Here is a 63,179-nt window from a genome sequence, read left to right as displayed (position 1 = left end):
ATATTTAAGAAATTTGTCGTTGTAAGCTTTAGTTTATTCCTAACGCAAGGAATGAAAGTTAATGTTCACAAACCAGTTGAGATAACTAATCATGCCAACAGACCCTAAAACAGGAGCCATAGAGTCACCAAAGAGACAGAAAAGAGCTCTCGTTTTTTATACACTCACTTAGAAAATTAAGATTAAAAAGGACTTCTTCAGTAAAATAAAAGACACCTGGATAAAAATCTACAGCTCATATCACACTGAGTAGAATTTGGATCATGTCTCCCTTAACATTTGGAACATAATCACTTATTTCCAACATGGGACTAAGTCATCAGTTAACAACAATAACAGCAAAAGTTCTATGATTGTGTAGATTGCATATAACACACCTTAAAAATTCCATCAAAAAACTCTAGCAACTGATAAATGCTTGAAGCAAAGTGACTGAATATAGAATTAACATAAAAACTCTGTCCCTGTATACCAATAACATGAAGAAATCATGAAAACAATCCCATTCAAAATTTCCTCTAAAATACCTAGATTAACCTACCCTAGGAAGAAAACAACCAGTAAAACACTCCAGAGAAACCAAAGCATGATATGAGCTCAAAAATAGATGTGTAGATTCATAGAACAGAATGGAAGACTCAGGCATGAACACACAGGGCTACAACCACCTTACATTTCGCAAAAGTGCTGGAAATACTCACTAGAGAAAAGACAGGCTCTTTAACAAACAATACTGGGAAAACTGAATGTCCACAAGTGTAGAAATGACACTAGATCCTTATCTCTCACCTTACACATGCATACACACACACACACACACACACACACACACACACACGCACGCACGCACGCACGCACTCAATTGTAAATTGATCAAAGATGGTAACTTAAGACCTGAAACTTAAAACTAAGGTGAGAAGGGCATGAGCTCTGAAAGGTGTTTACAGGTGACTGTGATACTGAGGGAGCCTGGTATGCTAATTGATACCCTAGGTAGCAATTTATCCCTTCCGCTTGTGATGAGGGAAATGACTCCTTTTGATTGAGGGGAACTGGCCTCACGAGTTTCTGAAGGACACTGCCTTTTATTTAACCACCAGAAATCCTCCTATAGACAGGCTGAGCCCATTTCTGGATATTTGGACTGCCTTTTGGAGTTTGGGGAATTGAAGTCTCCTTTGGACCTAATGCTGCTCAGGATGTCTTATCACAAAAACAAAAGGCTAACTAATACAAAGTCTTTAATCTTTCAGTACTTACTATGTAAAAAAACAAGCAAACAAAAAAATAGAAAGAAAAATTAAAGAATTATAGAAAACAACCAAGAAGCTAGTAACTGTAAGACCCCGAATTTATCGAAATAAAATATAAGCTTAAACAGGGAGGGCACCCCATTAGAGAACTTGGGAAGTGAACAAAGGACCCCATCCCAGGAACCGGCCATACCACAGAATGGAATGTATGGTTTAGAGACCTTAATTGCAGAAGGGCTGTAAATCGCCACAGAATGGAATGTATGGTTTAGCAACCTTAATTGCAGAAGGGCTGTAAATCCACAAAAAGCCAATTATGGGCTGCCATCTGTGAAGAACTGACCAGGGCAAACAAGACTAGTGGGAAACAAGGAGATAACACTATTTACTTAGGGAGAGATAATTAACTCATGCCAAGGTTTGATATGAAGGACATCTACTTCCCTGGGACAGGAGTCACATACCCACTTCCCCCGTCACGAGATAAGGACCCCTCCCAAAATCTTGTGGTTTTTGTCTTTAAAAGCTGATTGCAACTGAACCTCGGGGCCAATCGGTCTAAAAGCTGACCGAGAGGCCCATCTGCAGATGCCTAATTAAAGCCTCTTGCATGTTGCATCAATTGGCGCATGGACTCTTGATTCTTGGGGTGACAAATCCAGCCTGGGGACCCTCCTCAATTCGGGGTACCCCAACAATAACCACAACTAATTAATATGTTAGGAAGGTCTCAGGATTCAAGATGACTATATAAAAAATTCTAGTGTTACATTCTAGCAGCAAAAAAACATACAATGAAAACATCCATAGTTTTTATCTAAATAGAATATGTAGAAATAAATGTATGTTTGTCAATGTGTACACACATTTTTAAGTTGCTAGGGAAATATCAAATATAAATTACTTGATTAACTTATTTGATTAAAGATCAAATATATTGCTAGGGAAATGAAAATCATACTGAGTCACTATTAAAAACCTACATGGTGTTTAAAACTAGCACTATCACATGCTGGTGAGGATTTAAAGTGAGCAGAATTCTCATATGCTGTTGATGGAAACAAATTGGTACAGCTACTTTGGTAAAACCTTAGAAAGCACTGTGACATAACTTATGGCCCAGTAGCTATATCACAAAATACTAAGATGTGAAAGATATGCTAACATTTAAAAGGCTGGGGGTAGGCCGGGCTTTGGTGGCCCACACCTTTAATCCCAGCAATCAGGAGGCAGAGGCAGGCAGATCTCTGTAAATTTGAGACCAGCCTGGACTACCAAAGGAATTCCAGGACAACCTCCAAAGCCACAGAGAAACCCTGTCTCGAAAAAAACCAAAAATAAATAAATAAATAAATAAAAATAAAGGGCTGGGGGTACCTCCATGTCCAAGAGTGCCAGAGGGGTCCCAGACACTCAATGGTCACTTCCTCAGACTCAGAGAAATATTTACATAGGCCAAAGGGGAAACTTACCTAATTGCTCTTGGTGGATAGTGTTCTGAGCCATAAGGGAGTCTGTTGGAGGTGAACTGGAGATGAGGGATAGGGTCCCAATGCATCTTAGTCCCCTGAGGGCAAATGCAGACACTAGGAGAGTCAAATATAAGTGTTATTTATAGCTCAGATGGAATAGTATCCTAAGAGTCGGAAGCCAAGAAATACCACGAAGTCACTCCATACACATAAGAGATTTATTGGGAGGAAAAAAAAACCTAGGAGGGTGGCTGCCTCTGCCCAGGCAAGAAATAGCAGGGAACTGAGCAGAAGAAAGGGTTTGTGCACCCCCCCACCCCAAACACACCTCCACTGGTGGAGTAGGGAGGGGTTGAACTTTAAAGGATGAAGTTTTCCAGGGTGGAGATTTGTGGGATTCCAAGTCCAGAAACTGTTTTTTACTCTGTAGGGTGATATAGGCAGAGTGTCCCTGTGTCCCAGCAGCTACTCTCAAATAGCCACACTGAGACTTATTGTTAATTGTAAATGCTCTGCCAGTAACTTGGGCTTGTTCTTAGCTAACTCTTATATTTAAAATTAGGCCATATTTTAAAATTTTATTTAAATAACATTTTTGTCATTTATTTTACTGACTGCAGTTTCCCCTCTTTCCTCTTCTTCTAGTCCCTGTTCCCCCTCTTCCCTGTCCCACTCCTTCCCATCTACCCTCCTCCCCTCCACTCCTCCCCTATCCCCATTCAGAAAGGGACCGGTCTCCCATGTAACCCACATTTCTCATCTACACTCTGCCACGTGGCTTGGTGCCTTTTCTGAGTATGGCAAGTTCATCTCCTCTTCATATTTTTTTGCAATTCTCAGACTCCTCCTCTTCTTATTTGTGTTTTTTTTTCTCTGTAAGTCCCACCTAACTTCCACCTGTCCAGCTATTGGCCGGTCAGCTTCTTTATTAACTCAATTACTCCCACTTAGAGGGAAATAAATTCACATAGTGTAAAGGAATACTTCACATTTCCCCTTTGATGTCTAATTTAAAAGGAGGGTTTTAACTTTAACATAGTAAAATTATATATAACAAAAACAGTGTCAAGTAAGAATTAGACTTACAATATCCAGTCCATTTGTATTTGGAAAAATAGAGAAAATGCTCCATCAGCTGTCCTCTCCTGAAGAGTCCAGAGTTTCCTACCTAATTGCAACTGTAAGTATCTAGTATTCAACTCCATCAAAGACCTTAGAAGGATATGTTACCTGATGAAACAAAAAGTGAAGAGCAGGTGACTTCTAAAATTAAAAAATGACAAAAATAGTTGGCTGCCTTGACAGTCACCCAATTTCTTTTGTAATGCTGGGGTATCTATCTTTGGCCTACAGGCCTAGAATATCTAACATTTTGAGAAGCCGAGAATTTTGAAAGACTGTCCTATTTTGTCATGGCAAAGTTTGCCATTCTTTTTGGTCTGCTGGTCTAGTTTGGATAGTATACTGTCAGCTATTAAAAAAAGTGCAGCTTCTTGCCCAAATGGCTAGCTTTTACATAAAGAAATCAAACTCTATACAGAGGCTCTTTGATGCCCATCATCTTTATTTTTTTAAGTAAATTGGTGCTGTAAATAGCAGATATGTCTTACCATCATGAAAGCCTTAGGTTATTAAACATATTAAATGTCACATTCTGTAGGTCTTTAAGTGTTTGAAGATCATCTAGCTATCTAAATATATCTGTTTAACCTTGAAAACATAACTAATATGACTATAAGTTTGATTATTATAGATGAACAATTACTAACCTGTATTTATTAATTATACATTATATTTAAGTGACTTGTGTAAGCACAATACCCCAGACAAGAGTAAAAGCATACATATAGTATAGCAAACATTTGCTTGTATCAATAAACAAAAGCACATAGTGATGTAAAATATTTTGAGATTAATAGTTGTTTTTTGGATTAAAAATAGATACACTAATCTACCCCTTTTTCCTATCACTCCTCTATCATATCCCCCGTTTCTCCTTTAGCAAGAGATCTTTGAATTTAACTCTTTTGTTTAGCTGTTTTTCTGACTATGACCGTTAACAACTTGTAACCAACCATCCTTAAGTGATAACAAACATCCATAACCCATCTTTTGGGAATGTGGACACTGCTTTCTATAGACTACTTCCTGTTGTCCGGGGGCACTGGCATCTTTGGGGAAAACTTGAGAAAATTCAGGATAATGGTTAAGTCTTGGCTGGATCGTCTCAGCCAGCAGCCTTGAAGCTGTTCTGAATGTAAAATTCACAAACTGTAACAGAAGTATTCTGAAGTGTTTGATCACCTGGGTCATCTGTTTTCATTGGTGCTTGGTCCCCTTGCTCTGAAAAGTACCTAACTTTTAAAAGTAACATATATTACAGCATGGAATATATAGTATGTACAAGTCATTTAAAGATGATTTTTTGTCTTATGCTTGAGCAGGTAAGATATATATTACATGTTTGTAGTTTTTGTAGGTTTATTTCTTTATGTCTGTAGGCAGATTTCAGTGGTATTCTCTGATAAAACCTGATCCATACCAACCTGGAATGAATCCACAGAGCATCCAATTTCCTCTGTAAATAAAAGCATAACCTCTCTCACAAACCAACATACCCTTTGACTCTCATCTTGAGGTCAAGACATTTTTAAAATATATAGTTTAGTTTAATCCAGCAGTTTTCATAATCCAATTTGTCTTAGCAGCTGTTGTTCCTTCATTAGCAATCAGAAAATTTAAAGACAACACAATAATACATATATAATCCAGACTCTCTGTGTATTTTCCATGTTCAAGTGGCTTTATATTTATTTTCATTTTTTTACTTTATTCCTTTTTTGAGGACTTTATTTTGTTATTTTAAACTATTTTTTAAATTCAAGACTGTATATACTCCTTTGCTTCTCTCCCCAAGCCTATGTATATTTTTAAACACACTTTACCCAGTTTAGAGATTTCTTTCATCAGGATATGACTTTATTGAGCATCTGTATTATATTGTGATCCCATACACATCTTAAACTGCCAGCATGACTCAGCTTAACATATGCAGTGGCAGCAGATTCCCCCTTGGTTACTTTAGAGCTTAGCCTCATGGTACAGGTACCTGGAGGAGCCATGTTTACCTCCCCAGCTCTGGGAAGTTGTTGGGTCCTTGCTGTCACCTAGTAGCATGCAGCCAGCTGCTCATAAACTTCACTTAAATGTTTGGTAGCAGGGCCTCTTAAAAGAGCCATGCCTGTGTTTACCAATAGCATCAATCCAGGAAGCTGCTTCTTAAAGGTGCCACACCTCTTTTTGTCACTAGTATCTAGCTTACCCAAGAAATCATAAGGAAGGCGTGTTTGGCTCCGTTTGTGTGAGCTTAGAATCTTTTTAAAGCTTTGTTAGGCTTAAGTGGAAATTCCAGTCCCACGTTGGACCACCAGGGTCTAGCCATTAGGACAGTGAGAGTGTTCTGTGGGTGGAACTTGGCAGTTGGAGGCCCTCAGGGGAGGAGCCTGTCCACTAGAGTGTGGTTCTAGGGGCTTACACTTGTACTAATTAAGCATAAGGGAAACTAAAACTTCACTTTCAGAAGTGTAGGGTGAAAAGGGCCAAGGTAAAACACACTGTCCCTGACTAAATCTGAGATCTGGGCCAAGGAAAAACCACCCTGAGCTTGACTTGACCCCAGAACCAAAGCTTGAAATTACACTAATCTGTGAATTTGCCCCAGAGACAGACTGCAGAACCCCACCTATTCCTTACCACAGAATCCCACCCAATCCCTGAAGTCCTAGGTCTTGAAATGCTACCAATCCCTGAGAACAAAAATCCCACCAATCCCTGAGCTTGCCCCATCAGGCCACAAAAATTCACCAATCCAAAGTCACCTGGAAAGCACCCCCCCCCCACCAAAAAAACCCTATATAAGCTCTGTATCCTGTTTAGTTTGCAGATGCTATTTCTCACCCCAGTCAGTCACCCTCCTGGACCCTTCCTTCCTAATAAATCTCTTGAATTAGGTTTGTTGTTTGGTATGACACCAGTCTCTGGAGCTGGGCCAGCTGTAACAACTTTCATGTAGCCAGAGCAGAATAAAATTGTAACACTTTCACTGGAGGAACTTTCCCCTAGAGGAGCAGAGCTGTTACACTTCTGGGACCAAAGCAGAGCTCTTAACACTATCCCAGACCTGACCAGAGTTGTAACACTTCTCCAGAGCAGAACATAACAGAGCTATTACAACATCACTGGGAAATCCTCCCCCTGCCTGAGCAGAGTTGTTACATATGGGTTGGGGAAGCCTTTCCCTGGAGCAGAACTGTAAGCTGCTATGCTTATAGTGACTTTGTTGTATTCCTTGGCTCAGGACTGTCAGGATACCTTTGAATCTTAGCTGCAATGATTACAAGAAGAAATGATATTTAATAGAAAAACAACACAGGAAGAATTCTCTCTGGGTATGTACTTTATATTCTGAGATTAATTATTCTACAGAGTAAACTGTAAGGGTCTAGCAAGTTTGTACTATTCTAGAGAAAAACCACAGTCAAGGCTATTATTCATCAGTTAGAATGTAATATGTGATTAGGAAGAAAAATCAGGGAAGGGAAATAAAAGCAATCTAGTAAAATGGTATTACAAAAGTATATATGAAGGGGCAATTTATTAGCATGGCTTACAGGCTGTGGTCTAGCTAGTCAAATAAAAATGGCTGCCTGCCCATACCAGGTCCAAGAATCCAACAGTTACTGTAGGGAAAAGGGACCAGTCAAAGAAACACACCCTGAGCAGAGCCAAAGAAACACACTTTGGCCCTGCAACCACAACCAAAGAAATGTACCCTGACACTAAAACCAGTGCCAAAGGAACACACTTTGTCCCTAGAATCAGAGTCAGTGAAAGAAATGTTCCCTGGCCCTAAAATTGGAGCCAAAAGGCTAAAAAGGACCAGAGAAAGAAACACACTTTGGCCCTGAAACCAGAGCCAAATCTGACCCTAATCCTATGTAAAAAAGTAACCAATCCCGGAGCAGAGCTCTAGCCAATCTGAGCTCAGCACTGAAATCGGACCAGTCCCTACTCTGGAAAAACTTCCCCAACCCCAGGAATCCCTATATAAACTCTGTGTATGTTCAGCTTGGCTGGTCCAGCTGCCTTCCAATAAACCCCTTTGGATGAGCTTCGGGTGAAGATCTTCTTTCGCGGGGCGACAGAACAGAGGCGACCCTGGGCAGAGCAGAGCAGAGCAAGCAGAGGCGACCCTGGGCGAGCAGAGCAGAGCAAGCAGAGCTGTAACACTTGCCCGGGAAACCTTCCTTGGCAAAGCAGAGTTGTTACACTCTGCTCCTGGCTCCCTGCTCTCAGCTCTCCAGGAGCAGAGCTGAACTGTAGCAACTTCGCCCGAGAAACCTCCTGCCTAGCAAAACTGCTATACTAGGCGAACATCCCCAGCTGGAAGACCCTGTCCTGCGGGAGCGGAGCTGATACACCGGAGAAGCCTTTCTCTGAGACAAGGCTATAAGCTGCCAAGCTTACTGCAACCTGTGGTGGTCCTTGGCTCCCGAGCTCCAGGATACCTTTCCACCTGAGCTGTGTAACACTGAGTATTCTGTGACTCCCGAGTGCCAGAATACCTGACCCACTCCTGTTCCATCCTGTCCTGACCAATCCCGACAAAACGCTTACAGTTACTCAGTCCATGAGGTTAGATGTTTCAATTAATCTTCAGTATATTCCAGAATCCCAAAGAAGTAGGCTCTAACGCTAGTGAAGGAATGGACTTGCCAGCTAGAGAGTGAGAGAGGAATTAGGCAAGGAGAGCAAGGTTTCTTCCTTTGTCCTTTATATAGGCTGTTAGCAGAAGGTGTGGCCCAGAACTTCCCACCTCAAAAGATCTGGACTGAAGGTGTGTCTTCCTACCTCAAAAGCTCTAGCTTAAAAGAGGGTCTTCCCACTTCAAATGATTTAATTAATAAAAATCCTTCATAGGTGTCCCCAGCCCCTTAGGCTTCAGTTAATTCCAGATGTAGTCAAGTTGACAACTAAGAAGAGTCATCAAAGGCTACAAGTAGAATTGTGGATTCAAGTCTTTAGACTCAGAACTGTTACTCAACACTGATTACACTGGGGGAAGTCACAGAGATCAGACCAGACAAGGTGACACCGTGCATCATGACACTGGATGTATTTTTAACTTTAGTAGTTAAGAGTTAATGACTTTATTGAATCAGGGGTTTTCATAAACCCATTTGTGTTTTCCCAACAGTGACCACTGCATACTGGTGGCACAGAGGCCTGGGGAGGAGGCTGGAGCTGCTGTATTTATGCCTTTGGGCCAAGATAGTGGCACAGGTGTGGGGGGAGAAAAATGAATTGTAACCAGAAGAAAACAGAGAAAAGCTAAAGATGGAGTAAGGAGAAGAAATGACTGGCAACCACTACATTAGCTCCCTGTGGCTATCATAACCAACCGCACTAAATGTAATGACTTGAAACCACGTAAAAGCATCATCTCACAGCTCTGGAAGTCTGCATTAGTTACTTTTCTCTTGCTATGATAAAGCACAAGGTCCAGAAGTGACTTATGGAAGGAGGCACTTATTTGACTTATGGTTTCAAAGCAATAAGTACCCACCATGGAGGAGAGGCATTGCAGTAAGAGGCAGGCATGATGGCAGGAGGCTGAGATCTCATATTCCCCTGACTTCAAGCACAAAGCAAGGAAAGCAAACTATAAGCGAAGTGAACTTACCAAGTCTCAACACTGGCCTCCAGGGCTGCACTTCCTCTATCAAGGCCCCATCTCCTGAATTTCCCTACACAGCACCACCAACTAGGGACCAAGAGTACAAATGATGGAGCCTGTGGGAGACACTTTTAATTCAACTACCTCAAGGTCAAAACTCCAAAATAAGTCCATTAAGTGGATTCCTTCATAGTACTCCCATAATTGTTTGCTTTTCCTTGCTCCAAGATGATTTTTTTCTCCACTTTCAAAGCCAAAAAATGCAGCCTCTTTCCTCTCTGCTTCCTCCTGCCACCCTGTCATAAGAACACTGGCAACTGGATTTGTTTATCTAGATAGCCTAAAATTATCTTTCTGTAGCAAATTTCTTGCCTTAACTCTCTGAGTCATGAAAATAGGCTGGGTTCTCTGATCATTCTGCCTGCTGAATATCTAAGGACATACATATTTCAGTGACTAGGAAGCTGGGGAGGGAAAGGAACACCATGGAAAGTTCGACAAAAGTGCAGTAGCATTAGCTGCATCTGATAGCATCAAGTGCTTTCCTGAGTTTTCCCTTTTGGGTTTTAGGCAGGTTGTGTGATTTCCATCTGGGGGAACAGCTCAGTTGGTAATGTGCTTGATTTTCAAGCATGAGGAACTAAGTTCAATCTCCAGAACCCATGTAAAATGAATCAAGGCTTGAGGGCACAAACTTGTAGTCCCAGAATTGGGGAAGCAGAAGTAGGTAGATACCTTGAACTTACTGTGCAGTAAGCAGAACTAACAGGTGCAAGGCTAGTGAGAGATGCTGTCCCCTAAAATAAGGTAACCACGTTCCTAAAAATAATACCAGAGGTTGAGCTCTATCCTAAACACACACACACACACACACACCATATATACACGCATTTACTCTTATGTAACGACAGACTGACACACACCCCACATCACCTTTACATAAGCACACGCATTCACACACACATAAAAATAAAACCAAAACCTGGCTTAATATAAGTAGAACTCCTTACACACTCATGTCCCTTCAACCTCTACTCTCCTCCCTTTACCCTCCTTGCTAGAATTATGGAAGGCAGAAGGAGTCTTCTTACTGTGCTGGGAGTTAATAGCATTGTGACCCACTTGAGGAAGATATTTTAGGCAATATTTATATAAGCCAGGAAGTAATATGATTGTGACCTGATATTGTAGTCTGCAATTCAAGAGTGCTAGCAGTTGTCTCCCCAGCCCCTTCTGTCCTTCGGCCTTTTCTCTGTAAATGACACACAGTAATTTTTTGAAAAAAAAAGTTCTGTTTCAAGCATGTGTGCTCTTCTGTGAAACAACAAAAAGTACCAGCTTGAAGAAAAAGTCATTCCCTAGTTTTGTTCTCATAAAAGTTTAATAGAAGCCAACTAAAGTTTAAGATCTCCCAGAGGACAAATAAAGATATTTCTCAGCAAATGTAGAATCGCAGTTTCCATTGGTGCTGGGGGAATCTTACACACAAATGCAATTTTATTTTACATTTAAAAGAGGTAAGTAAATAGACGAATCAATTTGAGCTGCTGTGAAATTTCATACCGGGTCATTAATTTTAAAAGATGGGACTTCAGTAATAGTTAAGAGAACAGAGGCCCAAGGGTAAAGACAAAATAATCACCTTCAAAATTCTGAGTTTTCAGTAGCTTCAGATCAGAGTAAGGAGGAATCTAAAGTCAGTGTCTTATAGTGTGGGTCTCCACCACACTGCTCAGCTCTAATTGTAGGTTCACATGGAACAATCTAGCACCAAAGCAGAAACCACCTCCCTCCTTGCAGCACCCGAACCTGCTTTGTGTGCTGGCTCCCAGCGAAGATTTAGAAACTCTTAAGCTAGAGTAAAACAGACACCCATCCTCTGACCTGCCCAGGGTTTCAGATTTGAGATTTGAGATGGCAGCCATCGCTGCAATGGACACAGAAGTACAAACATTCATATCAGTTCAGTATCAGCACAAAATAGAAATGTACAGGCGGTGGTCAGTGACAAAGAGGGAGGCAAAAGGAGGCTTTGTGGACCAGATGACATCCAGAGTCAATTGTGAATTCATCAAGGGGTTCTCAGGAAGAATTACTTACCAGCCATTAGCAACAAAACATTCCATCCGAGTTATACGCTTATCATCTTCTTTTAAAACAGCTACAGTGTTTGTAGAGTGAAGGTAATGTGAATTTGGGAAACATCACGAAGGTAAATTCTCTAAGTCTCAGTTTACTCGCCTGTAAAACGGGTTTATGGGGCTACAGTAATATGTGCACAGAAAAAGTGATACACAGAGCTTCTTCACTGACACAAAATGTTACTTGTCATTAGTAGAGTGTTTAACTGTACAGCGTTTGTTAGTTCTTCTTTTCTCTGTATGTTTGTATTCTGTATATGCTGTGTGTGCATAGGCCAGAGAAGAGTGTTGGGTATTCTCCTGTATCTTTTGAGACCTTGAATTTTTTCAGCTAGGCTGGCAGCCAGGAAGCCCCAGCCATTCTCTTGTCTCCAACCTCTGCAGCCCTGGGGTTACAGGCACGTGGAGTACCTCACTCTGACAGTTATGTAGGCGAAAGTGTGGGAACACAGGCCATCATAGTACTCGGCTTGTTATGTAGGTACAGGTGTGAACATAGACCATAGAGTTGTACCGGAAATAAGAGCTCCTAACCTGTGAGCCACCCCTCTAGCTCATTTGCTAGCTTTCATCCACTTAGGCTGATTTCCTGTCTGACTTGCAGCAAAGACGCAGTTTCTGGATAAAGAACTGGGAAAGCTGCAGCTTCTGGGAGTCTCTGCTAGACAAAAACAAGCTTTGGATTTCAGGGAAACAAGATGAGTCTGCACACACCTAGCCTCCACTATATAGTTTCCTCAATAGCTTCCTGGGATTCTGATCAAATTTTGGTAGAGAAACTTTTCTAGTATTTTTTATGACAGTTGTACTAGCACATAATTCATGTCACAGAATTCATGTAACGGATATAACTCAATGATTTAAAAAAATGGTTGAGTTGCTATCACCACACACAGCATAAAATGTTTTTATTATCCCAAAAAACTCACACTAAAAACGTTTACTGCTAATGTTTTACAGACTCTCTCCCTTGTGTTCACTCTATGGCTGAACTTACAACCACTAGCTGAGTTTCTTCCTCTGAAGATTATCTTGTTCTGGCCCCCACATTAAGAGTAGAATCATGTGTTGGTCCTTTCTGACCAACTTGACTTAGCTTCCTGTTTTTAAGGCTCATCTATGCTATAGTATGGATCAGTTCTTCGTTTATTCACTACCCGCATGCCACTGGTGCTAATGTTGTACATTCTTCCTCTATGTGTGTGTGGTAGGGAGTCAGGGTAGGGATACATATACCATGGTGTGCTTGTGGAAGACAGAGGTGATCTCAGGTGCAGTTATCACTTCCTACCTTGTTTGAGACAGGGTCTCTTTGGTTGTTTTTCCACTGGGGGTTTGCATAGGACAGCAGGCCTATGAGATTCCAGGTACTCTCCTGTATCTGATGTCCATCTTGCCACAGTACTGATGGAATTGCAGGCACTCATTGTGTGTTCAGTTTTTTTTAATGAGGGGGTCCGTAAATTTGAATTCAGGTCCTCACGCTGGTGTGGCAATCACTTTTAGCTCTGACTCATCTTCAAAGTCCTGTACTGTGTATTCTTTATCTGTTCATCAGTTGATGGATATTGGGTTGTTTCCATTTCTTGGCTAGTACAAACAATGCTATGATTATTCACATAAATTTTAATATATTTGTATAAGCTCTTTGAGAATTTCATGCATGGAGTCAGTGTATTTTGATTATACTCACTCTCATTCGCTTTTTTAAGTCCTCTCAGATTCACCATCATGCCCCTACCCAACTTCATATCTCTCTATTTTTTAACCTTTGAAATCAATGTGTATTGTCAGTATACTCATGGGTATATGGATATCCACTGGAACATAGTTGCCTTATAAGAGGACACAACCTGCAATCCCCATCAAGAATCTCTAGCTCTTCAGTAAAGGGTTGGAGTTCATGACCCTTCCTTACTCCATACTGGACTGTTGATTGATCTGATCTTGCAGGTCTTCTGCAGACAACCATCACCACTGTGCGTTCATCAGTGCAATGGTCCTCTCATGCTCAAAAGACACTATTTACCCTAGTCTTCCCTAGCTCTTAATCTTTCCTCTCTTCCATGATGGTCCCTGAGACCTGGGGAGGGGTATGAACTCCATGAACAATTGTTCTTTGAACTCTGACTAGTTGTGAGTTTCAGCTGCAATCCACAAAGAAACTTCTCTTATGAAATCTAAGAGCTTCATTGATATACTACATAAAAATTTTTGTGTGAACACACACATTCAGTCTTATTGGTAGGTATCTGCTTGGGAATGCTGGATTGCATTGCTTACATCCCTAGGAAAGATACTGGAAATTCTTCATCCACACCCATTACCATCTGTATCTTAGCCATCATAGTGGGTGAAAGAGATTGCCACTCTGTGGTTTGATTTGAATATCCCCCATGACTAATGATCTGAACATTTTTTTCATATGCACATTGACTACTGGTACATTTTTATAAGTATATATCTGCTCAAATTCTTTGATGAGTTTAAACTTGGATTACTTTTCTTTTATTGCTATGTTATATTATATCTTTAAAAAGGTAAGAGGGATTTTTCTAAGAACAAAATCTTTTAAATTTGGTGAAATTTCAGATGACCTATTCCTCTTTTGTTACTTGCAGTTTTGTGACTCCTTTACTAAAAACCTGTATAGTTCAAGTTCATGGTCTTAGTCACTGTTCTATTGATGTGAAGAAACACTTAGTTCACTATCATCATAGCAGGGAGCATGCTGGCATGCAGATATGCACTGGAGCAGAAGCTGACAGCTACATCCTGATCCAGAGGGGGGGAGGGAGAGGGAGAGGAGAGAGAGAGAGAGAGAGAGAGAGAGAGAGAGAGAGAGAGAGGGAGAGACAGAGACAGACAGAGAGAGAGAGAGAGAGAGAGAGAGAGAGAGAGAGAGAGAGAGAGAGAGAAGGGATTTATTAGAATTGGCTTACAGACTGAGGTCCAGCTGGTCCAACACCAACAATAGCTACCTACAAACGGAAGTCCAAGAATCCAGCTGTTCAGTCATGAATGAACTTGTAAACAAGATAAAGGACAAGCAGGCAAAGAGCAAATGCTTCCTTCTCCCATGTGCTTTAAATACGCAATTGCCAGAAGGTGTAGCCCATATTAAAGGTGGATCTTTCCACCTCAAAAGATCTGGATTAAAGGTGGGTCTTCCCATTTCTAATGATTTAATTAAGACAATAAGCCCGTTCCCCATGGAAGGATACTCTCAGCCTAGATACATGGGGGAGGGCCTAGGTCCTTCTCCAAATGATGTGACAGACTTTGATGATTCTCCCATGGAAGACCTCACCCTCCCTGGGGAGTGGATGGGGGGTGGGATGGGGGATGTTGGTAGGAAGAGAGAACTGGGATTGATATGTTCCATAAACAGCATCAAATATCTGGTGATAATGTTAACCAAAGAAGCGAAAGACCTGTATATCAAGAACTTTGAGTCTTTAAAGAAAGAAATCAAAGAGGATACCAAAAAATGGAAAGATCTCCCATGATCTTGGATGGGTAGAATCAATGTAATAAAAATGGCAATCTTGCCAAAAGCAGTCTATAGATTCAATGCAATCCCTATCAAAATTCCGGCACAATTCTTCACAGACCTTGAAATAACAATAATCAACTTTATATGGAAAAACAAAAGGCCCACGATAGCAAAAACAACCCTATACAATAAAGGAACTTCAGGAGGCATCACCATACCTGACTTCAAGCTCTATTATTGAGCTATAGTCCTGAAAACAGCTTGATATTGGCACAAAAATAGACAGGTAGACCAATGGAACTGAATTGAAAACCCTGATTTTAACCCACACACCTATGAACACTTGATTTTTGACAAAGAAGTTAAAACTATACAAAGAAAGCATCTTCAACAAATGGTGCTGTCATAACTGGGTACTGGTATGCAGAAGACTGCAGATAGATCCATGTCTATCGCCTTGTACAAAACTTAAGTCCAAATGGATCAAAGACCTCAATATAAATCCAACCACATTGAAACTCTTAGAAAAGAAAGTGGGAGATACTCTTCAACAAGTTGGTACAGGAGACAGCTTCCTGAACATAACACCAGTAGCACAGACACTGATATCAACAATTAACAAACGGGACCTCCTGAAACTAAGAAGCTTCTGTAAGGCAAAGGACACAGTCAACAAGACAAAAAGGCAGTCCACAGAATGGGAAAAGATATTCACTAACCCCACATCTGACAGAGGGCTGATCTCCAAAATTTACAAAGAACTCAAGAAGCAGGTCTCCAAAACACCAAAGGATCCAATTAAAAAATGGGGTACAGAACTAAATAGAGGATTCTCAATAGAGGAGGCTAAAATGGCCAAGAGACACTTAAGAAAGTGCTCAACATCCTTAGCCATCAGGGAAATGCAAACCAAAACAACTTTGAGATACCATCTTACTCCTGTCAGAATGGCTAAAATAAAAAACACCGAAGACAATTTATGCTGGAGAGGATGTGGAGAGAAGGGAACACTCCTCCACTGCTGGTTGGAGTACAAAATCGTACACCCCCTTTGGAAATCAGTATGGAGATTCCTCAGGAAAATGGGAATCAATCTACCACAAGACCCAGCAATTCCACTCTTAGGCATATATCCAAAAGACGCAAATTCATACAACAAGGACATCTGCTCCACTCTGTTCATAGCAGCATTTTTTTAATAGCCAGAACCTGGAAGCAACCTAGATGCCCCTCAACTGAAGAGTGGATAGAGAAAACGTGGAACATTTACACAATAGAGTATTACTCAGCAGAAAAAGCAATGGAATCTTGAAATTTTCAGGCAAATGGATGACACTAGAAGAAACCATCCTGAGTGAGGTAACCCAGTCACAAAAAGGCAAACATAGTATGTACTCACTCATATATGGATTTTCGACATGGATCAGGATAGTGCCAGTCTGCACTTTCACTGACAGAGAGTCTGGGAAACAGGAAAGAACCTAAGAGAGATATGCATGGTACCCCAGAGAAGAGGAATGAGGCAAGATCTTCTGAACAGATTGGGAACACAGCAAGGGGTGAGGGGGGAGTGGGAGCTGGGAAGAAGAGAGGTGGAGAAGAGGAAGAGAGAGTAGGTCATGGGGGAACAGGAAGGTTGAGTGGGGGGGTAGAATAGGGGGAGAACAGGATGAGAAATACCATAATAGAGGAAGTCATAGGCTAGAAGAGAGATCTGGCACCAGTGAGACCTCTAGTGATCAAAAAGGATGACACCAACTGGCGAGCTAAGCAATAGTGATGAGACCACCTTAAATGCCCATTCTTGATAATGAACTTGATGTTTACCCTATATGTCATCCTAGAACCTTCATCCAGTGACTGATGGAAGTAGAGCCAAATACCCACAGTTAAACACTAAACTGAACCCATGGAACCCAGTGACAGAGACAGGGAAGTGATGAGCAAATTGGCAAAGAATGGGCTGGCATAACCAGCAGAGACAGCTGATCTGAACAAGGGGAATTCTTGGACCCCAGACCGACATCTGGGAGGCCAGTATGGGACTGATGCAGACCCCCTGAGTGTGAGAGTCAGTGAGGAGTCCTGGGCAACCTATGGGGCCCTGGGCAGTAGATCAACGTTTATCCCTGGCATATAAACAGACTTCGTGTGTCCATAACACAAAGGGGGATGCTCTCTCAGCCTGGACTCTTAGGGGAGTGCCTGGACCCTGACCTGAGTGAAAGAACAGACTCTAGATATCCCCTATGTGGAAGGAAGTGGCAATAGGTTGGGAGGCTGGGGGGGGGGGAAATGGTGGGGGAATGCGGGAGGAGGGGAGGGAGAGGGAACTGGGATTAACATGTGAAGCAAGCTATTTAAAATTAAAATAATAAAATAAATAAAAAGATTGTTTCTAATTTAAATAAAAATTTACAAGAAAGTAAACAGTCCCTACAGGTGTACTCAGCTGCTTGAGTTTTTGTTAATTTCAGATGTAGTCAAGTTGCTAACCAATAACAGTCATCACACCTCTTAATGCTCATGTGTTTTATCTCTATCAAGTTGAATTTTGTTTAAGTTGTAAAATAAGTCCAATATCAGTTCTCTCTCTCTCTCTCTCTCTCTCTCTCTCTCTCTCTCTCTCTCTCTCTCTGTGTGTGCGTGTGTGTGTGTGTGTGTGTGTGTGTGTGTGTGTGTGTGCATTATTTCTAGAAAAGACTGATCTTTCCTCCATTGGATTGTATTGGTACCCTTCTTACACATCACCTCATTGGACTGGGGAGACAGCTATGTAGATAAAACACTTGTTGCACAAACATGAGGAGCAGAATTTAGAGGATTGGAGTTTGTGTCCCCAGAATCTATACAAATGCTGTGCACTTGTGATATCTGCCTGTAGTTCCAGCATGCGGAGAAAGAGAACCCCAGGGCAGGGTGGCTGGTCAGACTATCCTGGCTGTCCAGTTGAAAACTCATTTGAGACTCTATCTCAATAAATAAAGTGGGGACATATATGCCAATTCTGAAGTCACACACACACACACACACACACACATACACACACACACTGACACAATACAACTATATACACATAATATACACATCATTTGCAAAAATATCAATTGATTGTCTATCTATCTCACCCATCCCTATATTACTTTTCCTATTGTAAGGAAGTCTACAATGTATATCTGTCCCTTCTGTATAAACCTTGGTTTACTTCTGGATTTTCAGTTTTGTTCTATTTGTCTCTAATATTTTTAACTAGATCAGTGTGTCTCCAATATGTTTAAGTAATTTTTGTTCATGAATTTGTAAAAAAATTGTAGTATATGAGAAACACGTTAATGAAGTAAAAGAAATATTAATCCTGCTGCATTAGAAAGAATTATTTTACTCTCAGTTCTTCACTGACCGTATGTCTGTGGCCTGACAAATGTGGATGTCAGAGTACACTTCCAGCCTGAGACTTTTGATTTTCGGCTTGATCCTGCTATATGATCTGGGCCTTAGAATATCACTGAGCAGATAAGCAACATGAACTTTAATGGTTGGTTTTGCCAACTGGCACTTTTGCTATCATTGTAAAAAGAAGATGCCTGAAGTAGTCCTAGTTCCAAATGTTTGCAGATGCCTGGACAGAACCTGAACTCACTGTATGATCTGGAACCTAATGTAAAATAAGCCAGACTCCAGTGAAAACTCAGACATGCTGGTTAGAAACAGATGCCTTTCAGTGATGACATGACACAGTATCTGTTCTGAGTGAATAGTTAAGACACCTATAACTTAGACATAATCCCTCCTCCCATTCTTTATCTGACTAAAAATGACATTATAAAAGAGTGTGTGTGTGTATACACTCTCCTATTTCTTTTTCTATAATAGCTACTTATCAAAAACTCTTGATAATGCTAGGCATAGTGGTATACACCTGTAACCTCACAACTTAGAAGAGGCAAAAGATTCAGGAGTTCAAGTTCATGCCTGCCTACACAGTGAGTCTGTTGTTACATAAGACTAGGTTGCATAAAACTCTGAATAATAATAATAATGATAATAATAATAATACACATAAAGACACTTACCATTATCACCCATTTTATATCGTACGAGTGAAGCTTGAGGAACTACATATATCTCACCTATTCCTATATTACTTTTCCTATTGTAAGGAAGGCTACAATGCATTTCTGTCCCTTCTGTATAAACCTTGGTCTATATAGGACATTTTAATAAGTGCATTTAGGCAGAGCTCAAGGAGAAGTCATTGCATCTTGCTTCCCATGTAACTGCAATTCAGATTTTACCTATGCCATTTGACTAAATCATCACTGCTTCATTCCTTATGGAATGAGGCAGATTTAAAAAAAACTAATTTTGTGAATTCTTCTAGAATGTTTCACTATGTCTTGGATACATATTTTATATGAAAAAATGAAACTGATAACGTAAAATGTAAACTATGCAAATCCTTGCCTTTCTCCATTTCCTTTGAGTTGACAGGAAAACTTAGGAGAAATATGAGCTTATTATTTGTGCTTTGTATTGGCATAGTAAGTTAAAACATCAAACCATAAACTTAGAAAAAATGGCATACAGGGACATAGCCAGAATAATTTTCTGAAAGTCATCAGAGGGTCTGGCATTGTGAATATATGAATTTTGTAAATGCATTTTGAGTAAGCACATGAAAGAAATATATCATATGTTAAAAGCAGCCTTTTGAGATACCAAATACCATACTCAGGGTGATTAATATCTTCAACATCTTTAGTGATGGACATACTACATCAAAACTAAGATACACAGGACTCTGAAGAGCAGGCCACATGACTGGAACTCCACCTAAACTTTCCTGGACAGCTCTCAGCAAAGAGCTAGAGCTCTTTCTGCTTCTTGTTTCACTTCTTCTTTCCCCAAGGAAAATGACATGTTTCAGCTCATCAAATAATAATTGATCTGGTTTCACTTTGGCAACTGTTTAAAGTGGTTACCTTAGGAACCCCCAAGAACACACACAGCATTGTACTTATACTGTGCAGACACTGAGCCGTGTAGAAGTTTCCTTCAGGGGGCCTCATCATTTATCATCTCACAAACAGAGACATTGATGTAGCCTCCACAGTGACCTCTCTGTGGGGATGGCTGCCCCTCTTCTTCGAAAGGCTCCTGTGATGGCTTCTCTAGGGACTAGGATTCCTGCACCAGGTACTCCAACACCTGAGCCTGCAGCTGGTCTTCCAGAGGTAGCTACCAGTATCAGGCTCAACTAACGGGGTGAACACACTTCTTACGGACACACACACTTTAAGCCAGTGGTTCTCAACCTGTGGGTCCTGACCCTCCAGTGTTGCAAATCAGCTATATACCTTATGGTTCATAGCAGTAGTAAAATTACAGTTATAAAGTAGCAACAAAATAATTTTATGACTGGGGGTTACCACAACATGAGGAACTGTATTTAAAGGGCCACTACATTGGGAAGGTTCAGATCCACTCTAAGCCATAATTAAAGGTTGGGGTTTGTGCTAGACATTCTGCTTGAAACTCCCCAGACTAACATACCCAGAAAAGAACAAGGGCCAGGAAAATCTAAATGCATCTGCATCAACTGAAACAGCAACAAGAGCTGGGAGCCATACTGCACACGGGGAGATGACAGTGTGTTAAGTGTGCCTTGGAACTCACTGCCAGGGCTCGTGAAAGATGAACTGGGTCAAGCTAGATAGATGCTAGCAATTTATTACACTCAGACCCCTAGGCAGTCCTCTCCCCACATGTTCACTTAAGGGCACAGAATTTAATAATAAAGCAGAAGTCAGGGGGCCTCAGAAATCCAGGTCAGGTTTGGGTAGAGGGAACTGCCCATGTATGTGTCAGGACCTACAACCTATCAACACATGAGCCTACTGTTGGGGTAGTGACTACACACAGTACCTTCTGGTCCTGGTGAAGCTTAAATATTCTAACTCCCAAAGGCAGCACACTATCACCCCCACAGGCCAAGGCTTGCAGAGTTAGCAGGATGTGATTGTCTGGAGGAGACAAGCCTTTTGTCACATAACAGTCACTTTTGGAGAGTCCAGTGTGACTCCACTTTGATGGGTTTGCTTTCTTGGGAACCATCCTCCAGAGAGCAGTCATGTGGCCCTTCCATTGTAAGGGAAGCTGCATGCGACTCTTTCACCATGACAGCTCTGGTGATGAAAGAGAGTAAAGAAGAGCCACAAAGCCAAACAGTGCACACACAGATAAGGTTCACAGCTGCTTGCTTACATTGTGTAGCCGCCTTCACTTCTCAGCAAGGGGGAATCAAACGCTTGACTCACTGCAGGGCTGGTAGGGCACACATATCGTTTTCTATGACTAGGCTGGAGACACACCCAGGACCCCCAACAAAAGGAGGGGCAAGAAAAGAGAAATAATAATTGGTAAGCATATAGCCAATGCTTCAGTAGAGAAAAGAGGAAACTGCACACTTCACAGCCCTGTTATCAGCAGGGACAGAGCAAATACTGGGGGTACCAAACTTAAAGAAGCTCACTGGCAGGTCCCGGCTATGCACTTCTATTTTTGGTGGTCGTTCTGTGTCTGATGCGCTCATTCATACCAAGGTGAGTCTTGTTAAAGTAACATCTGATGTTTTGTCAATGCCCCTGGAAATAGAAGACATTTGTTTTCTGCTTTTGTAGACACCTTAGAAGATTAAGAGGAGTATGTATCTAGTGATAAGCTCTCTTCAAAAACAGGAGTTTCAAAAACAGGTTATAGAATCTAGTTAGAGACTGTCATGAAGAAGTTTCAGAGTTAATTTCAAAAATTACAAATTCAGAGACAAACAACAATAAGGAAATGATGTCATAGTATAACTCAAAGCATTTTTGCTTTTGGTTTCTACTGAAATTTCTTTGGTACCCATGACTTTTTCATTTTACCTAAAATGTACAAAAAGTTTATGAAATATCTCCCTTGTCTTTATACTCACTAACCTAATTAGTTACCTAAAACCAGGAAGATATATATTCCACATACATATAAAGAATGGATAGAAAGGAACCAAGTTTTTAAAAACGAGAGTAACAGAAAGAGAGTGAAATATAGGAAAAACAAAACTTAATGAATTATAATTAACATATCGTTACCTGTTATTTCTGCTTATTGTTAATATGTTCTCCTCTGTAGTTATCTAGAGATAAATCTATGTAGTTGTTATTAAAAGTTTAGATTTTGAAATATAAAGTTTTAGAAATCAAACCATCTCATTTGTTTAACATTACTTAAAATGCAATGTGGGGAAATTTTTAAGTAAGGCACACACATAGCCAGGCTTGCTAGGTGTTCCCCGCACAGTCCCACAGCTGACCTAAGCTGTCCATTTGTTCATGTTGAACAGATCCGCCTTCGCTCATCAGGACTGGGTACTGACTTGGCCCTATTCTTTACAGGACCAAATCTAACAGGCATGCCCGCTGCACTTGATAGCGTGCTAAGTGCTGGGGCTCTGATGGGAAATCATACACGACAGACAGCTGTGATCCTTGGCTTCTAATGCTGAGACCTGCGGAACAGAAGGGATCGTCCACAGACATGTCCACCAATGAGGAAGCATCTGTGTGAATAATGCTTATGACAAATGAGATGGGCAGGATGTATGTAAGTACTGAGATACTTGTACCAAACACCTTCTCTATACAGAATATCAGAATGGCAGCTATTTATCCGGGCTTATGGAATGTTTTCTGTTTGTGGCCACAACTTGACCCTGAGGGTGATATTTTAGAACTGTTTTAGAAAATAATTCAGAAGTATAGTAGCGGGGAAAATAAAGTGTTGCATGTGTCATCCTGTTGTTCATTTATATTTTTATGAGCATGTCCAGCTAGTCACTATGGTGTTAAAACAGTGTACCTAGCTAAGCATAACCTTTGTTTTATGTAGTCATCCCTCCAATTCAGATTGGGTTTTATGACAGACTGTGCTGCACAGGATTTAAAAAGGGAAAGAAATTATTTCCTTGCAATAATCTAAAAGAGCACACATCCACCCAGTGGCTCTTCAATTTCTGCCACTCAGGTTGTACTTGGAATTAGATGTTAGCGCAAGTCACTCACAAAGGCTCTAAAAATAGGGATACCAACATAATTTTGGTTGTAAAATGAATCCTCCGGGCAGAAAAATTAATTGGAAACAGAAAATTTTATTTCTGAACTTCAGCAGAATTTGACTGATTCTCAGGAACACTGGGGAAGTCCATCATCAATGGCTAAAGTCAGACTCAACTTAATTTCTTGAAACATCTGTCATGAGAGAGACTGTGTGCCTGTTTTCTTTTAAATTTCAAGGAGGGCACTCCATTTTACTCACAGAAATGTCACACGAACAAATTCCTTCTGATCCCCCTCAAGGATAGAGTGTCTTTCTAATTGTAGTCAGGCAATCTTGATTTATTTTACCCTTCTTAATTCAACAATGTAATGGCTTTGGGTTGCATTTTAGTTGATATCCAAGAGAAAAATGAGTTAGGTATATTGTCATCTTGAGATTATACAAATAACTAAAGTGACTGTATTAACTATATTTTAATATGAGGACTTACAGCTCAGTTGATAATAGTGTAACTTTGAATGTATAAACCAAAGAGCTTGAATCTTTTTAATCCCTAATCAAAGATGACAGCTCCAACCAAGTGTTCATGTGCTTTAAGCAGTCACATGGAGTCCAAGCCTATAGGTATTTGGGAAACTGAGTCACTAATCACAGGAAACACAGTCATATGTTGAAGCTCCAGTTATATACAGCCTTCGCTGGAATTTATCTTCTCAGCTCTGAGATATGTGTGACCTATCTGAGCACCTTGTATTGTCCATAGGACAACTGATTTTTTTCTCATAGACATTGTTTATGGCATAGAAAACCCAGCAGATAAGAAAAAATATTGCCATTAATGGCCAAAACTTAGTAAAAAATGTTTGAATGATCAAACTTGAAAGAGAATTCTATTTTCAGCAACTACAAAATCAGAATACAAGGTACATTCTAGAGGAGAGTGCTTACTGTTATAAAATATTCAATTACCTCCCCACTGAGACATGCAGCAGAGTCATTATTTACTTCAACAATTTAATTGCAAAGTATAAACAGATGTTTGTTATTTTTATAAGCACTGTTAAGACACTTCCTGTTCTACCAGTCAGTAAAAGTCACTACAGGGTATTAATTTTGAGGGTTTTTTTTCCTGACCTAGAACTCCTGTTAATGAAAATCAGTGAAGGTAGGGCATATTAAACACCATGTCAGGGAATGCTGATATCTGAAGATGTTGCTTTCATAACTCGAGAGAGCAGCCACTGTCTTTGCTGTTACTAAGGATATTGTAGCTGAATTTCTTAGGCTTAGTGCATTAGAAATGCTTCCCTTTTGCTCATGAAAAGCCTGACTTACTGAAAATTTAGAAGACTATTACAGTGTCTTCTTTCAATGTCATGATCATGGTCAGTATAAAAATTCATTTACATGGGGTGGAAGTGTCACATAAATAGAAACAGGATTGTTTTCATGAAAACTGGCATAACTCTCATATTTATTTGAAAAAAGGGTGAAAGGAAGAAAGGAAGGAAGGAAGGAAGAAAGAATGAGATGACTTCCATATGCTGTCCCTTTATGGCTGTTGTGTAATTACTCCAACTTGAGCAGTAATAGCAATATGTTAAGTAAGGCGTTGTTGTAAGATGTGATTAAATAATGAAGCAAAAGTGTCTGCTATTAATTTTTAGAATTTATCTATTTAATGAAGTTTTCTCCCTTGCCTAAACTGGAATTAGACTTTGAAAAGGTGTAGCCATTTAAAAATTTTTAAGTAAAAACTTCTCTTATTGATTCATTTTTTAAAAAATTATTTATTGGGCAAGTGCTATCTAACAAAGTCTTCCATATTCTAAGCAAGGTTATCCCACTGACCTACATCCTAGCCCTGTGAGTCATGTGAATTACTGAAGCTTCAAGAGCATATGTTTTGTTGTCTGAAGATTGAGGTATGGTCCAAGTTCACACACACACACACACACACACACACACACACACACACACACACTGAATAAATAAATTATGTCTTAATTTTTTAAGTGAGGGGGCACACCCCAAATGGAAGCCACACACACGTTTCATCCTTAAAGTTGAGCTCCAGAAGATCTCTGGAAAAACTCCACATCTCTAATCTACAGGTCCCAGCAGGAATTATTGATTCCACCTTTGAACTCAAGGGCTGAGACTATCTGCTTCTCCTCATTCACTTAGCCTAACATTCTACTCACCATCTATCTCATTGTCAAGTTGTTTTCTGGAGGGAGAAATACTTACACTTTTCCCAAATGTGTGAACATGTTCTTTGTCCTCCCCTGTCCTGTTATCATTTGGGTCCGTAAGAAAATAAATCATCTTCCCCCAAACTCAAAGCACCACAGATTTATCTTGGATTTTCAAAGGAAGTTGATGTTTCTCACATTACAAATTATTATCAATGTAAGTTTCTTGTCATTTTGACTTGAAGATAAAGGGTGGTGGGGATTGAACCTAGGGCTTCCTAGGTAACACTTCTACCAAGCCCCTAATTTAAAAACACATGAGAAGCTGGTAGTGTTCATGTTTATTATTAATTGCTTAGAACTTTTCCCACCCTGAGACCTGCTCTAATGTCCTGAATACCAATCCTCTCCAGTTTTCTTCCTTTTCTTCTAGTTCCACACATTTTCTCAGTGCAATTCTAGTGGAATCTCTCCTTGTGTGTTATGAACTTTAATTCACCTTTTGTGAGTCAAATCAGATGTCTATTGTGCTCCAGACACATCATATTGTGGACAATGTCTCAATTATTTATTCTCCATTAATTTTTGATTGACATGTCATTCTGTCACAGCAGATCATGATTCTACAACCCAAGAGCAAAGCCCCCATATGTTTGTCCTCCCAGCACACCAGAGGGATCATAAGCAGTGACTAAGTGACTTGATCTTGTGTTAGAAAGTAGCTGCCAGCTTTCCTTAGAAATGATAATGTGATGATCTGGAATTTGTCTTTCATGTTTCCCATAGGATTTGACCATCATGCTGCCTACATTACTAATTCTCGTGGGGGCTTGGGGAGCATTGCAAGCTGACTTACTTTCTGACAGAAAGGGTAAGGATCTTCTATCTAACATTGTTTGTTTTTGTTAAAGTATAGTATAAAAAAAGTAATGGGATTTTCTCTGAAGCAAACATTCAGTTGGGACATTTAATAAAATAGAATAAACTCTTGAGAGTTAAGAAAATGGTGTGGGCAGAAATGTAAATTCTATGCTTTGGTGGGAAATTCAATTCTAAGAATATATATGGGAATCATGGAAGAAAGCAGCCTCCCCTGAGAATTTCATGAAAGGCCTCACAAGAAGCAAGAAAAATTTTCTACCATTTTTCTTTCCCTTTCCCCCCCGAAACTTGTTGACCTAAGAGTTTAGTATGATGATGGAGGTTAAGAGAGGAAAACTGTGGAATGCCACCAGCCCAGCTCTGTCCAGAACTCTCTCTAAAGACCGTGTTCTATCTTGGTTCCTCCCAGCGCAACGCCACCATCCACATGACCACCAAGCAGCTGAAGTATACATGATGCAACTAGAGCAATGGGGTTTAGCTACCTAATTTACATTTGAAAAGCCACAGCCTCCAGTGCCTACTGGAATAAAGGTGAACTACATAGACAGTCCTAGAAGCCTTCGCATGTCAAACGCAGGTGCAGACTCATGAAGGGCTTTTAAAGGTCAATGGAAAACACTGACAATTTAGCAAATGAATAAACTTAAGATTATGTGTTTCACAATGTATAGCACTGCCCTTATCTGGGTGAAAATTTTTAAGAAGTTGTTTAAACATATGCCCAGAAAAAACATAACAAAATAATACATGAATTGAAATTTTACTTTCTTATCGCTCATTGTGTTTTACATCATTTCTACAATGAGCACTGAGTCCTTAATTAAGAGAAATGGTTTATTTTGAAAGCAAATCCCTTTTTTCTACTCAAATACTTTAGGCTATGGCTCACAATGAGAAATAAATACATTTTACATTGTGAATCATTGATCTTACAAATAAGTAGGTACTTGTATGCAATGGAAACTAGATGTCCATAAGACAATTGTTTCAGATCTGATATATGCCCCCCCATCTCCTGGTGTGCTCTATTTATCTTCTGTACTACTGTGAAAATGAAAGAAATGGGATTTGAACTCCAGAAATTGTTAATCACATTCCATTTACTGGTTATGTTGTTATTGTAAAAACTACAGTTTTAATGAGTAACTGTATGGTAGATTATTCATATTCAATATAACCACATGAAAGTTACAGGTAATAACTGGATGATGAACAAGCAATAATTTTAAAGAAACTTTTGCCAAATTACTTCTGTATAATATATTCTAAGAAGCCACAACAAGCCAGTATGTTATTTAATAAAATAATTAAAATATATTAAGGACTGGGAATATAGCTCAGTGGTAAAATACCTGTCCTACATTCACTGGCTCTGAGTTTCACTCCCAGCACCATATATAAAAAATGCTCTTTATGGACAATTAAACATTGTATCGTTTTTTTGTTGTTTTTTTGAACCCTTAGTTTTACTTCTACCACCCGCTAATTTTACCATTAAAGCCACTGGATTAGCTCAAGTTCTTTTACACTGGGAGCCCAATCCTGACCAAGAGCACAGGAATGTTGATCTACAATATCATGTGAAAATAAATGTTCCACAAGAAGATGAAGTAAGTGCTGGTTCTGATGACAATCATTACCAAGAGTGAATATTCATTTTCAAACTGCATTTTAGCTTCAAGAAGTGAAATTCTTGATAAAGAACAGCCAATTACTAAAGACCTTCTTGTGTTACCAGTAGGATCTGTAAAGTGAATAGGACCAATGCTTATTATTCAATATGTGCTATGAAACAGTAGCATAGAAGGCTTTATTTCAAGGAAAATTCTCTCTCTCTCTCTCTCTCTCTCTCTCTCTCTCTCTCTCTCTCTCTGTCTCTCTCTCTCGTGTGTGTGTGTGTGTGTGTGTGTGTGTGTATGTGTGACAGAGGGAGAGACAGAGAGAATGCACATGTGTGTGTTATGTACTTGTTAGTGTGTCTGTGCACATGTTCATGTGGGTGTTTATGCAGGGGTATGAAGGCCACAGACTGACACTTGGCTTGATCTCTCTCCAAGACCTTTTGTTTTTGAGAGAAGTATCTCACTGAATTGCAAACTTATCAGTTTGACTAGGCTTCAAGGATCCACCTACCTCTGTCCTAACCCCAGTGTTGGGTTACAGGTGCATGCTGTCTTGTGCCTTGAATTTTGCATGTGTTTTTAGGGACCCAAACTCAAGTCATTGTATTCACACAACAATCACTTTATTGACTGAGCCATCTTTCCAGACTATTTCCCAACTTTAAAAGTGCATTGCGCTTTGATAGTACTGTTTACATATCTCCTAAAATGTCAACAAAACTAGGAGAAAGTAGTGAGCAAAATGGTACAAGGGAATGGTACAGTACAGGGTCAGAAAACCCAAGGTGAAAGCCAAGTTCATTCACTACCTATGTTTAAACCCTAAGGTCTTGAGTTGATTTTTCAGATTTACGATGGAGATATGCTAACATACCAGCTGTGTATCACAGTTTCAGTAAGGTGAAAGAAAGGGAGATGTGCTTTGTATTAACCATTTTGGAGTAAACATGAAAATTTAAAAGAATTTCCTGTCAAGAAGTTGCTCCTGGAGAGGAGACTGGCATTAAAGTTGAGAATCAAAGGGAACTTGAATCTTAATTACAATATGTTATTTCTTGTTAAAAGAGGAATATGTTCACGTGTCATTGAGAAACTATACTAACATTATAATGCCTTTTTTCTAAGAAAAGTGGAGTAAAAGGCCTATTTGATTAGTTGTTTTCTGCTATGTATATGCCATGACTGGCGGGCTTTGTTTTAGTATAATACCAGGAAGACTGACAGCAAATATGTGGCCCCCCTTCACAACGGCTTTGCAGCTAGTGTGAGGAGCATCGTATGGAGAAGTAACTCTTTCCTGGCCAGCAGTTGGGTTTCTGCTGAACTCAAAGCTTCACCAGGTAAAGGAGACATGGGGCATCTAAGTTTCATATTTTACTCTTGTCGGAATGAGAAAGAAAGCCACTTTTCTCTAGTCCAGCTCCACACCTTCCAATCTCCTTCACAGCACCCACATTCTAACCACAACTCTCATCGGCCACCCAGGTCCATCTGCAAGCACACCCCTGTATCTACACACTGCCCTTCAGAGGAAGCTGGGGTTTCTGGTACACATAATCAGAGCTCTGACTGAACATTTTAACACAGAAATACACAAACACAAGAGGGGAAAAAGGGAGTAGATAGGCCATCAGATTCTGGGATAAGCAATTTCCTAAATCATATACATCTTAACCCCACATCTGTGTTTTTCAAGGCTTTCTCCAATGAGCATCATTGGGTAAGAAGATCCTGCCTCCAGTGTTATTAGTCAGCTTTCTCTTTACTATAACAAATAATAATAGACTTATTTTGTTTCTGGTTTCAGTGGGGGTTTCCACCCATGACCTGTCAGGCCTATTTTTAGTTCATGTAACAGCATAGCATATCACTCCAGAAGCAAGTGGTAGAGGTCTATAGCCAGGAAGCAAAAGGCAGGCATAAAAGGGGCAAGGGTCCCTATAGGCCCCAATTCAGAAACCCCCTAAACTGTGTTGTAATAACACAGATGCTTGAATTTACTTATCATTTTCCAATGAGTTACCAACAGGCTTACTCCTAAGTAAGGAGGGTGCTTCAAGGCCTTAGGAGGCTCTGTCCTCTAACCACCCCCTCTGTCCATTGAAAAACATTTGATGACAGTGATAAAAGTTAATCTATAGTTGCTTTTAAGAAAAATAAAAACCCTTGCATCATTCAGGGTTTCCTCTTTAGGGAGGTTTGTTATCCCTAACCCTAGACCCCCAAGTACATTTTTCCATCTTTGAGGAACAACAGCAGGTTTGTTTGACAGAGTGCTCAGGGTAGCACAAACATAATTTGGGGAAGGTCGGTGCAAGCAAACATTTGAAACCTCGGATTTTAAGTCATGGTACGTTAAGGAGACTGCTAAGCTAAGGTACACAGGTCTCTAATATAATGGTAGGATCTTGGGGTATTTTCAAAATGCATTTCCCGAGCAGTAATCCATGCAATTCCTAAGATATAGATACCAAGGAATGGCTCATATGATTCAAGAGGGAAGAAGATTCTGGAGAGATTCCTTGACTGAGCCTCATTTACAGTTAGAAAAACTGGAATTCAGACACTGTATGGAGAGATGCCTCACAGCCAGGTACTGGCAAATATAGCAGTAGAGTGCTGAAGTTGTTGGACACCTGACACTAGACTTGAACTTTCAGACATCTGTCTCAAAGATACACCCCCGTATCTTCATCTAAAGGAGCTGAAAAGTTCTTTTATGTCAAAACCTGAGGCTTTATAGTTCTAGTTTCATTTCTCCAGTAAATTCACCCTTTGCAAATAAGTTTCTATAAATAGATCTTTGTGGTGACTCACAATCAAAAGTATCTCAAGCAAAAGCACAAAATTCATAAACCACCATGGCAGTGTTTTATTCTTTTTATTTGTGGTCCCCTAGGGTCTTCTGGAACCTCAGTTATTAATTTAACTTGTACCACAAACACTGTCCTGAGTAGTCACACCCACTTAAGGCCGTACCAAGTGTCTCTTCGCTGCACCTGGCTTGTTGGCAAGGATGCCCCTGAGGACACACAGTATTTCTTATACTACAGGTCAGTATCTATTTTTACTTATGCAAATTATTCATTTCCTCTTCCCTTATAAAAACTCATGGGTATTCCAATTTAGGTTTGGTGTTTGGACTGAAGAATGCCAAGAATACAGCAGAGATACACTGAACAGAAATGTTGCATGCTGGTTTCCCAGGACATTTATCAACAGCAAAGGGTTTGATCAGCTTGCAGTACATGTTAATGGCTCAAGCAAGCATGCTGCAATCAAGTCCTTTGATCAGCTGTTCACTCCACATGCCATTGGTAAGCCAGACTTATGCCAGCATTAGGATAATGAAATAGCCCAATTTTGGCATTGGGAAGGGTCCTGTTACCTTTCAAATATTAAGCAGTCATATAACCAACATGGAAAAAATAACTGAGACAGGCATCCTAATTCTAACTCTACATAAATGTTTGGCTGGTTGACTTGGCAATGTAGGGGTCTGTCCTGGGCATGGGAAGATGTTTAGTGGCATTTTGGGCCTCTATCTAAGAGTTTTCTAACTTGTATCTTCCCTGCTAGTTCCTGTCTCCCGAGCTGTGACCAAATCACATCTCAAACATATCCTTTCGAGTGTAGAGCTCTCCCCAGTTGAGAATGACCGCACCAGAAAAAGTCAAAGCAATGCTAATCTGTTCTGGTCTGGCCTGTTTTAATAAAATGTGTGTCCACAGGCAATAGATTGCACCCAAAAAAATCCTTAGCCATTTTCTCCAAGGTGTGGTCCTTCTACAGTTCAAAGGTATTCATTTAGGCTTTCCAATATTTGTCTCTTCTTTCAAAGCTAACCCTCCAAACCTCATTGTTCCTTCATAGTGGTTTGGACTCATCTATAGGCTTTTGAACAATATGTCCACAGTTCTCTTCTCTCCTACACCCTCCGCTTCCCTTCCCCATTCCTTTCTCCCTGGTTCACTTTTTTTTAGATGTGTATTGCACTGTATTCATATGTGTGCAGGTGTGCTTGTCCATACAAATGCCTGGGATTAACCTCAGAATCTCTTCCTCGGTTGCTTCTCTGATTAATTTTGTAGGGAGCAGAAACTTTCACTGGATTGGAACTTGCCATTTTTGCTAGACTGGCTGGCTACCTAGCTAGCTAGCGAGGCTCTAGAATTCACCTACCCCTACTTCCCAACCATCACCCCCAGCTCTGGGGTTACAGCTGTTTTCACCTGGAGGCTGGGAATCCAAACTCAGGCCCCAATGCTAGTATGGAAGTACTTTACTCCTGTAAAAACCTATTTAGCTCAATCTATTCTTTTCATTCAGAAGCCTCTTGTTTTATCTGACAAGCAAAAAATAAACACTGAAGCCATAAAGGAGAAGTGATTTACCCAGAGCTCTACCCCTGCTGAGAAATGGAAGTGGGGCACATGGTCCATGTTCTGTCCATGAGTACACTCTAGCTTGCAAAGTTAAAGGGATGCTGCAGCGAGCTGACAGCAGAAAGGTGTCAACCACTTCCATTTGGAGTAGTGATTTCTGTTCTTTATATGTGTAAATCTATTCAGAAAGCCATACCGAGAACCTCATGGGAAGTCACTCACTTCCTGTGGCTTTGAGATTGGTTGATTGAGACCTAATGGTAAACCTTGTGAAAAGCATATCTTAGAAATGGTGGGTTGGGGCTATCATCCCTGATCATTGCTTTCTCTGACCTAGATCAAGTGAATCCTCCAATGAATGTCACAGTTGAAATTGAAGAAACTTCCCTTTATATCCAATGGGAGAAACCAGTTTCTGCCTTTCCAGTCCATTGCTTTAATTATGAATTAAAAATCTACAATACGAAGAATGGTTACTTTCAGGTAATTTTTAATATCATTGCAATATTCCATATTAGACACCATTATTTGTGGAGCATTTAAAACAGTGGCTCTCAACCTTCCTAATGCTGTGACCCTTTAATACAATTCCTCATGTTGTGGTGTCCCCCAACCACAAAGTTATTTTCATTGCTGCTAAATAACTGTAATTTTGCTACTGTTATGAATCTTAATGTAAATATTTTTGGATATAGAGGTTTGCCAAAGGGGTTGCAACCCACAGGTTGAGAACCACTGATTTAAAAGTTTCAGTAGTGACTGCTCTGCTGTTTTTAATTATCAACAAAGTGAATGTTGACTTACACCTGCCCTGGGTATTACAAAAATAAATCCTACAGTGCTTATATTTTGAAAGGATATACTTTGAGTTGAAAATAATACAAAGGATAAAATGAAACCCATTTATAAGAGCTTTGCTAAAAAAAATACAAATGATACAACTACTGGGGAAAGTGGGAAGGCAAGTTTTCCACAAGTTAGAATTATCCTAAGAGCATGTAATTCTACTTCTAGTTATGCATGCAAATGATTTCAAAACAGGGCCTCAAAAAGATATTTGAACACACGTACTCACACCAACATAACTCACAATAGCCAACTGTGAAAAGCTCCCATGTCCATTAACAGATGAATAGAGTCAGGTTTGGTGGCATACATCTGTGATTTCAGTGCCCAGGAGGGAAGCTGAGAAATCAGGAATGTCAGAAAGCTAGTGTGGACTACATAGCAAGATTCCTCCTGAAAGCAAACAAGCCAAGACCAAAGCCCTACAGAATATGCATAAAAATGAAATGTGATATATATTAATATATCCAAAGGGACATTATTCAGTCTTTGAAAGGAAATTCTCATACATGCTATGATATGAATGAACCTAAGGACAGCAGGCAAGGTGAAATGAGCAAATCACAAAGGACCAATAGCATACAATTCTGCCTTTATGAGATACCAAGTGTAGTAAAACACATATAAACAGAAGGTAATGCAATGGTTGCTAGGAAATGGAGAATGGAAAATGTGGAACCATTTTCTAATGGAAACAGAGTGTCCGGATTGTGAACTTTTGATCATTGGGTGATAGGGATTGAATGGACAGGCTCATGCACACGCAGCATGAGACACACCCTGAACCAGCAACTCCAGACTTGCAAGATGAAAAGTATGTCGCAGTCAGGTTGCACAACAGTGTGGCTCTTCAGCATTTCTGGCCTGCACGCTTGACAATAGTGCAGGGGCATATATTACACCTATGGAGTTTTATTATATTATTTTATACCTTGTCTATAATAGTTTTTATATAATTATGTTTCCCATTTTATTGGCAATTAAGCCCCACCCCTGAAAAACAAAGATGAACAATTTCTCAGAGTCACAAAGCTAAGGAAGAAATATAGAAGTCAGGATTCAAACTGATGTCTTACAAATAAAAGGAATGAAGAAGCTGTGAGATGAGCAGTGGTAATGGCCCTTGCCGCTAAGCATGCTTTCCTGCATTCCGTTCCTGGGACCCACAAGTGGAAGGAGAGAACGGCAGCCTCAAGTTGTCCCCTCATCTCTATATCAGTGCTGTGACGTACATACACATACCCAAACAAAGAAATGTAAAAATAACTAACAGAAACAAAGTAAACACCATTTAATTAAACTTAACCAATATCTACAAATTAGTTTCTTGTAACACATAAAGAGAAATAAGGCCTTGTTTTTGTAGTCTGGAATAAACTAATAATATGTCCTGTTAATGTTAAATTATGTGCCATATCATGGGGCACATTACTTTCATATGATCTGCCAAGCAGGTAATTCACGTATAAATAAATGGACACGGGGCTGGAGAGATGGCTCAGTGGTTAAGAGCACTGAATGCTCTTCTAGGTGACCCAGGTTCAATTTGCAACTGTCTGTAATTCCAGTTCCAGATGATCTGGTGCCCTCCCATAGGCATACATACAGGCAACACACCATTACAATGAAAATAAATAGATTAAGTAAAAAATAAATGGATATATAAGATGAGTTCCGCTCTGGTAAATGGCATCCAGAGGCTCCCTACCATTGGAAAAATCAACAGAGTACTGAGGGGAGAGGGGGAAAAAGAGCCTTGTCAGCTTCCAGTCTCCACAGCATGGAGTCAGGGGTAGGGCTGGGGGGGTCAAACAGAAACTTGACTACTGAGGAAAAGAGAGGATATCATAGTGTGTGTTTCCAGAAATATCTTCTGTGATGGATTAGCTTTCTCTTGTACATTGTAATCTGCCATAGATTAGCACCTTTATAAAATGCATTAAGAAGGACCAACTAGAAAAACAAAACAAAACAGTCAAAGATGTGCAAATACAAACCAACGATCATGTGCTTGGATGTCACAGCAATGTTTAACGGCTCTCCATTTCTAAACTGCTGTCACTGTCTGCGCTGATCTTATCATAGAGCAGCAAGCAGCATTTCCTGACCTGTACAAGTCCACAACCACACTGTGCCTGCTAGGGGTGGGTGTGAGGAAAAGGAATAAATAACCCAGAGGCTCGAGAGTGCAAACTTACTTCAGTCAAGGGGTAGTAACTGAGCTGGCCCAACACAAGGCTAGCACTAGACTTGTAACTCTACTGTGAGGCTTTTATTAAAAGCCATAGAGCATCTACTTTAAAACCATGGACATGGGTAATGAGCATCATCAAAGAATTTTACAGGATGGAGAAAAGTAGCATTTACAGGGTAGAAGCGTAATCTTTGTGGCAGTGTGGCAGTTGGCTGTGAAGGGTGCCACATGGATACAGGGATATTAGCTTTTAAGACCATCCAAGAAATAGAGCAGAAAGCCTGCACAGGCTATGGTCATGGGGCAGGGCTGAACAGGCACAAACTACATGCTATTTAGGACTATGACTTTCCAATGTGGAAGGACAAGGTAACAGGGATTATGTATGCTGTTGAAGGTGATTCCAGTTTTTCCATATGAAACATTAATTGTCTGCACAGCTTCACCTATCCCTTTAGCTGACCACCTGATATATTTTAGTTACAAGATCACTTTCTCCCTCAGGGTAACTGCCAAGACCTCACACTGGAACAGTGTAGAATAAGCTCATGACTATGCCCTGTTGATTTTTAGATTACTTGCTAAGTAATGAGTTACATTACCTACACATGACTTCCCAAGCTGGTATTCACAGAAATTATATATCTAGGCATTATTATAATGTTAATTTTCCCCATTTAGGTGGAAAAACTGGCCACCAACAAATTCATGTCAAAAATTGATGATGTTTCTACATATTCCATTCAAGTGAGAGCAGTTGTGAGTTCATCTTGCAGAGTATCTGGAAGCTGGGGCGAGTGGAGTGAACCTATTTATGTGGGTGAGTCCCTGTTGTGTATTTGAAAGCAGTGGCAACAAATAATCCTGGAAAGTGCACATGCTCACTCAGGTCTTGTAATGGCTTCATCTTTACTCTGACTCATCTTTCATCCATCTACTTTGTCCTCAACTAGACATGTGTTCTAGGATGCCTAGTTGTGCTACTGTCTCCCTCGAGCAAGTCCTTCCTAGGCCTTCCATCCATATTGTGTATGTGTGCAGGACATGCATGACTGTGAGCTGTATGTGCATGGGTGTGGGTATGCAGGTATTTGCACTGTGTGTGTTCATGGGGAGCAAAGGAGGATATCGGGATTCTGCTCTGTCATTCTCTACCTTGTTCCCATGAGACAGAGTCTCTTGTTGAACATGGAGCTAGGCTGGTTCACAGTAAGCCCCAGAATTTCTCACACCTCTGCCTTCAACAGGTCCCCATGAAGACATGCCCAGCTTTTCATACGGGTTTTGGGATTGAACTCCGTCCCTTACACATGTACAGTAAGCTCTCTTACCTGCCGAGGCATCTCCCCAGCTCCTATCTAAGTATTTAGAGCACACTTCTTATTTTCAGATAATTGCAGGTTCATAAGCGGTGGAAAGAAACAGAGATCCAATCTTTCTTTGACCTAGTTTCTTCTTAACTAAAAAATTGGCATTGATGACTCACCATATTTCTCAGAGCCTATGGATTTAATGTATAATGATTTGTTTATGTTTTGTCTTTTTTTTTTTTTTTGGTTTTTCGAGATAGGGTTTCTCTGTATTGCTTTGGAGGTTGTCCTGGAACTCGCTCTGTAGATCGGGCTGGCCTCTAACTCACAGAGATCCACTTGCCTTTGCCTCCTGAGTGCTGGGATTAAAGGGGTAAGCCACCAATGTCTGCCTTATGTTTGGTCTTATGTAGTGTTAGCATTCATGTTATACTCAGTCAAGATGCCAAACTGTGTATCAAAATTGTTCCTTTTGAACTTTTGAAACAAGCCCGTCCTCTTTTTCTCCTCATCTTTAAGCCTCAAAAAGGTCTCCATCACCATAATTTTGCCATACTCAGGTGTGACTTTATTTGTTTCCTTTTTAAAAGATTTTAAAATTGAATAATATTAGGGTCTTTGAAACCTGGATCTGTCCCTGAGAGTAAGTACCTCTAGCAATTTGGGCATCACCTGGGCATGTGTGTTGTCTTACACCTATTTTTATTTGAGATCAACTTGGCTGGTTTATTTGGCAAGTTAAATGAGTACCATACATGACAAGTAACAGGGAATGGGTAGCAACTATGGATGGAGGGGTGGATTTATTGGATAAAGAAATTATTGGTACACATAGATATTTGCAAAACACCATGCTAGATGATTTTCATATATTCTCTTAGTTAAATCTATCAAGAAACCCATTCTTCATATAGGGATGTGTGTTTGGAACACTTGGGTGCTTTGCTTATCTCTGCAAGCATCTGAGATGGGGTGAATGTATTCTAGGACCCATGCTCTTAGCACTCCATCACGTAATAGGACCCTTCATGTTGCAAGGTGCTTAGCAACTTAGACTGGCATTGGGGACTTAGTGGTTATAGCTGGTTAAATTACCTCTTACAAAACCTAAGAACAATTTGGACAGCATACTTAAGGAGAAATGTATTTTAGGCACACACTAAAATTTTCTACTAACGTAATTCATTCACTTGGGCTACAGGGTGGGTCCTCTGGAAATTCTTGGGCAGAGAACTATGAGCCTGCATAGTTGTTAATCAGAGCTGATGTCATTGGGTACATTTCCAGGGGAGAGAGGAATGGTGGAAGGGCTCAAGAGGTGGAGCACTGATCTCAGTCTGTGAGGCTACTGAGAAAGCTGGTGTGTGTGTGCGTGTGTGTGTGTGTGTGTGTGTGTGTGTGTGTGTGTGTGTGTGTGTGTGTGCTCAGAGCAGCACCAGGAGCTTCCTGGGGAGAGGAACTGAAAGGGGAGTATAGGGAAGTGAAAGGTGAACAAACTCACCTACCTCATAATATTGCTGAGGTGAATCTTCCCCTCCCTCCCTTTCTCCCCTGCTGAACTAAACTGACGTGGTACACACAGGACATCTCTCAAAAACACTTTGTTTGCACAGATAACTCATTCTGTGCCCCAAAAGAAAATCAAGACTCATTAGTCTCAGGGAATTTGAAACAAGAGTATTAATTTTGTCACATCCTGTGACAGAAGCTTCATTTATTTGTATTCCATGGATTCCTTTTACAGAACATTGTTTACAGAATGTTTCTCAAGTACACAGCCCTCACTAGTCTGAAATTATAATGTTTCTCATTGCTGTCCCTACACTGCAACCTAAACAATGTTGGGGGAAATGAATATGGATCAAGAGACCTCAGATGAATATAATAGAGACCAAGGTGAGAATCCCGGCTAAGAAATCAGTAATGTTTGCTGAGTGCTTGAGTCTTGAAGCTGTAATTGGTGTTATCTGTTGACATTGTAGAACTTAAGAGGGTGAGGAAGCAGCAGTAGGCAAAGTCATGGATTTTAGCCATGGGTAGTTCAATGGTCCAACTTAGAGACCGCTAAGTAACCAGAGAACACAGTACAACACTGAGAAGGATTCCGAGAATAAACTCAGGCTGTAAGAGGGAATGATAGTCTCTGCCACTACATGGGGGACTGAGTGAAGAAGGAACATGCTACTCCAGACTTTCCTACTCTGACCTAACTCCTAGCGTTTCTGGGCCTCAGTTCCCTTCCTGTAGATGTCATGCTTCATTCCCTGGCTGCTTCTAACTCAGCCATTCTTGTGACTCCACTCTCCAACCAAAGGACTGGGAGTAAGGTTGTGATCCACCTCGAGGGTTTATTTTCAGCTTGTTTTTAACTTAGTATTCATTTTCCACTCTCCCGCTCTCTCGCCATTTCCAGAATAACTGCTTCCTGGCTTGGATCTGCCCTCATTATATTTACCCCCAGGTGCACCTCATTGCCATTTGCTACTGCAAATCCTATTTCATTTATTGCCACCCATTTCATGAAGACGAGTTGATTAATATTAGCGCTTACCTTATAAATCCATCCTTTCTGGAATTTACTCCCCTGCTCAGTGTAGGATCATTAGTGAATTTAATCAATGCAGACTCTCCGTTTTCATCAAGATGATTAATAAACATAATAGGAAGTCCAAGCCCCTCAGGAGTGTTTTGCTTGGCTCTCCCTTCCCCCTGGAGGATGCAGTTATAATTACGCTCAGCTTGCAGTCTCTCAGGCAGTTTTGCTGCTATGTTCATTTCCTTCAGACACTCTCCCATCTCTCCTACCCTGCCTTACAAACGGCCCCTGAGAGCCCTGCTGGATTTTTCACTACCAGGCCCAACTGAAATATCACCCCATGCCTTTGATATTGTATTTTAATTAAGACAAGGAAATGGAAGCCTGAAGATACTCAATGACTCAGTCATTGTCAAATAGCTAAGAAGTGACTATTAATGTATAATGTCCCCCAAATAAGTGTCATATGAACCAATTAGCAAATTAGAATAGTTTGACTAACTAACCCATTACAGCACAAGGTTACTTTATGAGACAGAGGGGAAACTAGATTGATGATGCAGAAAGCTGGGCTTGAGGGAGGTTGCTTCTGCCCTGGTTAGCAAGGTTCCTGGTCAGTACAATAAGCATAGGGGCTATAGATGCAATGAGAAATATAGCCAGCAAAGAAACTTTCTCTATCTGCTTGAGATTTGCCTTGAATCTGGCCTCTTGACCTGGAATTTTCAGAGCAAAGATTTTCTTCCTTCTTTCCTTCCTTCATTTCTTTCTTTCTTTCTTTCTTTCTTTCTTTCTTTCTTTCTTTCTCTCTCTCTTTCCTTCTCTCCTTTCTTTGTAAATAAACAATAGTAGCAGTTTTGGTTTATCAGTACTCCTTATCAACTGCCTTCCATCAGCTGGCTTCTGCTTTAAGAGCTGAACTTCCCAATTTCACGTTCTTTCTCCTTCTCAAACGTGAAGTTCCGGATTCTTCTGTTCTGTTATTATCTCTGCCATCTCCTGTTTACTGAAAGCATTTGTGTCCTGGACCCTGGGCTCTGAAGCTTTCTGTTTTTTCATGTCTTCTTCTTTCCTCCGCACCATGACTTTCAAACACTGAGTGTGGAGGAAGCGATTATGGGAGTAAATGTTCCCAGAGTGCATCCTGCCCCATGGAAATAAATGAGAGTGTTGCCTGGATTCATATGTAGCTGTGCCCTTGCCTAGGAGCCCTTGCCTGTTTCTTGGTAAGAGGTTAGGCTGACAATCACTGGACTCAGTTTTCATGTGAAAAATGGGTTTGGTCCACCCTCACTGAAGGCTGTGTCTGCCACTCTGGACCTGGTATTATTAAAAACCTGCATGGCTCAGTCAGCAGTGTGGTCACAGATCACAGGGTGACTGCTGCTGCTACTGGACAAATCCCTCAGCAACTAAGACATGCTGCTCATAGGAGGTTCCAGCCTTCACTTTCCTGCTATGGTGTGAGCCTGTGTGTGTGTGTGTGTGTGTGTGTGTGTGTGTGTGTGTGTGTGTGAACGGGTGTGTGCAGGGGAAGATGTGTGGTGGCCATACTGCCATAGCTAAGCAAAACCCAACATAGCATATAGGAATGTGTGCTGGAGGGAAGGAAGGCTGTTTTTTCCTTTGACTTGGTGCTCATGACCGATGTTTGAAGCAATTTACCTCTACCTGGAGCTTATGGACTCAAAAGCTGGGAGGAGATGGGGTTATCATAGACTCCTGAGTGCATTCCCTTCATGTTCTAGAACCTATCAAAGAACCTCAAACTCTAGCTCTTCCCCTTCTTTCTCCTGTACCTGTGGGTTTCTCCCAGGCCCTGCTTCATCTGTCTGTCTTTTTGCCTTTCTCTGTCTCTGTCCTCTCTTCCAGCCCTTCCTTCTTAAGTTCTCACACTGTGGTGAGACAAGGGACAAACCAGAAAAGGGAAACAGGAGAAGGGAAAGAGCCAGCTTCACTTGCTCTAGGCTTCAGAAAGACTTCTGCTGACTCAAAGCTTCATGAGTTAAGAGAAGGGAGGCTCTGGCTCAACACAGAGGGGGAGATGCTTGGAAAGAAAAACAGCAACAGGAAAAACCCTGCTTAGCCTACTCTCACAGCCGCGACTTTGGGTTTTTCTTTGAAAGTGGGGGATTTCAGCTGGGTAGATATTGCATTTGAGTCAAACTACTTCCTTTGACTCAGGCTTCTGTGGTTTCAAGGCTGGGTGAATTTTGCCTGGTAAGCCTCAGCCTGGACCACCTTGGCTCTGTGGGCTGTCCCAGAGCCTTGAAGGAAGGGTAGCAATAAGTTTTCAGGCTCTGTCCCCTAATGCCAAGGTTTTGTTGGTTGTTTTGGGTCTTTTTGTTATTGTTGTTGTTTTCTTTCAGATGTGACCATTTCTCTTGGTGGCCATACTCTGTTCTCTATGCTTAACAATTTATGTCAAGGAAGGTCTCTATGCCTGGGCCTGTGAGGGGCAAGCTTACAGTATCAGGCTATCTGCCCAAATATCATTTCCTTACTAAACAGAGGTGTGGAAAAGAAGACAATGGTTTTCTCAAAGCTTGAAAGTGCTGGGAATAGGCCTGGGACTTGCCAAAAAGACCTTCTTTCCATTTGAGTACACTGACTGATGCTCCCTTGTCCCATTTGTGGCGTTCCAGCCAAAGTAACTGAGGCATGGAGATAGACTTGGCTTGGGATGTAAATTGCTGCAGAGATGTGGCATTCTGCTAGTTCTTGGCCTGCTCAGGCTCCATTAGACCAAACAATGAAGTCATTTACACTCACTTCCACAGGTGGATTTTGTCAAAATGTTCCATGTGGTACAAGATAAGTGTGTGTGTGTGTGTGTGTGTGTGTGTGTGTGTGTGTGATGTGTGAGTGCACTGTGTGTATGTTTGTTTATGAGTGAGTATGGGCATGCATGTGCCATGGTATGCTGTGTAAGTCAGCGGACAACCTTTGATTTAGCATTAAGCTGTACACATCAGGCTAGCTGTTTTTCAGAGCTCTACAGATTCTCCTTTCTTTGCCAGGATTACAAATGCCTGGACTGCTAGGTTAATCTTTTATTCCATAGACCTGAACGCAGGTACTCAGGCATGTGTGATAAACTATTGTACCCATTAAGCCATCTCACCAGCCCAGTGCAATGTTAATCTTAATTCAGATTCTTGAGGAGTGGAACTAACCATGACTTCTGATCCCTTCTTTTCTTCATACCCAGAATTCTGGTGTTTGTGTTTCCTGACCCGAGGATTCTGATTGCACTGCAATTGTGCTTTTCCCTGGAGGATCTAGGGATATTAACTTGATGCCTTTGCTCTGACACAATGCATTAATCCCAATCATAATTACCACAAGCATGGATTGATCGGCTACTGTGGACTGGCACAGATGCTAAACACTTTGTGAACTCCTTCGCTCCTACCCCAGCTTCAATACAACACACAAAGTGAAATAAATACACTCCTCAAGAGGGTCACCTCAGTAACAAGAGACAGAACTAGGCCTGAACCTCTCTGTCCTGAGTTGCTTACTTCTGCCAGATACCTGCCCCCTCTGCACCCAGCCTGCAGCTGCTTTAGCAGCTTCACAGAAACAGGCTGGGTTTGTGGGAGCTCTGGAAGCCACAGGTTCTTTGTGGGAAGCCTGCAGAGGAGAAAGAAACTGGGCCTGGGCCTGGCCGGGGGTTATGAAAACCACCAAGCTTCCACTCACTCCTGAGCTTGTCAAGTCATTTGTGTCCACAGTGCAGTCTCTGTGGACTTGCCACGTTGCCCTTCACCCGGGGAGTACAGCTTGTGTGTGTCTTGGGCTTGCTACAAGGCGTTTTGCTGCCCCTACTTTTTGTTTGCTGTTCTTTTCACCTTGACTCCTTAAACCAGTTGATCTCACAGAGCCCACCTGAAAGCTTCCAGGGAAAGCTCAGTCATAGGAAGTGATTTTTGGACCTCTGCTTGAATTGGGAACCTTCTCCTCAGTGACACCACAGATTCACCCTCCAAAAAGAGGAAAGCCACAAGAACCTAGTTAAGCCCCGTATCATAGACTCACATATTGACACCATCTTAATTACTCAGCCCTGCTGATGCCATTTAAACTTCTCCCACAATCTGCTGGTTTAATAACATAGCAGGGATGCTTCATTTGAAGAGCTCCATCAATCTACTAATTAGTGCTTTTGCTTCAAACCTATTGTTGAGTCAGAGTCAGATTCAAAGTCAATACTGAAGCAGTCAAAGTACAAGCTTGTATGGTCTAAGGTGGAATAGGCCTACGAATCAAACTCACCTCCTTAGAGCTATCAGGCCCAACTAATAGATCACATAACTCCAGAGCCAGAGAGGCTGCAGTACCAAGATGTGAGTCATTTGATGGAGCTTCCAAGGCAGGCAGAGGCAGCTAGGGGGAGCTAGCCTATTGTCACCTAGAGATTCCCTTACCTCTGCTGTCACCATCCCTTCCCACCCAGTGTACACCTCTCACAAACTTCCATGAGGTTCCTGACTTTAAGATCAACCAGGCTAAGATGTCAGAAATAATGGGAACCAAAGTCAATAAAACCACATGTCCGAGTTCTCTAAATACACTGAGTTGGTAAGGTCTGCCAAGCACCTGGAAATGAAATGAATGGGCTGGTGGGCTTTTCAATAGAACAGGCTACACAAACAACTCCCCCTCTCAAAAGCTCATCTCTGTATAACCAAGTGATAGAGTACTCAACAATTTCTTAAGAAACATCTGTGGCTTCAAGATGAATATAGCATGTAAATCAGACAAATGATTCACATTATCTGGAACTTTCTCTTTTTGTTCTTTTCATCCCCTCCCCGCTAAGGCCCCAGTCTCAGGATCTCTCTAGAGCCTTGCCCATGAGATTAGGAAAGAAAGTTCTTAGGGCATCTGTAAACATCTCAGCTTTTGCAGTAGTGAAACTGGTGGGACCTGCCCTGCCTTCAGCCAGGCAAGAGAAGGCTCTTGTGTGGATTCATCTTTTTATAGTCATTAGTTCTCTCTCTCTCTCTGTCTCTCTCTCTGTCTCTCTCTTTGTCTGTCTCTCTCTCTGTGTCTGTGTCTCTGACTCTCTCTGTGTCTCTGTCTCTGTCTCTCTCTGTGTCTCTGTCTCTCTCTGTGTCTCTGTCTCTCTCTGTGTCTCTGTCTCTGTCTCTCTCTGTGTCTCTCTCTCTGTGTCTCTGTCTCTCTCTCTGTGTCTCTGTCTCTCTCTGTGTCTCTGTCTCTGTCTCTCTCTGTGTCTCTGTCTCTGTCTCTCTCTGTGTCTCTGTGTCTCTGTCTCTCTCTGTGTCTCTGTCTCTGTCTCTCTCTGTGTCTCTGTGTCTCTGTCTCTCTCTGTGTCTCTGTCTCTGTCTCTCTCTCTCTCTGATAAAACAGCAAAACAGCTGGTGAGATAGCTCAGTAGGTAAGGAGCTTGCTGCCATGCCTATGATCTGGTTCAATCCCTGAGACCTACATGGCATAAGGAGAGGGAGCACCGACTCCTACAAGTTGTCCTGTGATCTGAACCCATGTGCCTTGGTACCTACAACCTTCCATCATAAAAGAAACACAGGTTGAAAAGAAGTAGAAAAAAATTTAAATAACTGCACTGCTGGTAATTTACAGGTCATGTTTTACTCAACAGTGTGTGAACATGCTTTCTCACCCTGGATTCCCCTGTCAACATCTTTTCTTCGAGGTGAAGTTCACAATGCTGTGGCCTTGAACAGGAGTTCTACTCTTCACATGGTGATACAGAGGGGAGTCTGGAAAGCCAGGTTAACACTTTTCAAGCACTGCCCATGGCCCTGCTTCATAAATAGTCATTACCATGTAGTGAGAACTTTCTTTGTTAGTTGGATGAAATACAATCAGTTGCCTCCCTGATTTTTGCTCAATCACTGGTAATTTTCACTTATCTAAGGAAGAGGTAAGGGGATTAAACCAGTGGTCTAACTGAAAGGATTTTCGCAATCATTGTCAGAAGACAACGTTACTGTTATCAGGACTGGGCATATCAGATCAGAGGGTGTTGTACAATTTGAGTCACAAATTATTGAGTGTGTGACTGTGATAATATTTACAACACTTTTTGTTCTTTTCACAGTACTCAAAGTTTTACTGTGTGTCTTCATAACATAGTTATGAAAAAATGGAGAGCATGGTTAATGACTTTCAATGACTTTTTTATTTTGAAGGAGACAAAAAACAAACAACAACAAACAGTATCATACTATGCAGCCCTGACTTGCCTGGAACTTACTTTGTAGAACATGCTGGCTTCTGACTTGTGATTATCTTCCTGCCTCTGCCTCACAAATGTTAGGGTGACAGGTACCTCTTGCCATTCCAGGGTGTGCTAATTTCTGCTTATAGCAGACACACACACATAAAAAAGAAAAGATAGACTTGGGATTTAAATTTTTTTTATGTAGATGTATGCGGATGTGTCTGAGTGTGTGCTTATGTGTGTGGTACCTTCAGTGGCTAGAAGGTATCAGATCACATGGAGCCAGAGCCACACCACAGACATTTCTACATAGCCTAATGTGGGTGTTGGGAAGAAACTCCAGTCCTCTGCAAAAGCAGTATAAGCTTTTAATTGCCCAACCATCTCTCCAGTCCTAGCTTAGGGTTTTAATAAAGTGATTCATCTGTAGCCTGGGACTATCACGGGCACTGGAAGTTTGCAGAGCAGCCAACCACAACTTATAAATATATGTATCAAAACACAAAACAAGCTTTAACTACAGTGAAGCAGATACAGCAACAATGTTGCAGGTGTTGAGAAGGTGGCTCTTGATCTCAAAGAAATACCTAGAATACATTAACAAAATAAATGCATAGTGTACATTAAGTAAAGAGACACCCAGAATACACTAAGTAAAGCCCCAACACACATAGCACATCCTCAATTTTATAGAGGGAGAGGAATTAACTTGGAACCCTCCATTGTGTTTAGAGATGCAGTCATTAGCCATCCTAGGCTTTGTTTCCAGTTTCCCTGACAGCTGTGTGTCCTCTGGTGACCTCTCTGTCTTTCTCTACTTCAGTTTTTCCTTCTGCACAGTGGCTTTTGGAAGCAAATTAAAGGTGAACACTGTGCCTAGCCATTTAAAACAAGTACCTTTAAAATATCGGTAAAGAATAAGTTTTAGTTAATCCTTGTGAGTGATGACTTTGATATTTTTTGTACTATATAACTTTCATGCTATTAGCAGTAAAAAATACTACTTTTGTAAAATTAGTTTGTCTAAAGGGTATGTACTGAAGTGATGGTGCTCTGGGTAGAAAAATTGCTACCAGTAAAAAGTTTGTCTGTGTGGGAGAGGGATTTTAAGGACCCTGAATTTTAACTTGGTTTGAGGTGAGACTGCCCAGCCCCAAAATGTCTTGTTTCACTGAAAGCTGGGTTTGGAACCCACGTCTCCAGACTGTAGAAGGATAGATACAGGAGTCAGAAGCATGGAGCCTCACATTTATGACTGTGCCTAGAGCTCATGTATATACTAAGGGTGCAAAGAAGAAACAGGAGCTATGAAAATTGGAAACAATCTATATATCTCCAAGGTTTCGGTTTTGGGTCTTGGAAGGGCAGAGACTGAAATGCAGAAGCTGGTGAAAGAAGCAATTTTTGATTGTGTGTTTTCATTTCCTTTGTTTGTTTGGAGGCAGGCTCTCACTACTTCCCGTGGGTGGAGTGTCTCTAACTCACTATTCTTGTTGTACCTTGGTCATTAAAACTCTGAGATTACATTCATGTGGCATCACACCTGGCTGAGAATAGGTTTGATGAAATAAAGGACGCAAATTTAGTTGTCACTATTCTCAGGTTTGCAAAAGACCCAAGTGAGTTTGGTTTATGGTGATTTAATAATCTATACCTAGAGCTACATGTAAGGGCAGTGGCAAGAAAAGGAAACGACTTAGTGAGTTTTGTGGAATTAAAATATGTAGGTCTGACAAACAAATTTTCAGTGCTCATAGAACAGACTGAAATGGGAAATAGTCAAGGGATGCATTGAAAGGGGTCCAGCTGCAATTTTAAAAGAAGAAAATGCTGTAGAAGAATGAGACCATCTCAGTAAAGAGCCCTGGCTTCTCTTAACTCATCTGTGAACAGTTTGAATTCAAAATGAGATGGCAATGGGACAGATATGATAGGAATAGATATAATGGAGTGCTTGCTTAGCATGCACAAAGCAATGGATTTGATCCCTAGCACAACATAAACTGGGTGTGGTAGAGCACTAAGGAAGTGGAGGCAGGAAGACCAGAAGTTCACGCTCATCTTCCACTAAATATTGAGTTTGAGGCCAGTCTAGGGGTACATGAGACCCTGCAACAAAAATTACACTAAAGGAAAAGAAGAAATTTGGGGCAAGATCAGAAGACATCATGTCAGGCAGGAAACAAAGGGTCTTTTGGGTTTTCTAGGAAGACGTTCCCAGTGACTTTAAAAGTAGTTTCTGAGATATAGCAATACAGAAGATGGAACCTTAATTTAAGACACCAGCCTGCACAGTAAGAGAAGTAAGTATTTGATGATAACTGTGGAAGGTGGCTGAGCAGGCTCATGGTTTAGTTAAGATAAAGGACTCTATGCATATTTGAAAGCAGAAAGGAAGAGATGAAGGAAAGCTTTGGGAAGGTAGAGAAGAAACCTGACCAAGGATGCTGAGAAGGTAATAGGGAAGAGATGGGGAGAAGCAAGAACTATTAGCATTAATCCCAGACAGCTCTCTCCTATGATTCTGAACAGTTTGTGGGATTTGAATGAAGAAATTATAGCAAACTGAGGTTTGAAATGTGTTACAGCATTCCTGTCTGGGTCCCATCGCTGCTTTAGTCCCCAAAATAACACACGGAGATTCTATTTGTTACAATGCTGTTGGCCAGTGTTCAGGGCTTATCATTGGCTAGTTCAGTCTTAAGTATTAACTTATAACTACTTATATATATATATATATATATTTCTATAAGGTCTTGTCTTACCAAGAACACCAGGCTCGTGTGTCTTCTCCTTTAGGGATCACATGGTGACTCTCCACTCTTGACTACATTTCCCAGACTCCTCTTTAGCTCCTAGCTCCACCTGTCTTGCTTCCCTATTGGCCAACAGTGCTTTATTTATCAACCAGTAAGACAAACATATACATAGAAGGACTTCCCCCATCAGAAATGTTTTTTATCACAGTGTAGCATTGTTTGAACCTCACCATAGTACAGCTATCATCAGATCATGACCCGAGTCATTATTTGCTCTCTGACGATTTCCCCTGATGAACTTGAAAGTGCAAGATGGGAGGTGTCAAATAGACTCTCTTAACCATTGTGTTATAGTATACCTGACAAGAGCCTAACAGACACTTGCTAAATGTATGAATGAATGTATGAATGAACAAACGGATGTATGTATGTATGTATGGATGAGTCAGTCATCTCTTCTCCTAGGAAAGAGACTGACTATAACTCAGGATTTGCTTTTGTTTTCTGGAAGTGAGTAAGGCAGCTTAGCAAGAACACCACTCTCCCAGCACCATGTAGTCAGGGATCTTTGATTTTTCAGGAGTACATTCCTAAAATCAAACAGACAAACAACACCACACCACACCCCCACATTCTCACAGTCTTATGTAGTTTTTAAAGCCCAGAGAAGAATCCCCAGACTATAGAATAGGCACAAATCAGAGTATAGGATGATATGCAGAAAACTTCCTGTGCTGACAATGACAGCCTTTACTTCCTGATCTGTGGAATAGGGATAAGGGTAAAAGGTGCTGTCCTCACAGCCATAAAGTGTTCACTGAGGATTCTGACTTCTGCATTGCTAACTGAATATTTTCTCATACTTCCTCCAGAAGTTTCATTGCCAAGTAGGTAAAAAAATTTCACTGTACTCTAATGAGGTTATTGAGTAGCCTTATGCTGTTGTAGCTTTACCACCTAAGATCCTACTACTCATCTGAACCTCTATGTGCCAGTATCCGGATGGTTCAGGGTAGAGGTGAACTCTAAAACACTGGCTGATTGGCTAGATTAATCCTGCTTAAATTAATAATAATTAAAAAGCCTCACTGCCATGGTTTCTCTTCCTCTTCATAACAACTTTGTGAGATGGGTTTTAACCCCTTGCTTAGCACCACCCAGCAACTTCAACTCAAACCTAATCCCTCGGATGCTCCATCCTTATCATTTTGATCATTTTCCCTGGTTCTGACTTTGCTTTCGCTTTCTCTTCCTCTCACCAGGAAAGGAGAAGAAGCCCTTGGCAGAATGGCATTTCATTGTGTTTCCAGCAACCGCCTGCTTCGTCTTATTAATTTTCTCATTCATCTGCAGAGTGTAGGTATTCTTTATACCCAAGGGCTGACTTTGCAGTCCTTACACATGGCTTATTATCAGATGGAATTTGCAGCATGCTGTTTCAGGTTGAAATAAAACATAGCATACAGAAGCTAAACAGGACACAGCACAATCCTCAGCCACTACACACTCCTCAAATTGGTTGACAATATTTTAATTTTTATAGAGGTTTTTGCCACTGTGTTCTTTTCCTTCACATACTTCCTCATTTTTTGACATCTCCTATAAAAAGACAGCAGTCCACCCAAGTCTGAAGTCACCACACTGCCTTCACATATGGGTCTCAGTGGTCACCGGTGACCTCTGCCTGGCTTTCACTTACCAGTCCAGAGTGGTTGTCCTTGGGTCAAATGCAGATTCTCTAAAGCATACACAGATCTCATATCCCACCTTGCAAATGACTGCATCCCTCTCTCTCTTTCTCTCTCCCTCTCAATTACTAAGGAAATGCTTTGTTTTAGCTTAAAACCTTGGGAAATAACTTCCATATTAAAAGGCATTACTCATTAACATGTTATATTAGATGCCTGTGGGTGATGGGCAGCAGTTCAAAGGAGGAGAGATGAGAAGGAACTGTGAACTTGGCACAGTTGAAGGAGGAAAGCTAGAATGAACAGTGAATGAGAAACAGGAAAAAAAAAGGATGCTGCTGACCTATCTTCAGAAGTCAGGCCTGGCAATAAGCCCAATGTGAAACAGAACTTCCTCTTCCCTGGAGATCTCAGAAGCCACATCTCAGGCTGGAAGCATTCCAAGGTTTTCAATGATGAAGATGTTTAACAATCTTAACCAACACAGTTACACATGGAACTAACTCTGTCAATGTAGGAGTAGAAATCTAGGCAAGAGGACTGTATATGCTCACCCAATTCCTTTGATGTTTTCAGGTGTCACATATGGATCAGGTTATTTCCACCAGTTCCAGCTCCTAAGAGTAACATCAAAGATCTCCTTGTGGTGACTGACTATGAGGTAATGTTTAAAGACACGAAGAGGTGATATTCTAAGTGCCTTGATGTGAATCTCAAGCTCTCTCCATATGTCTATGTATGCATGCACCAGTTAACACACACACACACACACACACACACACACACACACACACATATATCCCTCTCCCCCTCCCCCATTCTGTGGTGTGTGTGTGTGTGTGTGTGTGTGTGTGTGTGTGTGTGTGTATGCAATTTAGATGTTATTATTGTCTCTACATTTAGGGAAAGTTTTATTCAATCATAAGGGCTCTTGTCAGTTAAACTTGAATTTTCATTTTATACCCACCATATTTTAACTGATCTCTGTTAATTCCTCCAACAACACAAATCTTAAGTTCCTTTTTTGTAAATAATAGACATAGATGAGATCCTGACAAAACAGTATCATCACAATTACTATAGCTTTGTTGTAAAACTTGACACGATGTAGGCTGAGGTCTCCAGAAGTGATCTTCCCTCAATATATTTTAGTTAAGTCTGGAATTATTACATGCAGTTTAGAGCTCACCTTTCACTTTCCATAAGGATGACAAGAGTGGTGAGAGGGTATGGAGAAGGTAGACAGCTGAATTTTTTTTTCCTTTTTAGACAAGTTATCACTACATAGCTCTGGCTTGGCTAAAACTTGCTATGTACACCGAGATGGCCCTTGACTCATATATCCACTTGACTGTATTAAAGGCAGGAAGCTTGAAGTCTGTGGTAAATTTGGGCACTGTGGTTAATTCAGAGGAAAAAACCAAAATATTAATACTATTATCAGCCTTTCCACATATTGAGGTCTTCCTTAGTTTCTTTCAACAACATTTCAAGATTTTCTGTGTATAGTTATTGCATTTTATTGCTCTTATCTTTCAGTCAAGTGGCTATTGAATTATAGGGCAGCATACTCTTCCTGTAAAGATATAATAAACATTTAATGTAGAATTGTTTGTTATGAAAAGTGTGTCCTAATATGTACTAATGAATACAAAAAGAGCTAACAAGCCAGACTGGGCTTCATTCACTGACCTCTAATATAGATCAGTGTATTTTTTTTAACAAACTTAGAAGTTTCTTCAGCAGATGTGGATGAAGTGTCTCCTGGCCAGTTGCAGGGAAAAAAAACAGGCTGATGAAAAATTCATCAAAACGGTTAATTTCAGTAGACCCCAAAATTTCTTCAGAGTCCTTTGTAGTTTGAGTTTGGGATGATTTATAGGCAGTAGGTTACTACACTACTGAAGTAAAGAATTGAGTCATGGTACCCTGTATTTGTTCCTAGTATTCTTCATTGAGGGAACAGCCCACCCATACTGGCTTATCTATAGCTCTTTGGAAAAAGAGCAGGCCCTGTATGAAACTACTTCTGTTCATCTGAGTGTGCACTGTTCATTCCTCTTTGTTGTTGTAGAGGAAAACACATGGAAGTTAAACATGACACTTCAGTCATTTGTCCTGTTCTCTTAATGGAACATTTGAAGGCTGGTATCTAATTTCCCTACAGAGCCTGGAAGGATTCTGTTATTATTCTGAGGTTGGTGGATGAAACTGGCTTAAGAGCTTACTTTCTGAGCTTCTGGTTTGTATTAATTAAAATCAAGTCATGTGTGTAGCATAATGACTTGGGGTAGACAGGCTGCTTTCAGAGCATGCAAAGGATTAATGTCAGCATTACCTGGCTTCTCAGGATAATTTACTGTGTGCACCCATTACAGAGTTTTACATGAAAGATTGTGGGAAAGAGACAGGGAGGTGAGACAGACTCAGAGAATTAGGGACTGGAACATGTAGTTTTGTAAGGTGTTACGAGTATTCTGGCCTAAGGTTTTAACCTAAGATAGCATGTGAGCAAGTAGAGAGCTGACCACAGCTGGGCCACATGCAACAGTGTGTTCCAGCCATCCTTTCCACCCACAGGGACCCTGATACAAGAAAATAAGGCCCATTAGTGCTATCGGCCCCATCACCCCTGGGAAGCACCTGACTAGTGGGAAAAGAGGCTCTCTACTTTGACAGTTGATCATTCATGGTGAGGGTAATGTGTCAAGATCCATTGTGGTTGTCAGAAGCTGTGATAGTCAAGCCCCGATATACAATGGTACAGTATTTGCTTAGAGTCTACAAATTCCGCACACAGATGCAGAGCAGTGGGTTCAGGGGCTCACTGTGACTTGCACCTCCATACTTGGTAGGAATGCTCAAAGGCCTAGGCCGTTGAAGACAGTGGTCATCCTAGAGCTATTGTTAGGAAAGTTTTTGTTTCTCCAGACTTCAGTTGAGAGATTATTATACAATATTCAATAGACAGTTAACATTTTGGCATTGCTTTTTTGTTTGTTTGTTTAGATTTCACTCTGAGTTTTCAAATTTATTAGAGATGAGTTTCAAGTTGACTTTTTCCAGTGGAAACAAGAAAGGATTCTTCCCTACAATATGCCCACTATAAATAATATAAACTATGTCATTCAGGAAACATGTCTGCCGTGTTTCTCAGATGATGCCAATATATAGCACCATATCTAGAGTGGGATGGGTGTTAAAAATGTGCTGGATGGGAAAAGAAGATGATTTTTCCTAGGTGACATTTTTAGCACAATTTCTAATTATTATTAGCTTTATGTGTTATATACAAAATTATATTAAAAGCAAATGCTCCGATTTACTAGAATCTTTTATTTCTTGAGATATGGTTCCATATAGGACAGGGTGGCCTCAAACTGGATATATTGTTAAGTATTACCTTGAATTTCTGATCTTCCTGCCTTCACCTCCTAAGTGCTGAAATTATAGACAAGAACATCCACACTGGATTTATTCAGTCCTGAGAATCCAAGCCAGGGCTTTGTACATCTAGGCAAGCACTCGACCAACTGAACTACATCTCTAGCCTCAAATTTGTATTATTGCAGTTGGTGAGTGGAATATGATGGAAATATTAAAAGGAATCATATCCAACTGGGGGTGTGTCTCCCAAGGAGAATACCAGGCTGACATGTACAAGGATTTGGGTTCAATCCCAAGAACAAAGCCATGACTCCCAAAATACAAAATATACTTAAAATGCTGTATGCTATTATAAAGAAAAATTCATACATTTATGCAAGGGATAGGGGGAACATATCTCATTGACAGAACATCAATAATGGTAGTAGTAGTAGTAGTAGAGTAGTAGTAGAAGTAGTAGTAGTAGCAGTAATAGTAGTAGTATACTTAAGTTATGTGTCCCTGTTACTACATCATTAATGTAAAGAACACTTTATTGTTTAAAAGAGCTGGGGAGAAGCAGTAGGGTATGTTTTTAAGGTAAGTCCATGGATAGTTTTTCTCCTTCCCATTTAAGTTGTCTTATTGGCTAAACATACTATTGCTTTTTAAAAGTTACTTCAAACCAAAGAGATGAGATGTTCTCTAAAAGACATGTAAGGAAGACACTTTGTTTTGCAGAAAGTTGCTTGGAATGAAACCAAAATTGAAGTTGTAAGTTGTGTGGAAGAAACTGGATTTGAAGTCATGGAAAATTCTGTGTTTTGATGGCATTGAGACATTCTGAAAAGAATTCATACAGGACTCCATGATAAAAGCAAGGACTGATATTTCTTGGCAAGGAGTAATTGCAAATGAAAACACAACACTCAATTTGGTTGCAAGGCAATACATCCAGTCACATGAGTCTCCAAAGTCCCATCCCTTAAAGAAGACAAGCGTCATCAAACCCCCCTTGCTGATAGCGGGATAATGGATTCATCTGAGTAGAGGCCTTGTTTTCCCACCCACAGTACATAAAGTATCACCCGGCCTGGTTATACAGGCCAGTCTTTGCAATTTGCATGACTTACCTTGAACACTTTGCACAGGAGACCGTTTTTTAAGCTAATGTCACATGTTTACTTTGGTTTGAGATGCCAATGGTAGCACTTTCAACTACAGTGGCAGGAAGAAAGAGTGGAACCCATCGAGAGTCAACCTAAATTCAAGATTGTCTTTCCCACAGCAAGTGGGAGCCATAATTTCATGGTGCTCCTTCCCTTCTGAGTTCTAGAATGCTTTTCTTTCAAGAACTGTGCCTGTGTGCTGGGATGTGGGATGATGTCATATGGGAGTGGAAACAAAGACTGTGTCTGGCTCTATCCACCAGACCCAGGAATCATCTAAGCCAAACTACAGACTACCTGAAAGTGTGCACTAAGACATCACTGTTGGGGCTGAGGAGATGGTGAGGAAGCATAAGGACCCGAGACTGGTCAACCAGCACCAAAGAAACAGCAACAAAACAGTGCAAGCAGCATGTGTCCACAATCCTGGTGCTGGGAAACAACAAGGGTCCATGGGAATTATTGGCCAGTCAGTTTAGCAAATTGGTGGTTTCTATGTTCGGTGAGAGATACAGTCTCAAAAATTTAAGGTAGAAAGTGACTGGGGAGAACCCCTGACACTGACCTCTAACCTACATACACATATTCATGTACACACATGAACACACATATACACATGTACACACACTAAAAACATCATCCCCTATTAAGAGAGAAGACAGAAGTTTGTTCAAGGATCACATTCTTCACAGTTTCCTTGGTACTATGAAAATAAACTCAGAAAGACATTGGCCATAATTTAGCTGTGAAGGTGATTGCTGGATCTAGAATGTACTTCCCGAAGAGACGTTTGATGCAAGAGCCTTCATGGCAACTTCCTGGTCGACTAGTTCTTTTTTATCTTTATTTTCCTCTTATATATAGAATCAACAACTTCTTGTTCAACCCTATTCTCTTAAGTTAGGGTTTCCTATAAACCATATCAATACACATTACAATTGTATAGAAATGTAGTCTCCCAGTATTTCACATATGAGGCTGTATCTATAGGCTTTTTTATTGGGCAACAGGTTGAAAGTAGAAGGAAGCACAACTATGCTCTGGAGGGAGGAATAATTAGTAGTAGAAGGGATCCTAATGGTGTTGGTTTTACATATTCCTGAGGCAAGGAGCTTAAGACAATGGAAGGAGATGACGGTGCTTAAAATCTATATCATGGCCCACTTTTATATACTTTATAGAGCTGATTTAGTCAGTTTTGATACTCTGGGTGAGGTGTACAAGGAGTACCAAATACTTCTTACATGGCTTTTCTGTTCTGTGCTCAGAATAGAAGGTAAAGCAGCCATGGACATCTGCCAATATCGGACCTTCTCTGAAGGTCACAGTACTATAGCAAATTTCTTCACTGTCTCTCTGGTCTTTACAAGTCTGCACTGTGTCACAGTTATACATATTACAATCCCCATGTTAAAGATGCAGGATGTGGGGATGAGAAAGGTCACTAGCCAGGAAAGGGCACAGTAAAGAGCTGAATATCAGACTTAGCAGACCTCTGTAACACAGAGGAGACTAGCACATAAAAGCTGAAGTTGGGGGCTGGAGAGATGGCTCAAAGGTTAACAGTGCTGTCTGCTCTTCCAGAGGTCCTGAGTTCAATTCCTAGCAACCACATGGTAGCTCACAACCATCTGTAATGTGACCTCTTGCCCTCTTCTGGCCTGGGCAGAACACTGAATACATAATAAATAAATAATTATTAAAGAAAAAAAGCTGTGGATCTCTGTGAGTTTGAGACCAAGCCTGGTCTACCTAGCAAGATCCAGGACAGGCTCCAAAACAATACAGAGAAACCCTGTCTCGGAAAAAAAAAAGCTGAAGTTGGGGGCTAGAGAGATGACTCAGTGGTTAAAGGCACTTGAGTATTCTTTCAGACTTCTGTGTTCAATTCCCAGCAACCACATGGTGACTCACAACCATCTGTAGTGGGATCAGATTGCTTCTTCCATTATAGATGAAGACAGACTAACATACATAAAATACACAAATAATAAGTAAAAAGGAAAGCTGAGGTTTGCTTTAGGGGTCAGACCAGGAAGTTGAGTTCCATGGGAGTGTTGGTATAATTGAGAAATGTTTATTTGATAGCTATCTGACCAAGAATCTATGAAAAATAGTTCTAAAGAATCTCTATAATGGGCATTGATTGGTCTTGGGTGGACAGTCAAGAGTTTGCATGATCAGCAATTGTCAAGAAAGGCTCATGCTACTGGCCTGCATACCACTTTGATAAATTATTATCAACATGTAAATTGAATGCTACCCAATTAAAGAATAATGGATGAGAACAACTAAGCCCAAGAATTCTCTGCCTCTCATTTGCAAGGGAAGCCTAGAGACACCATTTTGGAAACCTACCTTTTCCTAGGAGGGAGTTGCCCTCATATAAGGCCAGTTGTTTATTTTTCGTGTGTGTGTGTGTGTGTGTGTGTGTGTGTGTGTGTGTGTGTGTGTGTGTGTGTGTAGTTCTCATTTCAGGGATCCTTCCCTAGACCTAGCAGCCTGCAACCCTCTAGGTTTCACAGATCTCCTGCCCCCATCCCTGGGCTTGTGCTAACATCTAATCTTGGTGCATGTATAAGAAGCAATGCAAAGTAGTTCATGTGGCACTGTCAGCATGGTGTAGGCTTACTGTCCCTGATGCTTGTATTGTGACAATAATTCTTTAGGAACCCATAGCCAACATTATCTTTTCTAGGAAGGCTTCAAAAACAGTTGGTAAAGCATGCCTCTGGAGTCTCATTGTGAGTCTAATGTGTTTGACCATATGTCCCAGGAGCAGTAACCTTCTGCATAGGAGATGCATCTTTTTATTTGCAGGGTCTAGGACAGTAACTAAACCTTAAGAATTACATGTGGTGCCAGGGCTGTAGAGATGACCCAGAGGTTAAGAGCGCTGGCTGCACCTCCAGAGTATCTGGATTTGATTCTCAGCACTCACATGGCGACTCACAACCATCTGAAACACCTTTCCCACAGGATCTGACCTCCACTTATGGCTTCAGTGGGCACTAGCATGCAAGTGGTCAACATATGTTCCAAAACACTCATGACATTAAAAAATATAAATATGGTTAATGAGCAAGATAGTGTTCTCTTAGCCCTGGCACAGTACTTTCATATATATTTAAAACTGAACTCTATTTAGCAGAGGTTATCAAGACCTATAATGCCATAGACAGAAACACAGGTATCCAGTAGGAACACAATTGGGAGTAGCTGGGAGACACCCTGTGGTTGATGAAAGGTGAGGTCATGGTACTGATTGCCACCAGCATAGGACAGAGACCCACCCCCTAGATCGCAGCATATGGATAAAGAGTAGCTCTGCAAGACATCCTTTACAATGAAGAGTTTATTCCAACCTCTTTTCTTGGTACTTGGAATTCACGGTAAGTGGTTTAAGGGGAGTGTGAGGAGACTGGGAGATGAAACATGCCTGCAACAGCTCAAGCACCTGTGTCTCATTGATATTCCTCATGCTTCAAGCCATTCATGCTGGCTGGGGAAGAAGCCACTTGGGCAAAGAACAACCTGATTAAAAATCCAACCATTTTTGAGGTGAGACTTGTATGTGTCCGGGCCATCTGTTGGTGGAATTCATAAACTGTAGGTGCTAATTTGTTAAAGACAAAGCAGACTGCTGGTGAGAAAGGAGAGCTAATAAACAACCTTTGATGGCCCGGGGAAAGATGACGAGCCTGACTGAAACAGGACATGGTATCACCCTAGGGATCTTGGTGACAAAAGCTATGGAACTTTCATGTCCCATACACAGAAAAGGACATAAACTTTTTCAAAATGCTTTCTTTAGAGTTTCGTATTGAGTGAGACGACAATTTCTTTCTTCCTTCAGCATTACTCTGCGTTGGGGAGTAGCTGTGAGTGTAAATGTGGTTCAAGATGGGAACCCTTTGACATAAATGACATTGACTTGTTTAAGTGTACATAATCAAGAGAGGTCTATTCTTAATTCCCCCTCCTTCTCTGTTCCCACTACTTTTTTTAACCACCCTTCACCTGATTTGCAGGAACCTCTGAACTGAATTTCTGACCTCCAGGATTTCCTTTCTCTTGAAGGCATATCTTTCTGTATCACTCTGTCCAAAAATCTAAAGGATGTTTCACTAAAACAAAGTTCATCCTATCAAGAGCTGCCCTGGCATCTGTGTAGTGCTCCAGTAAAATTGTGTAAAATCCAATGTCTAGTCTGGTCTGTAAGCATTAAGCTGTCTTTCCCTTCCATTTGTGCCTGCTTAAGTTTTTCTCCAGTTGAAAGGCCTTCTGATTCTTTTTTCCTTCTTGTCAACCCTGCATCTTCTAAGATTTAGCCCTTTCCCACATTGACATCTCCAGTTTCTTGCCTGATGGACATTTCCCTGCATGTTTGCCAGATGCCTTCTGTGTAATTCTTACACCATTCAACTGCTTGCTTCTTATTTATTGTGTAAATACCCTGAGGTCAAGAGCAATTTCTTATGTACCGTTATTTACACAGGCCCCAGTAGGAACTGAGTGATTGTTGAGCTGAGCAAGACTAAAGAGACAGAAACATTCAACAGGTACTTAGAACCCTGATTCAGACTCACACATTAAAAACTGTGTGATTATACCAGAAAGAAAACAACCACGAAACAATGTAGTAAGCATTCATAGTTGACATCACTCTCTTGATCTGCAGACAGCCAGCTGCTGGCACCACTCCATGTATGCACTTGGAGCACTCAAGCTCTGGAACCGGGAGAAGCAAGCACCTGCACACTGGTCTCTTCCCCCAGCTTCACTAGTCCTTTGGTAATTAGCACATGCATCAGGACCATAAAGTTGCCCAGGTGTGTTAAGTTGAAATTCTAATGTGCTTTTGTTTTTCAACTTGAAAGCATGTTAAGTTCACTTCTGTTTTTCAAATTAAAAGCAGATGTTGGTCCCTGCCAGGTGATAAAAATGCAACAATCTGGGGGAGGAGGAAGAGGAGAAGAGAGTGAAGAAAACAACAAAGCAGTACCGCATCTTACAGGCAACTAAGCGGAGTGGAAGCATTCCCACTCCGAGGACGCAGGGGTCTGGGTTGCGGTTTCATTTCTCTGACATAACACAAGGTGTACACGGGTGTGGTTATGTCATCATATTTACTTGCAGAAAGTGGACCGGTGGGCTGGGCTTCATAGGTGGGCTAACATTTTTACTGTACAAAGCTGAATGAACCCCTGACATGTTACCTCAAGAGTTCTGTTCCTCTTCAGTTTGTTTGGAACACAACCAGTTTGAGAATGTTTTATCCAATAAAATTTTTTTTTATTTTGAGTTCTGTTGGTTAAAACCTTGGTTGTTCCCTTATACTTAACCATGATACAAATTGGTTTCACATGAACACACAGGTGCAGGACTTTCATTCCTATTTTTTATACGTCTACACCTTTGTGCCACATTTCAAATATGTGCATTCTTTGATATTCTCCACTAAACTTAATGAGGAGAGAAGTCTGTCTTTTTTATCTCCATGCCTTCACTTTCAACACAACACTCAGTTCTTACCTGCTGACTGTTCAATAATAAGGACAGTTATTCTCAATAAAATCGATAGGTATTTGTTTTCAGATAGTTTGTCCTAAAGATTGATAAATCTTTATTTCCCAACTAGCTCTATGGCTTATATTCTTGGCAAGATCGTTTGTATAACTCTTTAAAATATTTCTGGGATTTTCTCTTCTCCCTTCTTACCTCTTTGCTTTATAATTTTGCTTTGGAGAGATGCCTTTATCTTAATATTCTTTTGGAGGAACCTTATCCAACAGTTCTGGTCCTCACGATGCAGGGCACTCACACATGGATGTATGCATGCATGCATGCATGCATGCCTGCAAGTAAGCACACATGCATCATCCAAGGAAAGAGACAGGTCAACAAAACAGTGCTCCAATTAGCAAGCCTCTGTGCTTCCACCACAGAGCCATCAATTTCAGACACTGGAAAGCCCCTGGAAATTTGAAATGAAAATTAGTGACTTCATATGGGTCGTTGGCTCTTTTTCCCTGCAAGACTTAGCATGTACAGGGAAGATCAATCACATGTGTATTTCAAATAAATATTGCATGTAACATACTTATGCTTAAAAAGAAGGTCATTCATTTATTTTCTCTGAAATCCAAGTTTGACCAGGCCTCTTGTATTTTACCTGGTACCCTGAATTTGCAGTACTGCTATGATAGCTTAAGAGTGAAAGGCTGGTGTTACAAACGGAAGTGAAAAACACAGTTTTCAATAGAAGAAAGCTAAGCATACCTGTTTGACCTCTTTGGAGTTAAAAAAAATCACACAAAATCCACATGGATTTTCTGCAGGAATTGTGTACTTGGGAGCTCATCCCAGTCCTGGTCAATTCAAGACTAACACGAAATCTCCTAAAGACTCACTATTTAATACCTTATCTTCCTGTTGCATTTTAGAAACTAATATATCCTCTATCTATCTATCTATCTATCTATCTATCTATCTATCTATCTATCTTATATCTATCACCTATCTATTATCTACTTACTTCCTCCCCTTCTTCTTGTTATTATGACACTAATCTATCACTTGTCTATCTGCCTGCTTGACTTTCTGTCTGTAATCTATCTCTCACCTGTCTATACATCCATCAGTCATTTATGTATCTTTCTTCTATACTGGGATATAGAAATCTGGTGTTTGGAAGGGACCCTAAAGCAATGCCAGAATCATCTGAATTCCTGGCCTTGACTCACTCTGGCTTTTTAATGGTCCGTGTCACTTTGGGCTCCTGGTAGTCCTATTTGCATACATTTCATTAATGAAAATGGTAGAAACTTGTGCCTCTTTCTTCTTAGCATAAAGAACATTTTGAGAACCATAAAAATTAAGTATCAACTGGGTGTGGTGGCACACCTGGGAGGCAGAGGCAGGTGGATATCAGTGAGTTCGAGGTCGGTGTGGTCTATATAGTGAGTACTAGCACAGTCATGACCATGTAGAAAGACCTGATCTCAAAACAACAGCAACAACAAAGGATTAAATATTGTACTAATTTTTCACTATGGCATATTTATATTTACACACAACTTATGTTATTCCTAAAAAGTGGAAGGAATGTATAAAGAGGAGCCAGTTGACATAGACAGGGAGCATCATGTTTAATCACATCCATATTAAATACCTCAGCCTTGTAGTTTCTAGCCTTTCAGATCTATCATGTGGTTGACCTTTTATTTTTTTTAAAGGTTTTTGTCTGTGCGACCAGTTTTATTAAAGCTCTGTTAGTCTCTATCTGACCACAACCATGAGGATAAAGAACAGAGGCCAGTTTTGTTTGAACTGTGAACTCTGCCGAGTGCTGCACATTTACACTTGAATTGTGGAATTTAGACATTTAATCTGCATGGCCCATTTAGCACAAGAGTCAAAGGGGTCTGCTCACACACTGGGCAGCCTGCCTTGCGCAGAGTGATCATAGTGTGACAGAGGCTTGGAAGTCACATGAAATAGCAACTGATAATGCCCCTCCACTGACAAATGATTTAAATACCAGATGCAGAGGGATAGTGTCAGAAACAGGCATTGATAATATGCCCTGGGGGAAAAAGGACAGTTAAGTATAATGTGGGGAAACTGAAGGTGATTTTTGTGGAAAACTGGACATCTGAATGAAGAACCTACTGTCTACCTTATTTTATGCAAACATCGATATTGATATTCAATGTTAACTTATATTCTTCTCATTGTAGTAAGGTGATTAAATGTTGCAGATTTTGTCATGTCCCTGTACAAGTGCAATAGTTAATTTATAAAAGTAATCACTAATGTTTGGAGAGTTGTGCATCTAGAACATCTTATAAATTATCCAAAGTAAGACAGGGCATTTGTAAGAATGCACCCCAAACTGATAGATATATCATTCATCTTTTCCTTAGGCTGCCTTTGTGAAGACCTAGAGACTGGCATTTTGTGAAGAAATAATATTTGTATGTCCCCAGTTTGACTAGAAATCCTTAATTTTAAGAGCCTGTATTTCAAGTCAATATGGTTGACCACATTCTCAGTGAGAATCCAGTACTAATTTTAAAAACAGAAAAATGCAATCAAGCCTTGAATGTGAAATGGAGGGAGAAGATGACAATCTAGTATTAAAAAATCCCCCCAAAAAACAAACAAAAAGAACCGGTGTTAATTGATACTATATAAACCCATGGCATTTAATAGTTAATTATGGACTGTTTGTATAGGCAATGCTCCTTGATCATGTTGGCATCAAGGCAGGGGAGGTAAAAAGTTTGGAAAAGGGTAGCCAGGAAATCATTCTGTTTCACGATAAAAGCTTATGGCAGCTCCTACATCATTGGCTGGAAGAATTGAGTGCTTACCTGAGAGTCAAAGTTTTTGCCTACTCTTCCAGCCACAGCAAAAAACACTGTTTTGTGTAGAAGACTCGTTAGCTCAGTAAAAGCTAGTTACCCTGATGGAATCCAATTACCTGTCAGGATAGAACATCCTTTTTTACAGTGAAATGTGACACACAAAAGGACATGAAAAGATTAAACAAAACGAATTTGCTTAGTGTTCCTCCCTTGGGAATAGGCCTCCAGAAGTGACACACCCCACCTGGTGGAAAGGTTGGGACTTAGTGCTTGGGACATTCCCTTCTTGGGCTATATATTGAAAGTCTGCTGTTTAGAGCCTCCCAACAGCTATTTTCTCACCTTTTAAAAACTTCATTCAGCTCTTGGGTTAATACACTGTCCCTGTGAGTGAAGGCTCGGTGTGAGCATCGGTATGAGCAGGACAATCAGATTGTATGATCCACAGT

At 40.7% G+C, this 63,179-nt stretch overlaps 1 protein-coding gene across 1 annotated transcript; it reads left to right on the top strand.

Annotated features, from left to right (window-relative positions):
* Window positions 1–26,185: 26,185 nt before the first annotated feature.
* Window positions 26,186–55,993, top strand: Il5ra (interleukin 5 receptor subunit alpha). Its single transcript, XM_005066186.3, has 10 exons — window positions 26,186–26,258; window positions 27,737–27,882; window positions 29,096–29,234; window positions 30,794–30,947; window positions 31,024–31,211; window positions 32,617–32,762; window positions 36,001–36,139; window positions 49,398–49,491; window positions 50,400–50,484; window positions 53,931–55,993. Exons 1-10 carry the CDS (start codon window positions 26,186–26,188, stop codon window positions 54,015–54,017), a joined length of 1,251 nt encoding a protein of 416 aa, XP_005066243.3. The 3' UTR covers window positions 54,018–55,993.
* The last annotated feature ends 7,186 nt before the right edge of the window (window positions 55,994–63,179 follow it).

This window comes from Mesocricetus auratus, unplaced genomic scaffold (genome assembly GCF_017639785.1).
Source record: "Mesocricetus auratus isolate SY011 unplaced genomic scaffold, BCM_Maur_2.0 Super-Scaffold_100676, whole genome shotgun sequence".
Classification (NCBI taxonomy): domain Eukaryota; kingdom Metazoa; phylum Chordata; class Mammalia; order Rodentia; family Cricetidae; genus Mesocricetus; species Mesocricetus auratus.
The sequence above is the reverse complement of the archived record's forward strand: the minus strand, read 5'-3'. Positions and strand labels throughout refer to the sequence as shown.

Bases quoted from the DNA above. Each gene is read 5' to 3' on its own strand.
- Il5ra (XM_005066186.3), top strand. From the start codon at position 26,186: ATGCTGCCTACATTACTAATTCTCGTGGGGGCTTGGGGAGCATTGCAA. The intron at 36,140-49,397 runs GTGAGTCCCTGT...TCCTCTCACCAG, and splicing joins GAGTGAACCTATTTATGTGG to GAAAGGAGAAGAAGCCCTTG. The intron at 50,485-53,930 runs GTAATGTTTAAA...TTTGTTTTGCAG, and splicing joins TTGTGGTGACTGACTATGAG to AAAGTTGCTTGGAATGAAAC.